This window comes from Ziziphus jujuba, chromosome 7, assembly GCF_031755915.1.
Source record: "Ziziphus jujuba cultivar Dongzao chromosome 7, ASM3175591v1".
NCBI lineage: Eukaryota > Viridiplantae > Streptophyta > Magnoliopsida > Rosales > Rhamnaceae > Ziziphus > Ziziphus jujuba.
In genome coordinates this window covers 12,794,404-12,866,492 of record NC_083385.1, presented here as the reverse complement: position 1 = coordinate 12,866,492, position 72,089 = coordinate 12,794,404, and the positions used below count along the sequence as shown (strand labels likewise).

Sequence of the window (72,089 nt, the reverse complement as noted above, 5' to 3'; positions counted from 1 at the left end):
TATTTTTGTATTCTATTTTTAAGAGATTAATAGAATTCTTTTATTTTCTTCTCATATTTCTTCTCTAAAGTGGTCAGAGAACCACAACAGAACGGAGTTATGTTCTTTAGAATTCAGCCAATCGATAACTTCGTGCCCATCCATTCCTTCAATGTTAAACCTCCCAACTTTGTCCGAAACATTCCGGTTCACCCATAAGGAAACCGGTCCGATACTCCATGTCTTGAGTCCCATGGTGGTCTTAAAGTACTCCTTGTAATCCTTCTCGAGCTCCTGAAAGCTATTCATGAGCACCCCATAACTTTTTTCTTCGGTCTCTCTCATAATGTCCATCATAGCGGTGAATTGCGTGGTGGTTCTAGACCAATCTGGTAATTGGGAGATCAGCATCTCGATCTTATGAGGAAAACCGGTAAGAGAAACGACGCCGGAGTCTGCAGATTTGTGAGGTTCATGAACCCTGACACAATACTCTGCACAGAGTGAAAAATAGCTAGTGCCACGGAAAGCTAGCCTAGGAATCCCCAGTTGATTTGCCACATCAAGAGTCCATGGAAAGAACATGTCGGCAACGATACAGTCAGGCAGCTGGTCGTAAAGTAGTTGCTCAATTGGTTTTTGCAACACTTGCAGACCTTGGAATAGAGCAGCAACCATTTCCATCGAAGTGATGGTGTTTAAGCTTTCAATACCATCAGGAAGACCAACTTCGGCTGATGGGAATCGAAGGGTGTGGATTCTGATATTGTGACCCGCGACGAAATCACGGTCAATGTTTTTCTGAAACAGGGCTGCGTTGGCTTGTGTGAGAATGATGATAACATCGACACCGTGCATGGCAAAGACTCTGGCTTCGTCTACCATGGGAATCAAATGCCCTGCTGTAACGAATGGTAGGAAAAACATGCTTAACTTGTCAGTTTGTGAGCCCATGGTGGCTTCTTCCTTTTTTCCTATGGAGTGGAAGAAGAAGAAGAAGAAGCAAAATAGAAAGGGAATAAGGAGGATTTTGATGAACTAGTAGGTGCTGTTTGAAAACATCAGATAATACAACAGATTATGCTTCGTGAGGTTTGTATGTTAGGTCATGTTGCCTGCTATTTTCCACAAATATTTAACACCCAATCTTGAAGCAGTTTTTTTCACCCACAAAAAAAAAAAATTAAAGCAGTTTGTTGGAAACCATTTATTCGTCTTTGGTTTGACATATATTTTAATGACCACATGATTTATATATATATAAATTGGTATATGTCTCAATCATAATATTTGTATCTTGGTTCATCGACCTTTCTCTAAACATAGATGATTTATGCATATAATATTTCATTTCACAAGACTGGGCTCACGCATGGTGCCATAATTGAAAAGGAATCATTTTTTGTTAACAAAAAAGTTGTTGTCGACAAATCAATAAATTATGAAAGTCAAGATGCCTGTTTTTTTTTTTTTTTTTGTTGGTCCGTAAAATTTGAATCATCTTATGACTTCTACTTTACATAGATATGCATAAAGAGAGAGTGAGGGATATTCGTGTTTGTTTTTGCTTATTGTCTTAAAGTACAATCTAAAAATTGAGGGTTTTTATTTATTTTTTTATTTTCTATTTTTGCTAGAAAATGTCTTTGCAATTCATTAATGAATGCATAATCACCATCAAACACTCAAACAACGAGATATAGATTTAGAAGGTTCCTTGGAATCTTTTGAGGACTGTCCTACCTTTTCGCTTAAGCCGGCAAATAACTAAAAACCATTGGCTCACCTTGGCCCCCCGAAAACACTTACCTATAGTCGTAGTATAAGTGCTCCTCTTTTTTCAGATATGGCATTACGTATTTTTCTATCTGTCTATGGCCTGACATGAACCTATCCATATTAGCCAACCAAGAGGGGCACCCAACTAAGAAAAGATCATTCTATGTATCTTCCTTTGTTACGTAAATTGCAATTGCATATAGGGTAGTTCTAGTCAAAGGGTAGGGTAAGCCAAGTTGGTCGGCTCAGTCATTGGTGGCCCTTCCTTATCCCTGTTCCGCACGGTTCTAAAGGGAACGCTTGGCCTGTGGCTTTTTCGGAGGTCATCTATTCTAGTGATTCCAAGACTCGATTTCTAAAAATAGCTCTTTAAAGCCCCTCTGGTAAGGTCATCCCCAATCCAACTGGATTTAATGCCTTGTTGGAGGCGGCCGAGTACGAGGCTTCACTAAGAAGTTTGATCTGGTCTGGGCTGGTCTAGAAAGTAGTTGGATAGGCCGAGACACCTATCTACCCTAATCCCTTTTCTTTTAGTTTGTTTATCTGTTCTCTTTCTCGCAATCAATCATAAAGTCATGAAATTTTAACGTATTCCCTTGTTTTCGTTTTTTATGACCATCAAACCCACCACGTACTAGACTAAGCTGCTCTCCCCATTCTCCTTTCTGTAGAAATGGACTAGGAGCTTGAACCTTTCTCCTTTCTTCTACGCACCTGGGAAAGGGAGAGCTCTCTGTTTTAGCTTCTCCTTACCTACTCTATTTCTAAATTCTTATTTGTTTTGATTAGATAGACAGACGTTAGAGAATCAGGAAGACATAGCGGACGACCTTCCTCAGTCATTGGCAAACTACCCTTTCTCGCTATCCCTCCAGCAAGAGAGGACTCGGTCTGGCTTTAACCCTTTTTTAGCAATTTCATCCATAAAAGAAGATTGACCAGCTCTTCTTCCTCCTTCTCTTTCTTCTCGGCGTAACAAAAGAACTAGATGAGGGGAGGCTCCAGTTTCAAATCCCTACCCTATGCCTTACGAAGGCGCCCTAGCCAGATTCAATCTCAAAGGTGAATCAAGCCTTTGAAACTAGTTCAAATAGCCATAACAGTCTTCGTTCCTGCTTTCAACGAGACTTTCTTTCTTAGCTACATCAACTTGTCAAACTCTCTCTCCTTCACCAGGAAAGGGAGAGCGGACAAAGTACCAGATGATTTGGGAATGTTTTGGGGTAAGAAGAGTGTACGCTAAGGGTAAGCGGACAATGTCGATAGAAGACGATTCGTGGGATCTTCCTCAAAGTCAAAGAAAGAGAAGAATGGGTATGCCTAACCCATGGAATTAGATGTCGAATGAGTATGGTTTCAATCATAAAAAGAGAAGAAAAAGGAACTCTTTGGCAAGAATCTAGGTTTAGCAAGATAGCTGCCAGAAAGACTGAGCTTAGGTGCATAATGCTAAAATAAGTGGTTGAAGAGTTTCTTTCCATCCCCGAAACGACTACTTACTCTCCTTTTTGGGGATTTCACTTAACAGACTTTACTTCAAGTAGCAATGACAGCAACCAAAGGCAAGGAATTGATGCACCAATAATCGAAGAATGGGGCAAGACAAATTGCCAGACAACGGCAAGTGCTTGAGAAGGAGCTGTGTAAGAAGGGGGTGCTAGAGAATAGATCACTTTTGAAGAAGAAGGAATTTCCCTAAGGCTTAGAACTCCCTTAGTTTTTCTACGAAGAGGAGGGTCAATGTGAATTGAGATGGCATTTAAAAATATCCTATCATAGGAGCTTTCACTCAGCCTGTTAGCTTAACCAGCAGCCGCTGCTGTGCTTTAGTGCATTAGTTTAGTGCCGTCGATTACTGAATTGACTGCTTGACTTTATTGCATTACCAGACCCGTCTTACCTTTCCTTTCTTGCCAATGCCTGAAAGAATTGGACAAATAGACCTTACCTTGATAGGGGCAGATATTGAATTATCGAAACTCCCATTTTATTTTATTCTGCCTCGTTTGAACATTAGTAAGGGAAGGAGTTTGGCACCTATGAGTTTTGTAGCCTTGCCTTTAAAGTGCTGGGAGTCCTTAAGACTATCAATTTCATAAGAGAAGGAAGAAAGGATTGATTGTAGGTATGGTAGAGTCTATTCGACGGTATGCCAGTTGATTGATTGCTTTTGTACTTATCTTATCTTTATTCATTGATATTGGTAGTGTACCGACGGTACGATCTGAACTAGGCAAAGAGCTTTCTTATGATATTCTATCTCGAGTTATTGTCACATCAACAGGAAAGAGCTAAGCAAGGGTTACCAGAGCTTTCTAAAAGCGTTTGATTGAGCAAAAGCCATTCTTGAACAAGGGCTATAGCACCCCCTTCCCCCTGATATGATAATATTTCATTTTATTGGGATTTTTACTTGCAAGCAATCCGATTTCCCTCCTAAATAAGACTTCAATGGTGACATTGGAGCCTTTTCCCCATAAAATGGGTTGCAAGCTTATTTTCCTTCCTAGACGTCAATTGAAATTAGACAACTTTATAAAACAACATCTTTTTCCTTATCAAGAGGAAAGTCGGTAATCGGCTTACTCAAGAGTTCTTACTTCTAGACCTAAAAAGAGCTTATTCTAATTCTATAGCAGTTTTCTATCTTATGCCGGTGACACTCACAGTGGTTAGTGATTCAATTCCTAGTCTGACAACCATAGCAACTGATATAAGATCAAGAGTGGAGTCCCTACTGTCACATCGGTTATTGCATCAAGCACTGGTAATTCACCTAAAGCAAAAGCATGAGCCCTGTGCCATATTCATGCTCGAGTCGATAAAGTGGTTACCATTGTACACCCTCACTGAAGAGGGAAAACATTTCAATAAATGCATATAGTTATAGTTTGGTGCATTCCCCTTAAAGGTATCCTAGTTCCAATTAGAGTGAGAGGAATTAAGTCCTCGTTAAGGAGGTCCAATCAACTAGGAAGGAGGATGGGCCAAAAAGAGGATGGAATAGAGCTTACTATCATCGCCTCTTCCCTGGTTACCCTTTGAGAATGCCTTACCAAATGACTATAATGATGAAGCAACAAGTTCCACTCGTTGCAGAAAGGTTTTGTGCTACGAGTAGCGACGTCCCGTCGTAGAAGTGCAAGCTTCGAAGGCTCCCATATGTTACAATCAGATCTCCACTCTAACCATCAGTCTCCAATTGCAAGCAATTACTGCTTTAGTAAATGAAGCACCTCCATTAGTGACCAATTTACCAACCAAGGAAGCAAGGACGGGAAATGGAGAAGTTAAGACTGTTGAGACTCAGTCAGGATCAGAAAGAATGTAATGTAATGGCTGAACCATGGGGGGGGAGTAGGAATAAGAGGGAAAATGATACGAAAGTCTGCCCCCTATAAGAACGGAAAAGAAAATAAAATAGATGCCTGCCACTTCTACCAAAGATATGAAAAGCCTTAGCTAATAGCAGAAGCCATCTGAATAGCTAGAAAGATAATCTAAACACGGCGGTGCCAAACACAAACACAAAGAAGGCACTTGCGCAACGACCGAAAAGACACACACAGTAAGAAAACCAAGGAACGGCTCCACTTAACCCAAAGAAAGGATGCCTTACATTCCAATAAGGATTACGAGGGGTGACTCTTAAGAAGGTCCATCTGATCGAAATCACTTCAATCTTGTGTGAGGTAATTGACCTCAAATTCTGCCCCAATTGGTTCCTGAGTGCTTGAAACAGAGACATTATAGATTCTTCATTGGTATGATCAGAGGCTGGAGCATTAGTCATTTTTTGAAGAGGAGGCTGACTACTGGAAGCCCCCGGAGTGAAGAAGGAGGCACCAAACATAGCTACCATTTCTCGAAGAGACTGGGGGAGGCCTGTCTATTAGTGTAGGGTGGGGAGCTGCTCTCTTTTAGCGATTCGGAACCCTGTTCATGACATGGTTAGCCGTGGTTCGATTGACCGAGGGTTCGCTTTCTATTGGTGCCCATGGTGTGACCATGTTTTCAGTGGTGAGAGCGTGCATAAACTGATAAACTTGATTGACGGCATATGTCAGGTCTGGTGAGAGAGTGAGGTACTGAAGGGCAACAACAATACTATGATATTCTGTTGCATTAGAGAAAGGAGCACCATCAGAGAGCTTTGAGCCGGGTGTGGGACACGGCTTGGAGTCTTGCATATGAGTGCGAGTAAGCAGATCCAAGGTGTATTTAGTCTGAGTCAAGACTAGAGCAGTCGATGTATGTTTGGCTTCGATTCCCAAGAAGAAATGAAGATCACCAAGATCTTTCATGGCAAAGTGCGTACCCAGTCCCTGAATGAAAGAAAGGAGATGAGAGGAGATTGAGGCAGAATGGTAGTCCTAAGAAAGATCCTGTTGCGAATTGCTCTGTGGCTGGACAGGAGAGAGGTCAACAGCAGCTAGGATAGGAGACTGACCCATATACGTGCGAGGTTTGGAACCCAACAAGCGAGAAACTTAACTTAGTTTAGGAACTCATCCATCCACGGGGCACCTTTCATAGTGAGGGAACTCCTCTATTTTTAGCTTTACGAGCTACTTTAGTTTTCGAAAAATGCATAAACCTCATGATTTTCATAAAAGAAAGAGGGAAGAATGGCAGGAGTCGACAAACAAATAGTAGTGCCGGTTCAGTGAAGTGAAGTCTTTACGTCTATAGGGGCTCTTTGATGATCTTGAACCTTCCAAAAGTGAGGGGTATGTGTTGTTTCTTACCGCTCTCTTTTTTTTTTTTATGCCAACCTAAAAAGAGATAGGGATACGGGGCTTGACTTGTAAACAAATAACTTGAACTGCCCGTGGGTCCTTAACTTAAGTCCAGGATACGAAAAAAATGCCTTCCCACTAAAACGATTGAGAGTGGATTTCAGGTTCGATAGTGTCGAGAAGGTATTCGACACCGTTGACTGTACTCTCGTAAAAGCCCCATTGGGTGGCGGTCCCTCTCTTTTTGTTTTTTTCCTTGAACCTTGAAAAAGAAAAATCGATCTCATCATCAGCTTGACTAAGAGTGTTGAATCGAAAAAGTAAACTGAACTTGACTTAAGACAAAGGAACCGAGTGTAAAAAAAAAAAAAAAAACCGATTTCTTAAGGCTTCAAACTACTAGTCATTAAGACTACTATGAAAGAAAAGTAAGGAAGTCCTTTTCTTAACTTGGCTTGCGTGCATTATACCTACACCCTTTTTTAAGAACTGGGTTTCAATCTCAACAAAGAAATAAAAGCATAACTCTTTGCTTGTTGTCCTTTTACTCTTTTAGCCTACCTTGTGGAGGTCTCTTGGGTGTCTACGACGGATCTGATCAGTCTCGTGATGAAGAGAAAGATTTTCTAATCTTCCACTAAGAAAGGTATCATCACGACAACCAAATTTGCCTGGTAAACTACACTACTTCGGGGCTCCCCATGGTTTAGTAAAAAAGGGGGGGGGGGATTTTCTCTTCATCCGGGAGGTCATTTCATTCATTATGAACTCAAAAGTGTAAGGTTGATTAGTGAGGTCTTAAAAACTTCCTACAATGAATGAATGATCGGCCATTCTATTTTTTCTTTCCGCAAGTAGGTGACGTGAATATATGGTTTCTATGTTTAAATCGAATACCAATTACTAGGATGCGTTTGAAAGCCTTGAGATGACTTGCAGAAAAAAATGCTTTCTAGGTTTTTCTTGTGTCTTCGTAACAAATGGTCCATTTATTGATGGGCGAACGACGGGGATTGAACCCGTGCATGGTGGATTCACAATCCACTGCCTTGATCCACTTGGCTACATCCGCCCTTACCGCCAAACAGGTTTAAGTTAAGTCTCTATCTATGATCAGATCCTTTTTGAACCCCCCTATGACCGCTATCAAAGAGAATTTCCTATACTATAGTTGCAAGTCTATTGTTGTGTTTTGGAATTAGGGGAAGCAAAGCTTTACTTTACTTAAGATTAAAGATCGGGCCTGGGTGGGCAGTGAAGGCTCGTTTAGTAGAAAGCACGCTACGGCTTTGATGAGCAGCAGGCACCTACTCCTAACAAAATGAAAAGCAGCAAGCTCCGCTTGAAGAAAAGAGCCCTTATTAGAGAAAACCATTATGCACTAGCCCCCTGTATAGGGTTACAAAGTAGCGCACCCCTAAACTACAAGTTCACCCCTATTTATGGGACATTAAAAGAAGCCCTTTTCTACAAACCTTTCTGTAATATAAGGGAAGCTCGAAGAGCTTTCTTCGCATGCTTGAGCATATCTTTCCCCTTTCTATTAGTTAGTAAGGTTTTCAAAAGGTGATGCTATCCTAAGGGACCCTTCCTTTATTGACTAAACTAATATAATAGGGGTAAGAGGGCATTAACGAGCAAGAAAAGGCCCCTTACTATAGATAGGCTAAGGCACCTTGCCTTATATTATAATATAATATTAGTAAAGGCGCTTCTTTCTCAAAAGTTTCTCACTTGTTGCTTTAGAAAGATTGCAGGTGCGCGTTAGCGCCCTTCCTTCGGCTGGCTCCACCTTATCTATTCATCTCTTTTTTTCAAATGGACATTTAGGGATCTCTTGTTCATAGATCTTGAAACCAGATCAATATCTATTTCTCAATATGTCTATCTATCTATCGATAGAAAGATATGGATCTCTATCTGGCCATATCTAAGGAAGAACCCACACTTAAAGGGCATAACTAATGGAAGGTTCTCACCCTATCCTCGACATTGTTCTCCGACATTGGGCGAAAGGGGCCACCATTCTCTTTCTTTCTTCAATCGTTCCGATCAAGACAAGTGGGTTGGTTCGTTTCGTCCTTCTATCTCTGCAATTATCTGTCTTCATTCGTGATCATGTTGGGCGAAAGGTAGTTGTAGAGGAGCGGCTGTGAAACGGTGATTCCCCCCTTTCCATTGAAGTAGGGAGGGCCTCCTTCCCTACCATTCTGGCCGATTATTGATAGGGATTTTTTCGATGCTGAAGGTAGCTTACTTACCAAGCAAGCCACCCACTGGAGAAGCTAGTCACCAGAAAGAAGCGACAAGGAAGCAAAGCTGTCTACGAAGCTTTGCTCCCCCCCCCCCCTCCTGTACTCGTAGTACTCGACTCGTTGCTACTTTAATTCAAAAGGTAACCGACAGTTCCTTACTTTATTTTATCCAATTTCCAAAACCGTAACCATTTGTCACTCCGATTACTTCATCCATATGCCATCTTTTATTATTTCAATAGAGGTAAGCTGTAAAAAAAAGTTAAGGATAAGCTTGCATTCTGAAAGTGGTAGCTTCCCGCCTCCTTCATTCCTACTACCTCCTTTGGTGAGAAGTTCCCTTCCCTTTTCTAAAATGCCTGTGCCTCAGCAACTGTACAAATTGGAGCTGCCCGCTGTTTGGCAGATCCTTTTCTTCCCATTTGGGTTGGGTTGACCAGAAGTTAAGTAAGAAGGAATGGAACCCCCTGGAGAGTTGTCTGTAGTTCACACTTGGGCAAAGACACCTGACTTTAGAAGCGGAACATGAACCTATTTCTACTATTCCAGTTCTTATTGAGTGTAGCGAAATCAAGGTTTATGATAAAGTCAGCGAAGTTTCTATGGTGTTCTACCTTTGCTTTGCATAGTCTCGGTCCACAGTGGAAGGCTTCGCACCTGAGCCTCGTTAGACTCAGCAGAAGTGTAAGGTGTAAGTGGAGAGAATAGAAGAAAGAGATGAAGTCCATCCCTTAGCCTAGTTTATATCTACAGCTGACGCAATGCCATACCGATGCTTTACTACTACTTAATTTAATTAATTAACGGCTAAGCGATTTCATAACCTGAGCTTTCCTTAACCAGCTGACCTTACTTCACAACCTTAATGAACTTTCTTTCTTACTTTAGCATAGGCCTTCATCATTTGGACGCTTCACCCCTATTTTCTTTTTTGAATTAGAAAGAACAGGGCCTTACTTATTCTGTTCAGGGGGGATGAAAGAAAAACGAAGGGATTAGGGGGCTTTATGATCAGAGAAAGGGGAGGGGGGATGACCTCCCGAATTCACATAAGAAATCGATAACATGAACATAAACGAAATCTTGAATTGCGTATAGAAACAAAATAAACCACTTCTATTCTTGGAGCTGAGGTATATGAAGAATGGCTTTTTGGTCCCTTTCGTTCAGTGGTTAGGACATCATATTTTCATGTCGAAGACACGGGTTCGATTCCTGTAAGGGATAGGTACTCATTCCCGATCGCTTTCAGTTAGTGTTCATTGCTGAGTGATCACTCGCTATTTGGCTGGAAAAGGCGGTCTAGGAAGCAAGACGAGATCACCACTCTTCTCAGTAATGGACTTCCATGAATTCTTCCTTAACCTTAGAAGTCCTTTCATAGATTCTCGAACCTCCGATAGACAGAATCTCCATGCATGCATTCTTTCTCTCCTCCCCTCAGCCATAGATCTCTTTTTTTCCCTTTTTTTTTATATGCCCACATTGAATACTTACAAGTTCTAGTTCATGGCTTCGTATGTACTGAAGTGACTGTAAGTCCATTCAGATGCTGCTTCAAGAGAGCTTTATTCGGCCTTTGTACGACCATCTTCCTCTTCCCTTTCTTGCCTTCCACTCTTTTTGTGAAGTACTTGGCTGAAAGACTCGCTTTTTGCGGGGTGGGTGGTCCTTTTCTTTGACATCAATCATTTGGCTTACTTGATTGAGAGGCGATATTTTTTTTTGAGGTGAATGGGTTGTCCTCTTACTTGACTCACCAACATGAGTCTATGTTCGGTGGTGGATAAGCTGCAAGTTGGTATTTAGTTTAGGGCTTGTTATTTCCTTTCAGTTTTCCCAATGAGGTGGAGGGCCATTGCAGAAAGCACCTCCTTCATGTTAATTTCAGCGAAATAAGATTGCTTGTATGGCTCAGGATGTTGCAAGGCATTTATCAAAATGTCTCTTAGCCTTTTTTTTTTTTTTTACATACATAGGACATCAAATATGTTGAGCAGGGCTGGAAGTTTCTTGAAATTTGAAAAGATATTAGAATTTGGCATTGGAGGATCTTTCCTTTGCTGAGGGATGGCATCCTCTTCAATCTCAATATGCTTTTCTTTTCTTTTGTCCTTGGCTACTGAGGGTTGATGTTCTAGTAGTGTCTTCCTTTTTATGAGTTGCATCTGGTCTACCATTTTAGGCTCTTCTTCTTCTTTTGGGAAGTTAAGCTCTTTATTTGAGTCGCTTCCGAAGCCAACCATGTTACAGGTGCTGGGTTCCGCTCATAAAAGATCCTTATAGAAATTAGGAGCAAGGACAATGTTTTCCTGATAGATTTGGTTATGAATCCACGACTTCAAAGTGTAGCAGATCTCGAGAATATGACCCAGACGTCTGTGGTACGGGCAGTAATTTAGATTGTCCATCATGTCTGCCTCTTCAGGGACGGTGATTGGGGGAAGTTCTAGTCCAACCCTTAAGGCATGGGCACTGTCATTTTCCCATACTAATAATAGCAATGAGGATGACATCTCCTCCGATGCCTCTAGCAGAACATTCTTTTGGTTATTAACCAAATCGAAGGGGGAGGTTCCCAACCCCAATACCATGAAGGAATATGTCAAGATAAAAAAAAAAAAAAAACATTTCGGAAAGAATGGAGCAATTGGACCCCTCCCCCTTTTGGACCAAGAAACAGAAGGAACTCCTTTGTCAAGAAATGTTAAATAATCGAGCAAAGCAAAGGAATTTCCTATCGAAAAGCTCCACGGTTACGAGGAAGAAAGAACTCCTAACCAAGGGGTGGGAGTCACTATTGTTTCGTGACCTGCAAAACAAAAGGTCAATAAGACTTTTAAATTAACCGAGTATTTTAGAATAGGCTAGGCTAATGAAATAATGATGCATATGGCATGAAAAGGAAATGCAATTTTGGTAAGACTTAATCTGAATTGTAGTTCAGATTCAACAGTGGTTTTTATTAAAAATTTGTGCGTTTGTTCCCCAGTCTTCCTTTCTCATGCCCAGGTATCTTTCTTTTATCCTTTCTACTTCTGTTACAATAGCTATAGTTGTAATGGCAATTACAAGGTTATGTGGGTCCCCTTCTTATTGAGTAGCCTATACTCTGGTAAAGAAATCGGCCTTAGCATAGAACTTTTACCGCTTGCCTTACTAATAATCGAGAATCTGAACAGGCAACTATGAGACTAACTTCCCATTATCCCGAGCAAGTTACTGTGTACCTGAAGTGCGTGTGCCCATCTTGGTCTCTTTTTTTTTTTTTTTTTTTTTCTTTGCAGCTGCCATAAAAGTCAAGCCTTAGATTATTACAGGAATCTCACTGCCCCCTTATAAGATACTTGCTACTAACTAAGGTTCTGAAAGAAGGCAGCTAAATCCGCAATAGAAGAGAACCCCATATCTATGAATAGCCAACAAAGAGCCTAGCTTGATTACTGGAACTAAACAAAAAGCTGCTCCTACCTTGCTTATCGAGAAGGAGTTCTGGGATTGAAAAGACTTCTTTTAGTTCTCTTTCCCCTAGTACCCTTTCCTGAGTGTTTTGTTCCTCTTTCCAACCGATGTGGGACTTCACAATCCACCCCCCTTGGGGCCCAGCATCCTTGCTGACACACCAATCCGGGTCTAGCTCTGATACTATCTGTGATAGCCCAGACCAGCCGCATGAGATATTGTCCTCTTTGGGCCTGGGGAATCCTCTTACAACCCAGCCCTCAAGGTTTTAAAAGTCCTCGCAAGGGAAAGGTATCCACACCCACTTATATGGAGTGTTTCGTTCCCCTTTCCAACCGATGTGGGACTTCACACAAAGCATTCTGCCAGACGTCTCAGCTTGGGGGACCCATTCGCCTTTGGTACTTTAGTAGATCTTAAAAAAAAAAGCGCGACTTCAATGCAACCTTAACTACAACTACATTACGCAAGCTCCACCAATACCTATACCTACCTATAGAGTCAAAAAGTACCAATGACAGTGACGTTCTAGGTTTATGGATTCAGTTAGCTAAACTCCATCAAACTCCTTAATAAATATCAATAAACAAACAACATGTCATGATCGGTTAGGCTTGGTTTAGTAATGAATGTAAACTAAAAAAAAACAGGCTGTGTTTATTCAAACAAGGGGAACTGAAGGTTTCCTTGGTACTTTAGTAGTACAATAGTTGTTGTACTATTAATATTAAGTAGCTATACAACAGAATACCGTTCACCTTTACTTTAGTATTGAGCAGCACTTAAGTAGCTAAGTTCTCAAAGGTGAACAGCCTTTTGTCCTTTATAGTCGTAAAGGGCTCCTCAGGAAAGTAAGGAAGGAGGCATTGGAAAGGCCGACCACTATATCATAGGCCTTCTGGTAGGAAGGCCGATGACTACACGGACTCTATACCAAGTATGAGCGATAGCGGAGTCAAGCTGCCACCTATAGGACAAAGGATGAAAGCCCGATGAAGGCCTACGATATAGTAAGAAAGAAAGTACTTTAAGGTTACGAAGTCACTTAGTTGTCTACAAAGGGAAAGGTGTCGGTACGGAGTCACGTCAGCTGTGGATATAGACTAGGTAGGCTATAAGGGAGTTAGTCTTAAACTTTGGATGAGACTACACTAAGGAATAAGGAAGCTTGACTGAGCAAAGAAGTGAAGGAACGAAGCAGCTTCTCTAATAGCCCCATTGAATAGGAGGGCGAAGGCTTTTTGAAAAAGTCTTCATTATTACTATTATTATTTATTTCTATTTAGGGAGAGGGGGCTTCAAGTTCATAGGAGGAGCCGTACGAGGTAGCTCATGTATGATTCGGGAGTTAAGCCCCAGCACAAGCGCTTATGTCAACACTTATATAATAGCCAGTTATCAATTGGAAGTGGGGAAGATGGTGATGAATTGCAATTGGTCTAAACCTTCGATCAACGACTTATTATGACCCAATTAGAATGCCCCTACATACTAAGACCTTATTCACCATAGCGAAGAAAGCCCGAGTGGAAGGGGGCAGTTAGCTGGCTGCTTCTTAGCCACGCCCCCTTGCTTATAGATATGAGATACTTGGTCAAAATTATCAAATAGAAAATTGCACACCATTAGCCAATATACGTATAGGAACATGGGTACATGATATTGAATGCCATCCAGGTCAAGGTGAAAAGCTGGCTCGAGCTGCAGGAACTTTTCCTAAAATAATGAAGGAAACAGCACCCCCTACACTCTCTCTTAAGCTTGTGTGGCTACCTTCGGGTGTTGAAAAAGTCATTGATTCCCGATGTTGAGCTACTACTGGTATAGTTTCCAATCCCAACCATAGTGCACATAAGCTTAGAAAAGCTGGAACAAAGCCGGTGGTTAGGCAGACGCCCCATTGTTCGTGGTGTTTCAATGAATTCGGGGGATCATACTCATGGAGGAGGTGAGGGGCGCACGAAAGGAGGTAGACTTTCGGTGTCACCTTGAAGGAAGCCCACCAAAGTTGGATTTCGGGCAGGGGTGGGGAAATGTGAAAATGAGTTCATGCCATGACGATCTATATGGAAGGGCTGTTTTGTTGATGCATTCCTGTTGACAATGAAAAATAAGAGAGCTCTTCTTTTGAACAGGAAAATTGGGTCACGTAGATCTTCTGTTTTGTCAGAATTCGTTGATTGCTCCGTATAAATTTACAATGGAAAAACCACTGTTCGTTGTAAGATCACTAAGGAAAATTTTGGTCAACATTTTGGAGAGTTTGCTTCTACATGGAAATGCAGACTTTTAAGAACAAATAGTGGACCGGGAAGAAAAAGGTGATACGAACCTAGGACGACTTGCTCCTAAACCCGTATTATATTAGCCCGGATCTCAATTAAGTTCAAGTTCTAATGGAATGGACCTCAACCCCTAACCAACCTGTGGTTAGAAACCTTGGTATAATGTAGACGCCACAATAGGGGATGGAAAACCTATTGATAAGTCAAGCTAAAACAACCAATTCTCTAATGGTGTTTTAGGTGTTCTCAAAGAACAAAGAGATAATTAATCTCACAAGTATTTTCTTAATCAAATCAAAATTTTTTTTAATCAAATCAAAGTTGTATTCATATTAAAAAATAAGCCTTTAAATAGGCTACAAATCCATGAAATAAAACCCTAAAAACAAAGGGAAAACCGGCCATACAAAGTAGTTTCCTATGGTGGCCGAAATTCTCACTCCTTTCCTAATCTAATTTGGATTAATTAATTCCTTTATTTTGAATTAGGAATTAATTAATTTACAATGAAAATAATAAAATAATAACTTTCCTAAACTTATTTTTCCAGAAAATAAATAAATAAAAACTAAAAAGTAATGGTAATTTCCTAAAACAAAAAGTAGAATCAAATTAGGAAACTATAATACTAGCTTTTTGACTAAGTTGACTTTGACCAATCTTTGACCAAATTGAGCTCCAAATCAGCTTCTAGATGCTTTTTAGGATGCCAAATAAACTGAATATGAAGGCCCACACGTTTCCCATGCTTAGAAAAATAAGAAAAGGCTAATACAGTAAAATACAGTAAATCCAGCAAGCAATACAACAAATTCGGCCAAATTGTTGATGCTGTCCGTACAAGCCCTTTTTGATTGCATTTGAGGCTGCTTTAACATGATTCCATGACCTCTTAGGCATATTTATTGAACCCATAAATCATTGGAACCATTTCATACTTCCCGGACTCCAAAAATGTACCAAAACCGTCACCCGGGTCCGTATCGGCTTCCACCACTTGGATGCTTAGAATAGGCTTTGTATCTTCAAGTATGGACAAGATCTGTTGAGATTGATTACCCTCTGTATAAATACTCCCAGGTTGTCCTTAAATCTCTTAATTTGAGCTCTTGTGATTGGCCTAGTCTTCATCCGTGTCGAGTCAGCACCCCAGCGGGTTATCGGTGGAGCGGGCTCGGGCGGAATCACATCATTCCCCTCCTCTTGAAAAGGATTTGTCCTCAAATCAAGATCATCACCTGCAGAAAAAGGAGTTAAATCAGCAGCATTAAATGCAGCACTCATGTTATACTCACCCGGTAAATCAAGCTTGTAGGCATTCTTGTTATTCGGCTCCAAAACTTGAAAAGGTCCATCCGTAGGCGGCATGAGCTTTGACTTTCTTTGTTTAGGAAACCTTTCCTTTCGTAAGTGAAACCAAACCAATTCTCCTGGGTCAAACACTATTACAACAAAATCTAAAAATACATGCTCATTATGGTAAAAATTACACTTTTTAAAGTTAGCAAACAATATTTCCCAAATTTTCAAATTGCCACTAAGTAAAGCTCTCAACAATGCAGATAAAATTCTATGCAATAAAGACATCTTTAGATAATTATCTTTAAAATTCATGGTCAGCAATGATTTATTATTCATAATTACTTTATTAACATCACCAAAGCTAAGATAAAAATTTATATTTTTCCTTTCTTGTCTTCCTTTTCCTTTCTCACTCACGGCCATCTCACCTTCCTCACTCTCGGCTTTTGCACCAAATTTCTCACTCTTGGTTTTATTAAAATTTTTCCACACAACCTGAGTATTAGAAGACTTACCTTGGACAGCAAGCTCACATTTTCCCTCTTGATTGGATGGTAGTCCACTTGGAATTTCATTTGGGAAGACATCTCCAAATTCCTTCAAAAGAGAAATCATTGAACTTGGCAATTCAAGTTCTTCAATGTTAGTTTGATCATTAAAATAATTTTCTTTATAAATCATGACCAGAAAAGGTTTCTTACACTCAATAACCTTATTAATATCCCCTAAACTCAAATAAAAGTTGCTACTTGACCTTTCTTTTCTTTCTTTTTCTTTTTCCCCCTTGGATTGGCGCAAACCTTCGGATTTCCCTTCCTTCTCCAAGTTCTCGGGTTTGCCACTCTCTTTCCCCTCTCTTTTGATTTTTCCTTGATCTTTCCACTCAATATGAGTCTTAGAAACCTTACCTTGATCAACAACCTCATTCTTACCTTCTTGAAAGGATGGTGAAGCGTTGGTGCCATACTTGCTTTTTCCTTAAGCTTTTCGGCTTCTCTCCTTTGTTGCATTTGTAATTGGTCTTTGTAAACCTCTTTAGGAGATAATGGTTCCAGCTTGACCTTCTTCCCTTTAAACCTGAAAAGAATACTATTTTCTCGACCAAAATGAGTAGCATCTTTACCAAATTGCCATGGTCTACCTAATAGTATATGTCCAGCAATCATGGGTACAATATCACATAAAACTACATCCTCATATCTACCTATATTAAATTTTACTTTGGCTTGTTTATTCACTTTTATTTCACCACCATCATTAAGCCATTGTAATCTATAAGGTTCTGGATGTTTAATAGTTATTAAGCCTAATTTATCAACTACAATGTTACTAATTACATTTGTACAACTTCCACTATCAATAATCATACTACAAATCTTACCTTGAATTTCACATCGGGTGTGGAAGATGTTCTCTCTTTGAATTTCATCCTCATCTTTGTATGCAGCAAGTACTCTCCTAGAAAGTAAGTTTAATTCAGCATTGGATGCTTGCAAGGTTTCGGGTTTATCCTCCAAGTCCTCCTCCTCTTGCTTGGCTTCATCCTCACTTTCTTCACTTTTCGATTCTAGCTTGTCATTGCCCTTTAACACCATGATTCTTCTATTCGGGCATTGGCTAGCGATGTGTCCTCCTCCCTAGCACTTAAAACACACAACATCATGAGTTCTAGAAGGTTTAGGATATAATTTTACCTCATTCTTTGGTGCTTGGACAGATTCGGTTCTAGTCTCCTTCCTTGGCCAATTTGAACTTTCTTCTTTGACTTTCGGCTTTGGCTTGCTTTCATAGATGGGATTGTTCCTCCAGCCACTAGAATTGGACCTTCCACTGTTGGAAACACCTCCAAACCATGATCTTACACCCCTCCTCTTGAATTGATGCTCTAATTTAATAGCCACATGCAACATCTCCTCCAATTCCACATATTGTTGCAATTCTAGTTGATTGGCTATTTCACGATTCAAACCACCAAGAAACCTTGCCATGGTTGCTTCCCTATCTTCATTCAAGTTCAATCTCATCATGAGCATCTCCATCTCCTTGTAATAATCCTCCACGGATCCATGTCCTTGAGATAAAGATTGAAGTCTTTGATGCAGCAACCTATGATAGTGTGATGGTACGAATCGCTTCCGCATGGCTCTTTTCATTTGTCGCCATGTAGTAATCAAGTCATCACCAACTCTCCTTCGGGTGTTTTGCTCATTGGTCCACCATTGGAGTGCATAATGTCCAAACTCCATTGCTGCCAACTTCACCTTCTTACCTTCCGAATAGTTGTGGCAGTAAAAAATCATCTCCATTTTTTCTTCCCACTCCAAATAAGCTTCGGGATCACTTTTACCCATAAAAGGTGGAATCTTAACCTTGATATTTCCCAAATCATCATCTGTATCCTCCCTCCTATATCTTCCATGGCTAGCTCTATCTTGGACAGCAAAGGTTTCGTCCATACCTTCCTCAAAGTCTCCGTCGAATGGCTCCTCATCAAATTCCTCTCTCGGCCTCTCGCGACCTCCTCGTCCTCGGCCTCGTCCTCCATGGAATTCTTGCCTATTTCTTGTATTCGCCCTTCTGTGTGAGGCTTCTAGTCTTCCCACTCTTTGATTCACATGCTCAACTTGAGCACTAACCCGCTGTATTGACTCCAAAACAACTCTCATGTCCACTTGGTCTCCACTCCCGGTAGCTTGGGCATCGCCATGGAATGCTACGGATTCCTCCTCATTGATCCTCAAGGGTGGATCTCCTCTCCTCATTCTTGATTCTTTCATGTTAGTATAATCATGCAATAGAAATAAAATAGGACCTTACCAATTTCACTCCCTTACGTGTTTCACTCAAATGAGAACTCGACACTCATGTTTGCACACTTGTTTCAGCTTTTTTTTTACCCTCTTTTAAGCTCAACACTCTTGCCTTTTTTTTCACTCAAAGAATTATCTCAAAGTTCTAATTAAAGCACCCACAAAACAGCAATTAGATCACTAGTATGTTTTAATTAAACTTATCAACAAACAGTAAGCAAAAAGTAGGCAATGCCGAAAGAATCCAACAAATCCTAATTTTTTCGGCTTTCTAGACAAGAAAACACAAAATAATGGGAAAACGTTGGAATTTTTGAAAACTGCACCAGATGGTAGTAGATTATGAGTTCAAGAATAAAATTCTAGAAAAAGAAATTCAAATACGAACAAGAATCAAAGAGAACAAAAATATAGAAAAGTGTTGGTTGTTGTTCTTGTAATTCAAGTTTTGTATCAATTCCTTTAACTCATTTTATTCCAAAAAATTTAAACACCCAAAATCCAAATATCCAGCAGAAAAAATAATTTCCCAGCAACTCAAATATTGAATAAATAATCAAAAAACCAGCAGCTCCAACAAATTTCCAGCAAGCAAGTCAAACTCCAACAAACTGAAATATATAGATATATATATATATATATATATATTTTTTATTCGGCTTTACCTCTTCTTTTTTTTTTTTTTCACTCACAGAACATAAACAACTGCAGTAGCAAGAATGATTACCAAAATTGCAATTCCAACTCCAAAACAAACACCAAACCCGTGACCTCCTAATCAAAAATTAAAAGTGCAGTTTTTTTTTTTTTTTTTTTTTATATGTTGCCGCAAACTTCTCTTTTTTTTTTTTTTTGAATATATGAATGCAAATATTTAAGACTAAAACAGAAAAGGAAAATCAACAAAAAATAAAAATTAACAAGAACAATGATGAAAGACAACCAACAAACTAGGAAACAAAAAATACGGTAAAACTAGGAAATCCTAATTCAACTAGGAATGAATTTTTTTTTTTTTTTTTTAAGATGCTGAACGTGTATAGGATGGATGCAACCTTAACCTAATGCTAAAATTGCAGAATAACACAAAAACAAATAAAGCAATAAAGATAGATCAAACCTGATCAAAATTTAGCTCTGATACCAAATGATACGAACCTAGGACGACCTGCTCCTAAACCCGTATTATATTAGCCCGGATCTCAATTAAGTTCAAGTTCTAATGGAATGGACCTCAACCCCTAACTAACCTGTGGTTAGAAACCTTGGTATAATGTAGACGCCACAATAGGGGATGGAAAACCTATTGATAAGTCAAGCTAAAACAACCAATTCTCTAATGGTGTTTTAGGTGTTCTCAAAGAACAAAGAGATAATTAATCTCACAAGTATTTTCTTAATCAAATCAAAGTTTTTTTTAATCAAATCAAAGTTATATTCATATTAAAAAATAAGTCTTTAAATAGGCTACAAATCCACGAAATAAAACCCTAAAAACAAAGGGAAAACCGGCCATACAAAGTAGTTTCCTATGGTGGCCGAAATTCTCACTCCTTTCCTAATCTAATTTGGATTAATTAATTCCTTTATTTTGAATTAGGAATTAATTAATTTACAATGAAAATAATAAAATAATAACTTTCCTAAACTTATTTTTCCAGAAAATAAATAAATAAAAACTAAAAAGTAATGGTAATTTCCTAAAACAAAAAGTAGAATCAAATTAGGAAACTATAATACTAGCTTTTTGCCTAAGTTGACTTTGACCAATCTTTGATCAAATTGAGCTCCAAATCAGCTTCTAGATGCTTTTTAGGATTCCAAATAAACTGAATATGAAGGCCCACACGTTGCCCATGCTTGGAAAAATAAGAAAAGGCTAATACAGTAAAATACAGTAAAGCCAGCAAGCAATACAGCAAATTCGGCCAAATTGTTGATGCTATCCGTACAAGCCCTTTTTGATTGTATTTGAGGCTGCTTTAACATGATTCCATGACCTCTTAGCCATATTTATTGAACCCATAAATCATTGGAACCATTTCATACTTCCCGGACTCCAAAAATGTACCAAAACCGTCACCCGGGTCCGTATCGGCTTCCACCACTTGGATGCTTAGAATAGGCTTTGTATCTTCAAGTATGGACAAGATCTGTTGAGATTGATTACCCCCTGTATAAATACTCCCAGGTTGTCCTTAAATCTCTTAATTTGAGCTCTTGTGATTGGCCTAGTCTTCATCCGTGTCGAGTCAGCACCCCAGCGGGTTATCGGTGGAGCGGGCTCGGGCGGAATCACATCAAAAGGGAAGTCAAGCCTAATTGCATATGGCATGAAAAAGAAATCCGATTTCGGGAGTCTTCTTTTATTTTTCCAGATTCTTCTTTTATTTGTTGATCACTCTTGCTCTCTTTGCAACCCTATCTACATCCATTCATTTATTAAATGAGCCCCCCTATCTTATGGAAGGGGTACCATTGGATGGGGTAGGTGGTAGTAAAGGCAAAGGCGTGTTCGGGCCCTTGGATGGGGTAGGTGATAGTAAAGGTAAAAGCGTGGGTGGGCCCTTGGATGAGGTAGGCGGTAGTAAAGGTAAAGGCATGGTCAGGCCCTTGGATGGGGTAGACGATAATAAAGATGAAAGCGGACCGTCACACCCAAGAGTTCCCAATCTCAACAAACCTGCCCTTTTTTGGGAAATAATTCATCATATAAGAGAATAGTTTTTTTCCCAGCCTTCGCGGCCAAAAATTCCGAACCTCAATGAGGATTCGGACAATGACCAAAACAAGGTGCTATGACTTCATATTCATTCTTTATTCGATAAATATGAGGCAGAAATAAAAAAGACTTCTGTCGAAGTTGAAAAAGTCTCAGAACACCTCAAAGTTAGAAAAAAACTTCACAATGCTGATCGAGTTTATACAAATCTTCCCAATACTAGGAAGATCGGAAGCGTCATAGGTAATTTGAGGTTGGAAGAGCCTGGTGTTTCCTGACTTTTTGGAGTTATAACATTTGAATTTATCTTACATTCCACGTTCTTGAAATGAATCCTATCAAATATTTCACATTTTCTATGATCATCTCTATTTTAGGTATTCGGGGAATCCTCCTTAATAGAAGAAATATTCCTATTATGTCAATGCCAATTGAATCAATGTTATTAGCTATGAATTTGAACTTTTTGGTATTTTCCGTTTCTTCGGATGATATGATGGGTTAATCATTTGCTTCATTGGTTCCAACGGTGGTAGCTATGGAATCTGCTATTGGGTTAGCCATTATTGTTATTACTTTCCGAGTCCGAGGGATTATTGCTGTAGAATCTATTAATAGCATTCAAGGTTAAACATGACTCCTAAAGAATTACCAAAATACGAGGTTAACTTCTCCTTTCGTTCTTTTCTTTCTTTTTTCTTTTGACTTGGTTGGCAGGGTCAGGGCCTTTCTCACTGGGTGAGCGCATTTGATTCTAAAATCCTTTCCTAAACCACTTCCTGTTCAGTTGCTGAAAGATAGAGAAAAGCTTTCTAAATGAGATTGACTTCCACGGCTAGAAAGATGTTATTTGCTGCTATTCCATCTATTTGTGCATTAAGTTTGAAGAAGATCTCAATCTATAATGAAGAAATGATAGTAGCTCATTGTTTTATAGGCTTTATCATATTCAGTCGGAAGAGTTTGGGTAATACTTTCAAAATGACTTTCAACGGGAGAATCCAGGCTATTCAGGAAGAATCGCAGTAATTCCCCAATCCTAACGAAGTAGTTCCTCCAAAATCCAATGAACAACAGCAATTACTTATGATCAGTTTGTGAATTTGTGGCACCGTAGTAGAATCATTACCAATGGCACGTTGTTCGCCTAAGTGTGAAAAGACAGTGCAAGCTATTGAAATGTGGTGATCTTGCCACAATGTGCAAGGTAGTTCGATTACACTTGCACTCTTTGTTTTGCAACATCAAAGAACAAACATTATTTATGTTTATACATTTTATTTTATCTTGTAATGTTTAAGAACAATATCCTTTTTGTAATGCCCTAAGCTCATTATCTAGTTTAAGGCCTTTTTTGTCTAGTTGCTGGAATTGTATTCTAGCAACATAAGTCCACTTCCTTGGATGCCGTTTGAAGTAGGTTTGGGATTTGGACCTGAATTTTGGATATGATAAACTAGATATGCAGAGGAAGAAGCAGAAAAACGAATGGCCCAATTTGGAGCTGGGAAGACTGAGTGAAGCCCAAAACAATCTGACCCTTGTGCAGTTTTGTTACCCAGAAAACTGGGCAAAACTGCCTCGGGTTTGATTACTTTTGAATGGGTAAATGGACTTTTTTTTATCTGATTTTTGGGTAGAACATAGTTTAATATTCAAAAAGGCTTATCTCCAATTTTCAAGTCAAATGGAGCTGGTTTTCAAATTCAAATGCCTTAGACAAGCTGAACTGCCCATTAAAGAAGGTTTCTTGCATGCTAAGCACATTGATTAGAGTTAGTTAAGGTAGTTTGGCTTGGTTGGTTACTTTTAATGCTTTTGTATTTATTGCTCAATATGGCAGCATGCCTTATTGTCTTTTTGATGTATTTAAAAGTATGAAAATTGTAATGAAAAACGTTGAGAAAGAAAATATTCAAAAAAAACAGATTTTGAAAAACAACATTTTTTGCTCTCTTTCTCTCAACTACTACATTTTGGCTTCTTCTTCTTCCCAAAAGCTAACAACCTTCTCAAGAACCCTAAACCTCCATTAAAACCAGAAACAAAACCTTAACAAACCCAAAAAAAAAAACAAAATCAAGAACCAAGAACCAACAACAATCATTCTTGAATAACACCTTGAATGATTGTGCTTTAGGGTACAACAACATAAACCTACACCAAATTCCATCATGGTATCAGAGCATAGTGTAATTTCTTAGGACCTTGTGAGCTTTCAACCTAGACCATTTTATTTGTGAGAGGATCCCCCACCTAAAGCCTTCCAACCGAAACCAAAACCTCCCAAAAAGACTAGTTGAAACTCACCAAAACACCACCACCCGAGAGCTTGTTCTTGTGTCCATTTTTCAAAACTTTTCAAAAACCATTTTTTCAAATGGCCTCACAATCCTTTGCAAACCCAACACCACCTAAGTTTGAAGGCCAAAACTATTCCATTTGGAGTATAAAAATGAAAGCCTACTTTCAAGCCTTTGGTTTATGGGAAGTCATAGAAGAAGATTATGTAGTGGAAGAGTTGAGAGCTAATGCAACCCAAGCACAAAGAAATGCACATGAGGCCGAAGTTGCCAAGGGGTTCAAGGCGCTCACTGCCTTGCACTCCTCCGTGAGTGATTCCATTTTTACAAGGATAATGTCATGCATAAGTGCTAGAGAGGTTTGGATAAAGCTTCAAGAGGAGTTCCATGGAAATACTAGAACTCGGCAAATGCAAGTTTTAAACCTAAGAAGAGTGTTTGAGACCTTGAAGATGAAGGAGAATGAGCTTGTCAAGGATTTCACGGAAAGGGTGCTCAAAGTGGTAAATCAAATTCGGGTCCTTAGTGAGCAATTGACCGATCAAAGGGTAGTAGAAAAAGTATTGGTGAGCTTACCCGAAAGGTTTGAAGCTAAGATTTCCTCCCTTGAAGAATCTAGAAATCTTAGTGAAATAACCTTGAGTGAGCTCATCAATGCTCTTCAAGCAACCGAACAAAGGAGAGCCATTAGAAAGGAGGAGACCATAGAGAGTGCATTTTATGGTGGCCACGGCAATAAAAAGAAGAATAAAGGAAGGAAGAGCAACAACACCAACCAAACCGGTTTTACAACCAACAACAACACAAACAACAACAAAAGTGGATGGAATCAACAACAACAACAACAACAAAGCCATCAAAACCGAGGAGGGCATCCACCTTGCCCTCATTGCAAGAAGCTTGGACATCCACCATCCAAGTGTTTTTGGAGGCCGGATGCATCTTGTGAAAGATGTGGAGGAAAAGGCCACATTGCCAAAGTATGCAAGCAAAGACGACAACAAGCCAATGTGGTTAATGAAGAAGCCGAGAACCTATTTGTGGCCACATGCCTTAAAGCCACAAGTAGTGGTCTCGGTTGGCTTGTGGATAGTGGTTGCTCATACCACATGAGTTTCCAAAAGGATGGCTTTATGGAGCTTGACCGAAACTACAAAACCAAAGTAAAGATTGGTGATGGCCGGTTCATGAAAGTAGAAGGCAAAAGAGATGTGTGCTTGAACACCAAGGAAGGTACCAAAATTATAAAAGATGTGCTATATGTTCCTAGTTTGTGTGTGAAAACTTGCGTAGTGTAGCACAATTGGTAAAAAGAGGCTTTGCTTTAAATTTTGCAAAAGATGGATGTATCATATATGATGCTTGTGGTAATAAGCTGTTTAAGGTACCATTGAAGGACAAAAGCTATAGATTGGACCTAGTTAAGAATGAACAAGCCTTAAAAAACCAAAGTGGAGTCCATTTCTCAACTTTGGCATAAAAGGCTTGGGCATTCTAGCTATGGTGCCATGAAAAACACCAATGCCATTGTGAAGGACATGCCAAAGATTGAGGAGATGAAAAGCCTATGTGATGTATGCCAACTAGGGAAATCCACACGGCTTCCATTCCTTAAAGCCGGTTCATGGAGAGCTAAGGAGAAGCTTGAGCTAATCCATTCGGATGTGTGTGGACCGATGAGTTTGTCATCAATTGGAGGTTGTAAGTACTTCCTAACCTTCATTGATTACTACTCAAGGATGTGTTGGGTATATTTTCTAACAACCAAGTCACAAGTGCTTGAGAAGTTCATGGAATTCAAGAAGATGGTGGAAACCCAAAGCAATGCAAAGATGAAGTGCTTGAGAACCGACAATGGTGGAGAATATACAAGCTTGGCTATGGAGGATTTTTGCAAAGAAAATGGAATGGTACATCAATTCACAACACCATACACACCACAATAAAATGGTGTTTGTGAGAGGAAAAATAGGACCTTGATAGAGATGGCAAGGTGCATGATACATGAGAAGAACATGCAAAAGAAGTTTTGGGCCGAAGCCATATACACGGCTAGCTACATCCAAAACCGAACATACACCAAAGCCAATGAGTCCAAGACACCCTATGAGATATGGTATGGAGAAAAACCAGCTTTGGACAACATAAAAATCTTTTGGAAGTGTTTGTTTTCTTCATGTTCATCCACACATGAGAGACAAGCTTGACAAAAGGGCAAATGTGGGCATCTTGGTCGGCTTTAGTGAGGTTACCAAAGGTTTTAGGGTTTTCAACTTGGAAACCAAGAAACTTATGGTAACAAGGGATGTGAGGATTGATGAAGATGCTATTTGGGATTGGACAAAGGAGGAGCTTCTTGTCCATGAAGATAATGCTCGGTTGGATGATGAAGAAGAAGAAACCAATGACAATGACAATGAAGAAAATGAAGATGATGAGGAGGATGCACTTGACACCATTGGAGCTGAATTGGAGATTGGAGATGGTGTTAGAGGAGAAAGGCCGTTGTCCAAAATATATGAAAGGTGCAATGTTGCCTTGAGTGATCCTACCAATGCTCAAGAAGCTATGCAAAAGAAAGAGTGGATGGAGGCCATGCAAACCGAAATGGATATGATAGAAAAGAATGAAACTTGGTCTTTGGTTTCTAAACCTAAAAACAAGAAACCAGTTGGTGTAAAATGGATCTTTAGGAGCAAGTTCAACCCGGATGGAACAATATGCAAGCACAAGGCAAGGCTTGTGGCAAAAGGCTATGCACAACAAGCGGGTTTAGATTATGGAGAGACATTTGCACCGGTTGCAAGAATGGAGACCATAAGGCTCATCCTATCCATCTCGGCCTCAATGTCATGGAAGGTGTACCACCTTGATGTAAAGTTGGCTTTCTTGAATGGTGTGCTTCAAGAGGAGGTTTATGTCAAGCAACCCAAGGGCTTTATTGTTCAAGGACATGAGGACAAAGTCTACCATCTACACAAGGCACTTTACGAGTTAAAGCAAGCACCTAGGGCTTGGTATGGCAAGATTGATGGTTACTTGACCTACCAAGGCTTTAGGAGGAATCCAAATGAGCCAACACTATAAATAAGGAATGAAGAAGGCATGATTGTTATCTCACTCTATGTGGATGATTTGTTGGTCACGGGTGAAAATGAAAAGAATGTGGAAGTTTTGAAAAACGAACTTGAAAAGGAGTTTGACATGTCAAGCCTTGGTGAAATGAATTACTTCCTTGGAGTGGAAGTGATGCAATGCTCTAAGGGTATTTTCATATCTCAAGAGAAATACATCAAAGATCTTTTGAAAAAGTTCAACCTTAATGAATGCAAGCCAATGTCAACACCAATGAGCCAAGGAGACAAATACAAGAAGGAGGATGGCACACCAAAGGTAAACCCGACCCTATATAGAAGCATGATAGGAAGTTTGCTCTATGTATGTTCATCAAGACCGGATATTATGCATGCCACATGTGTTTTATCTAGATATATGCAAGCACCATCCCAAAACCATTTTTTAGGTGCCAAAAGAATTCTTAGATACTTAAAAGGAACACAAGACTTTGGAGTTTGCTATGATAGGCAAGATGTGATGAGATTAATGGCCTACTCGGATAGTGATTGGGCTGGATGCTTGGATGATATGAAGAGCACGTCGGGGTATCTTTTCTCACTTGGTAGTGGACCATTCTCATGGAATGCAAAAAAGCAAGCAACAACCGCTCAAAGCACCGCCGAAGCCGAGTACATTGCTTGCTCTTCATGTGCAAATCAATGCATTTGGCTTAGGAAATTATTGGAGGACCTTGGTTATCCTCAAGAGGGTTCAACCATTATCAAATGTGACAACACTTCAGCCATATCAATAGCCAAGAACCCCGTTCAACATGGAAGGACAAAACACATACCGGTGAAGTATCACTCTTTGAGGGAGTTTGAAGAAAATGGAGAAGTAAGCTTGGAATATATCAAGACCGAAGATAACCTTGCAGATTTCTTCACCAAGCCACTTCCAAAAGCAAGATTTGAGACCTTGAGGAAGCTTCTAAATATTTCAAGCAAGAACACCAAGGAGGAGTGTTGAAATGTGGTGATCTTGCCACAATGTGCAAGGTAGTTCGGTTACACTTGCACTCTTTATTTTGCAACATCAAAGAACAAACATTATTTATGTTTATGCATTTTATTTTATCTTGTAATGTTTAAGAACAATATCTTTTTTGTAATGCCCTAAGCTCATTATCTAGCTTAAGGCCTTTTTTGTCTAGTTGCTGGAATTGTATTTCCAGCAACATAAGTCCACTTCCTTGGATGCCGTTTGAAGTAGGTTTGGGATTTGGACCTGAATTTTGGATATGATAAACTAGATATGTAGAGGAAGCAGAATAAAAAGGAATGGCCCAATTTGGAGCTGGGAAGGCTGAGTTAAGCCCAAAACAATCTGACCCTTGTGCAGTTTTGTTGCCCAGAAAACTAGGCAAAACTGCCTCGGGTTTGATTACTTTTGAATGGGTAAATGGACTTTGTTTTATCTAGTTTTTGGCTAGAACATATTTTAATATTAAAAAAGGATTCCTTCCAATTTTCAAGTCAAATGGAGCTGGTTTTCAAATTCAAATGCCTTAGACAAGCTGAACTGCCCATTAAAGAAGGTTTCTTGCATGCCCACCATATTGATTAGAGTTAGTTGAGGTAGTTTGGCTTGGATGGTTACTTTTAATGCTTTTGTATTTATTGCTCAATATGGAAGCATGCCTTATTGTCTTTTTGATGTATTTAAAAGTATGAAAATTGTAATGAAAAACGTTGAGAAAGAAAATATTCAAAAAAACAGATTTTGAAAAACAACATTTTTTGGTCTCTTTCTCTCAACTACTACATTTTGGTTTCTTCTTCTTCTTCCCAAAAGCTAACAACCTTCTCAAGAACCCTAAACCTCCATTAAAACCAGAAACAAAACCTTAACAAACCCAAAAAAAAAAAAAACAAAATCAAGAACCAAGAACCAACAACAATCATTCTTGATTAACACCTTGAATGATTGTGCTTTAGGGTACAACAACATAAACCTACACCAAATTCCATCACAAGCTTTGTTATGCCGAAACCTGAATGGTAAGTCAGTAACACTTCCAAATGCCATTTCGTCTCATCGTATCCATCTTCAGGATGATATAGTCACAAGGTTTCACTTCTCAGTGAGTGAAAGATTTGTCCCTGGATGTACGTTGAAAGCTTCTATAGTAGAACTCGTTCAAGAGGGCTTGGTGGTCTTAAGAATGGTTTGGGTGGGGGGTTCCTTAAGAATAAAGAAGACAAATAGAATCTAATTCATGTTCATGCTAATAGAAGAGCGGATCCAATACCAAGATGACTTCTTTCTCAGGAAGTACTGCAAGTACTTGAGGAATTTTGGGATATCATGCCCCACGAGTGAGTTGCCAAGTGCCCCATAGGAGGGGCAGTCTACCACAAGATCGAGTTGGAGCCTGGAGCCAAACCCCTTTTTACTTAGACTGGGGCTGGGTTTTGCAGATGGCCCCCCAACTATCATCTATTAGTTAAGGGGTTTGGTTGAGCTCAGGAATCAATTTCAGGAACTCATTGAGGCTTATTTATATTCTAGCCTCCAAGGCTGTTTTTCCCTATCTTACTAGGGGGAGCCTTTGTTTGTTTTATTTATTCCAGAAGAAACAGTAACCTTGTGCATTGATTATCGGGCACTCAACAAGGTAACCTAACCATCAAGAATAAGTATCCACTTTGATTGTACACTTCTTCGCCCTAATCAATAAGCATGAGATACTTCTCGAAGTTGGATCTACGGTTGGGCTACTACCAAGTGCGTTTTGCTGGATGGAGACAAGCCAAAGATGACCTATGTGACAAGCAAGCAACCTTACTAATGAAAGGGTGTTTGACTTGGTTATGCCTTTTGGACTCACCAATGCCCCTGCCACATTCTGCACCCTCCACAATGAGTTATTCCACCCGTACTTAGATGACTAGTGGTATACTTTGATCGTGGACTATAACTATCCGTTAAATGACCATGTTAGCCACCTTTGGACTGTTTTAAAGGTATTAAGGAAGAATCACCTCTATGTAAAGAAAGAGAAATGCTCCTTTGGATAGACAGAGATCGGGGCATTGGATGGGCATTAGAGCCATCGAGGAGTGGTAAGCACCTACCAAGGTGAGCGAGCTAAAAGCTTTTTTAGGGCTCGTGAACTATTACTGAAGATTCATCCTAAGTTACTCAAAGAGGGCTGTTCAACTCAAAAATTTCCTAAAGAAGGATGTATGGATCGATCATGGCACTGTACTGATTGGAATAATGTCAAAGAGCTTTTGAGGACCTAAAGCAGGCAATGATTGATGACCCCATATTGCAGTTGCCAGATCACACTAAGCCATTTGAAGTACACACGGATGCATCAGACTATGCCATATGCAGTGTGCTAGTATAATAAGGTAACCCAGTAGCATATGAGAGCCGAAAGCTCAATGAGACCGAAAGGCATGGTCCAAGAGAAAGAGATGACAGCAATAGTGCACTACTTGAGTGGAGGCGGGTCACGATTTGTAGTCAAGACGGATAATATGGTGACGAGTGACTTGCTGACCCAGAAAAAACTCATGCCAAAACAGGGACGATGGCAAGCAAGACAAACTTGCCAAGTTTGATTGATATGGTGCTAGTGTATAAGCTTGGACAGACAACCCAGGTTGCGGATGCCTTAACTAGGAAGATAGAGGTGGTGGCATTTAAGTGTGAGGCAGTGGCAGCCACCAGCAAGGTCACGAGTACCCTACCACATCGTATTTGAGATGGGCTTGAAAAAGGACCCGCGAGAAGCCTTTTGCACCAAGCTAAGGAATGCAAAACTCGGCTTGGATCAAGGATGGGCTCTTGGTCACAAAAAGGAATCTACTTTTTTTTCTTCCAAAACCTTTCTTTTTTTGATATGCTGCTCCGCGAGCAAGGAGTGCCATGCATGAGGGGATCAAAAACAAAGCAAGGGTAATTCTTCATTGGGGGAAATCCTTTGATTGCGTATTGAATATAAATCCATGTCTTTTTTGTTCCACCAGCTAGGATCAAATTCTCACATGTCCATTTCGTTATTATAGCCTTCTTTTTTTATGTCAAAGACCAGAAGCTACATGCAAATTCTCATTGGATCTCAGTTATTCTTAACAGTGATGGCTATTCATTTAAGTCTTCGGGTAGCACCACTAGATCTTCAACAAGGTGGAAATTCTCGTATTCTGTATGTACATGTTCTTGCGGCTCGGATGAGTATTCTTGTTTATATCACTACAGCTATAAACAATTTCTTTTTCCTATTAAAAACATCCCCTTTTTCTTCTCTCTTCCAGAACTGGTACAGAAATGGGTGCTTTTTTTTACGTTGTTTACCTTAGTTACTGGGGGGTTTCGGGGAAGACCTATGTGGGGCACCTTTTAGGTGTGAGATGCTTGTTTAACCTCTGTATTAATCTTGTTCCTTATTTACCGGGGTGCACTGCATTTTCAAAAGCTTCCTGTCGAACTAGCTTCTATTTCAATTCGTGCTGGACTGATCGATATACCAATAATAAAGTATTCAGTCAATTGGTGGAATACATTGCATTAACCTGGGCGCATTAGCCGATCTGGTACATGAATACATGTTCCTATGCCCATTCCAATCTTGTCTAACTTTGCTAACTCCCCTTTCTCAACCTGTGTCTTGTTTGTTCTGGAAACACATCTTCCTATTCCATCTTTTCCCGAATCTCCTTTAACGGAAGAAATAGAAGCTTGAGAAGGAATACCAAAACCTAGTTCACTAGCGGAGTATCTTTACATCCATGGCTGAATGGTTAAGGTGCCCAACCTATACCAACCGGGCAAATTCGTAGGTACAATTCCTACTGGATGCACTTGGAGCATTTAGTTCAATCGCTGCTCATAGAATTTATACATATAGCTCGCCCTTATAGCTTATAGGGCACTTCACTCGCTTAACACTCGTTCAAAACATCCACTTGTTCTTCACTTACTAGGGAAAGAAAAGGGATAGATGACTGAAAATCCTACTTAGAGATCACAACTATAGTCAGAGTAAGAGTTCCCATCCATCATCTCCGTCGAGGCCTCCTTTTACTTTCAAATTACAGCATCAGATTGAAACCTCCATTAGATTCGGCAACTAAGGAAAGATAACCATAGGCTTTTATTTACTGAATGTTCTCTTTAATAAGGTCGCCATGACAGGCTCTTCATCGTATAACCTTTACCCAAAAAAATGGAGCATAACTATACTCTTTCATCGCTTTCACTTGAACTAGAGTCACAGGGGCACTTTTCATTTTGCCTTCCTTAGGTCTAGGGATGACCCCCTCCCCTATGTTTTTTCATGGAGCATAGAATTTTCCTTAATCGGTGAGAGTATATACAATCTATGCCACTAGCAAGAGCATGATTGATGGCTTTATACTGTAGTCTGTAACTCTTTAATTAGTTATTGGCTCTACCCCCAGCCCATTCATATTCCGTATCCTGCTACTTCTTTGCTTTCTTTTCTCGATCAAGCATTCCTACATTAGCAAAGAGGTAGTAGCATTTAGGGTGACAAGAACTTCATTTGAAGGATAAGCCGGCACAACTCTTGCTTGCTGTCTGTATGTGGTAAGGTCTGGTCAACTGCCCAGCCACCTCTTTAGCTCATCTCTTGTCAACGGTAGCACTTTTTAATAAATGAGGCTATTCTCGACTTGCGAAGTGAAGCTCAATCTTTATTCATTAGTTCAGCGCTAAGATGTAGAACCGGATCATACATGCGGTCAAAAGATCTTTCAATCTGGAAGTCTTTTATATATATTGCAATCCTTCTTATTGAGAAATTACTCTACAAACTATGTTAGGGAATGCACTATGGGGACTCAATAAAAGACATTATTTGAGACTTAGGAAATAAAACTTCCATTCAACTATAGTCGAGAGGAAATAAGTCTCAGCAGGTACTAAAGGGGAAGCTTAGAGATGGAATTCAAATATAAGAATAGAGGGGGTGAAGTAAAGATAACTCTAGCAATATAGACCGGGCCTACTTCCCATTCATTCTTTTATAAGGATGCTTTTCGGTTGGTCAAGAGGGCACGTCGCTTTCACTTTTGTAATAGAGGTGCTATAATGGGCACGCTTGGTTAATGAAAAAAAAACCTTCGTCCACTTTCATTGGTCTAGTTCGGTCATTGCTTATCTCTTTCTTCTCTATCGGTGAATTAGGGGAAAGAGTGCACCAATTAGGGGAGGTGAAAAAGCAAGAAATAGGGAAGTAGAGTAGTTGGCACATGCTGGTCAATCCAGTACGTATGTTGCTTTCGTTCTTTCCATTCAATATCCTATTCCGGGTCGCATCTATTCTATTCAGCCAATCCCTTGCTGCTTGCTTCATCCCGCCTTGGTGGTCATCGATCGTGTACCGTATCTTGAATCTGGAATCGAATTTGTGTCGGCATCTGTCCCACTGGCTGTTGAAGGTGCTGGCTGATGAAAGACATCCCCAGAATGCCCCCCTTTTGTGCCTATCTCACTTGTTTACAACTCTTATTGTTCTTTTAGCGCTGCTTTCACATGATACAATATCTAGGCCTCATAGACTTGCTCTCTCGCCCAAGCCTCATAACATTCATATTCCAAGCACTAAGTATTCCCTGCCTGCTCAGATGCATCAATTCGCCTATCTGTACCCTTTTCCTCGCATAGAGAGCTTTAGTATTTCTTTTTTTGGTAGGAGGGAACTAATACTGTAGATAAGGTTCATTGCTATTTGCTTTCCTACTATGCTAGCACTTAACAGACTATCTTAGCCCAGAGTGATCCCCCACTACCAAAAAAAAAGACGTGGAGACCCGTTTATCTGGTCAGCTCCTTACCTAAGGCTACCTTCACGTCACTTCCTTGAACTCGCTTAAGGAAATCCCAAGCTCCAATCAGCTCAGCTCCAACATTCAAAAAGAAAAACTACACAACAACAAGGCAATGGGGCCTATAGAGCCCTATTTACACTATTAGAGAATCATGGCAATTGTTAGCCATAAACAAACCAAACCCGAGACCAAGCCTAATGCCTTGGAGGAGAAGCAACTTCCTTGTTTGGTTTGTATTTCGGTTTTGTAGTTAAGTAAGTCCTTTTGTGATGTTTTCTAAGCTTGTTAAGTTGGTGAACAAAGACACCAAAATGTGTTAGTTAATATGTATTAGCTAAACTAGAGAATTAGGAAGCTTAGGGACATGAAGCACCTTGATGACATGGAAAGCAACTTGATGACTAAGATGGGGACATGGAAGCTACTTGGTGACATGGAACCAAACCATTCGGCCTCTCTCTCATCCAATGCATGGAAGGACATGTGTCATCATGCATGAGGACTACTTCAACATGAAGTAACTAAGGAGGCGGCAACACTTGTCAAAAAACCATGTTGCATGTGGCAAAGTTACTTTACACATGTGTTTTTGCTTCATCATGAAGGACTTGTTTTGTATTGGTGTTTAGAACCAGCAATGGTGTGCTTTCACACCTATTTTGTATACTATAAATATGTATTAGATCTAAATGAATATTAAGATGAATTTTGGAGAAAATACTTTAGTTTCCATTTTGAAACCAAGAGAAACACAAACCGACCAAAACTGGAAAATTTTCTAGCAGCTTAATCAAAGCAAAGCCGAGTACAACCAAATTCCAAATCAATTTTCCAATCATAAAACCTTGTTATCTTTAGCTTAACCTTGCCCTAATCCTTTCAAATTGGTATCAGAGCTTTGTTTTTATAAATCCTTCTTCAAAACCGATTGGCATTACACAAAACATAAACCGTTTTCAAATGGCATCCTCATACTTTTCACCACCTTCACCTCTTATCTTTGATGGCCAAAACTATCCTGTTTGGGCAATCAAAATGAGAGCCTATCTTCAAGTTTATGACCTTTGGGAGCTTGTTGAATTTGATTATGAAGTAGAACCATTGAGAACGGGTGCTACAATGAATCAAATCAAACTTCATAGTGAAGAAAATGCAAGACCATTCAAAACTCTCACAGTAATACAAGCTGCTGTGACGGGTGATATCTTCACTAGAATCATGACTTGTACAACTCCTAGACAATCTTGGGAAAAGCTTTAAGAGGAGTTCCAAGGAACTACAAGAACAAGACGAGGTCGGTGAGTGGGATAGATAAAGGCTATATGATTCTAATTTTGGTATTACATTTCAAAAAAGATGATGGACGAGAAATGGTAAATTCATCGACAGGCATCCATTTTGATAGCAGGTTGTCCACTTGGGAAGTCCCCTCTGTTTAAACATGACTTCTCTCATCCTCCTTCTAGTGATACTCCTGAATATCCATTGTTCCTGACTCTTTCGGTCAACTACTTAATGGCTAGGGATTTACATTATCAGGTATCTATGGATTCATTGAACAAAACCTATGGGGTTGAATTGTATTCACCTCATTTTGTGGTGAGAGAGTTCGATTTAGTTCTTGGTGTCCCATGCACAATCATGTATATGAGCAATAAGAAATTTCTTTTGAGGAGGATATTTAGACAAAAGGAGGATATTGAGGAAGTAAATAAAATTAATGAAGAACTTTTTGGCTCTTTTGAGTTTGTTACCATTCGAGGTTTCTTGCCTAGTGACTAAGGATTTTCACACTTGGTGGTCTGGATATGCGGCTAAGGTTTTTCATAAACCAGTAATTGAAGTGTTAGAGGGATTCTCTTTCGAGAAGAATCTCGAGAAGAAGGAGTCAAGTCAGCCTACGACCTCGAAGGGAAAGGCCTCGGAAAAGAGTAAGTCTGACTTTCTTTGATATATTTTGTCACATTGCCTTTGAATTTCCATTGGCTGAGAAATTCCTCTTTGTTGCAGCAATCTCTCAGACATAAGATGCCACTCCTGAGGTTGTGGAGATTACTAGTGAAGAAGGTGGGAGTGAAGTAGGGGAGAAGCCATCCACTTCAGCCATAGTTGAGGAACCAATGATAGAGGAGCCAGGAGTGGAGCAAGAGTCACAGTCACCAGATGATGGAATCCTAAAAGATGAAGGTGGTAAATAGGGAGTATCTATTACACCAGAAGGGAATGATGTCGAGATAGGAATATACATCCACCATACACCGTTCATTGGGGTATCCGCTCCTGGATTCGATACTAGCTTTTCACATTCAATAAAATGACTTGCCGAATCTTCATTTTCTTTTCCTCCTCTCTTCTTTTCTTTATTCCCTTTTGAAAGAAGTCAAAAAAAGAATATAACGCTCTAGTCTAATTGAATACTTTCAACGCTCATGCTATTTGAAAGAGCTTTCAACATGGAGTGGAGACTCCATAAAATACATAAAGAGTAATTGATCCATATGAATATTGTCCCAATTTAGGTCTTATTCTGCACTTCAATGGATAACTCAAACCCTTACCTTGACCATCTTCCGAAGTTCTAAATAATCTACTGATCAAATGCTGTAGGGGTGGACTGCTCTACACTCAGCCACCCCACAGTGACCCCCGAAGCGATCTTCTTCTAATTGTGGGGCAAAATCTGGCAGCCAATTGCTGGCTTATAATAACCAGCCCAGCAATAAGTTCAATTGTTCTATAACATAACGGGGTGGGGTTTCGGGTGAGCCAAGTGACGTAGGTGCACAAGATTACTTCACGCCACAACCATATCTTTTTTATAGGTTCTACGGACCGATGCCTGCTGCTTCATCTGGGAGAAAAGAATTATAGATATACCGGTCATTAGAAGGAAGAACCACCATAAAAAGATTCCTCGTGTATCATTTGTAGCAAAACTATGAACGGGAGCTAGCAATCCAGACCATATTGAAAAGGTTCTTGAGACACAACATGGAAGAGTCACAATATTAAGAAACAAGGTCTAAGAATGCAGAAAGGGTAGAATTACTGAATGAATACAAGCTGTGGCTAATACCCGAGGCATAAAAGAAGCATTTTCTACGGGATCCTGAAACCACAAGCCACCCCGACCTCATGATGAGCCCACCAACTTCTTGGCAAGATGCCTATAGTTAAAAACCACCGACATGTCAAGATCCAAATCCGAATTGGTTCTTGGTCTTGGTCGGAGACCATTGTGTACGCACCGGTGGTCCAACAAAGAGGCAAAGTAGTGGTATCTTTCTTTTCATTACGAATGACATGCTTTGCTTGCTCCCTCCTCGTGTCCACTAGCGCTCCTGTCCAGAGCGAAGAGAAGGTGAAAAAGTGCCATCGAAGCAGCATGAGCAGGCTTCTATTGCTATTAAAAAATAAAGCAGGATAGCATTTTGCACCCACATCTTTGAATTTAAGGGTAAAAAGCTCGCTTGTTATATGGGATCCAACGCATCCAGCAGAGCGAAGCAGCAGTCCATTCTATTAGGTGGCATCCTTCCGCATTGGTGGTGAGTGGAGTGTCACAATCCCATTCATCATTTTGGATCTACATAAGCCAAAGCCCATAGCACTAGCGACATCTCCGGCATAAATACAAGGAGGATGTATAGCTGATATAGGATCTTGTGGAACAGGATTTGATTTTGCAAGCGGTTCGGTATGAACAAAAATTTCAAACAAAAGGATCGGAACTCGCTGATAGGAAAGAAGAGAAAAACAAAGCAATGCTAAGAGCTCCATCAATCTGCCATTCATCGATAGACGAAGCTCTTTCTTTATCATCTCGTGCCAGATGCAACAAAGGATGAGTCCTTTTTCCTTCTCGCAAACCACGGGAGCGCCTAGTGCCCAGAGAAGTAAAGCTCATTTTCCTCTCAGGGTAAAGCGGTACATAAAAAAGGGCTGGCCCATCAAAAGTCCGGTTCTTTCACGAATGAAGTTCAGAATCAACAAGGGTTTGTAGAATGGAGGGAGTGTACAACTGGGGTACAGCCCCACTTTTTTGTTTGTAATGAGGGAGAGATAGAATGGAGTTCTTCACGAAGTTCGAGACAAAAGAATAATAAATATTTTCTCTATGGCCTCTTCGTTTTGATACATTATGGATTTAGGGTCGACCAAGGTAACAAAGAAGGAATCCATAAAAACTTGGGATCCGACACCATGATAAAATACTACCCTCATGATTAGACCATTTCTCTGAGATTTGATAAAAGAAAGGTGCATTAGCGGTTAATACTTTGTAATTGGATAAGTCATTAAGAATATGACAGAAGAAAAGACCAAGGAAAGAAAAAAGAATGCACCAAAATCCAGGTGCTGCACCAAACGCTGGTGGTTGTTTCTTGTTGTAAGTGAATGCAACGAAAAGACCTAGAAATAACGAATAATGAAACAATTCATATATTGACATTTCGTGCTCATTTTAAAATTTTTGCTTTGTTATTCCCATCATCTGGTAACCACAGGATGATCCATAAGAAAGGTGGTAGGATTCAAACTTATGGCCGGACCGCCCCAGAACTGCTGGGTTGGGATGCCGGTTAGCACCCCTCGTCGCTTCTGTACCCGAAGCAGATGCGCTGCGCTACCCACCGTGTAACCTTGTATCCTCTACCCCTCTTTTCGAGCGATAGTTCCATGATCTCCTCACAGCAACCGTCACTATGATAGAACCCGACAATGAGTTTACAAAGGCTTCGAGTAGTGCGAGATAGGCTAATCACCAGACTGCTCTGGAATAGGTTAATCACTGGAGACAAGAATGAGTGAATCTTGTTTCGAGAGCATGCCTTAAGGGGCACAGAGTTTCTAAGTGAAGGCAAGTGCAACTATCTATTTCATATCCTCCCTATCAGTAAGGCGGGTCCGCTATAAAGCCTATTGGCCAGAAGTCATCAAGAAGGGAAAGCTGACCAAAAGACTATTCCATAACCAACTCTTGTTGCCGAATCGAGGGGGCGTGGTTTGTACCAGGCTCTAAAAGAGTTTTGTTCAAGTGAGTAGTCTTTCTATCTTTTTAGGTTGCATGGCCAAAGCAATGTTTTTTGTAAATTAAGATGGATTGATCTTCACTATCGTGCCTCTTCCTTGTACCAGTGGATGTTGCGGCAGTGCCTAATATGAGTTTACTCCTATCCGCTTCGAGGTTCCCATTGATCGGTTACAGAGGTTTCAACCACTAAACTTACTTATGCTCCCCTTTGATCGAGTGCTATTTCTATAAAAAAGGTTGAGTAGGAAAAACTGGAATTGGCTTCAATCGAGATTTTCTCAGATTCTTAGGCACATAAGGAACTGGCCTAACATCTTTTCAATCAAAATCCCAATCAAAGACAAGTTCTACCAAGGCCAGGATTTGAAAGAGAAGATTCACTTTCTAGAATTCCAAGCGACATGATTCCTTCAGAAGCTAAAGTTGAATGATCGAAGTCTCCTTTAGGTTCAGTCAAAGCGAAGTCATCAATTCAACCATTTGCATGGTCCCCCCTAAGACTGACCTCTTTTCCAAATGAACTGAACCTCGACACCACACTCATTAATGAGATACGGTCATCTTTCTAGGTTGCACACCCCCTTTAGATCATTCTATTCGTGCTTGAAAACCCATCGGTCCACGCCTTTTAATGGACATTCTTAGCCATCCTCCGAGGGTTAACACCCATAGATTCAATCGTGAACTCTCTCAGGCCCTTAGTTTCACTTCGTTAGGGTAGACTTTCAGCCTGCCTTCCACCCAATATAAAAAACCTTACAGCTGCCTAACTTGTTGACATTCCAGCGAAGAGAGTCATTATTTGTGTCACATCCTTGAATTCGAGTGAAGGCTTTCCTATTATCTCTCAAATTATAGGCATTGAAGCGATCAAGCGAGAGATAGAAAGAAAACTATTGCACATGCCCCTCATTTGCCCTTTACTAATATAATAGAAGGGAAGGCAAAAGTAGCTTAAGCCCTTCCGATCACCCGAGAAGCCCTCAATGAACTGCCTATAGTATTATATATACTTATATATATATATATATATATAAATGAAGTTTGACTAAGCTGAGGAATAATCGTAGTTCCTGCACCTTGCATGGGGTCTCCTTGTCCACGACAGCTTACACGTACCTTCTCTTGATCCAACCAACTCATGTTGTTGCCAATCCAGTGCCTAAGGAACTAAACCTTATGCAAAGCACCTTTTTCACATAGAGCTGTGTTCCAGATCATAAGGGAAAATCAGCTCTATGTGAAAAAGGTGCTCAATGTGTTCTTCCAATGAGAGTATACACAAAAATGGTTTCTGGTATATTTAGTATCAAATAGCACAGACTACGAGAAACTTATCTAAGTAGGGGTGAAATAAGTCATCCATCTTTGTGGAAAAGGAGGGATTGGTTAGACCAAATGGCGTTACTATGAACTTTAATGCTCCAGTGTCATGCAGGCCATCTTGCCCTTGGCTATTTGCACTTGGTAGTACCCTCATCGCCAGTCCAACTTGGTGAAATACCTTCCCGCACCTAATTGATCAAAAAGTCTGTGATGAGTGGCATGGGCTCCTTTTTGATTTTGAGTGTTGTTATGGGCCTGATAGTCGATACATAGACGGAGGCTTGCGTCATGCTTATTCTAGAACAGAGCTCCTCCCAGAAATTCAAGATCATTGTAAAGGTGTAAAAAATGGTAGTTTTCCTATAAAAAAGTACCTGGATGTTCTTTTGTCCCGTAACAGACTAAAGAGATAGCATTGCCTTCCTCTATTGGAGAAAATGAAAAAGAGAATCTCAGGTTGGAAAAGTAAATAGTTATCCTCCAGAGGTCGACTAAAGCTTATTAAACATGTTCGAGTATTCTGATGCACATGTTAAAAGTTTTATCGTAAATTACCCAGCCTACACTTCGGCTACTAATAAATAACGGGACAAGACCTTACAAATAGATTGGAGATGATCCATTCTCTTAGTGAGTACAGTGAAGGACTCTTACCTCACCCGCCTGTTTGACTTATGGCATCATCGACTTGCTTTTCAACCTAAGCCGATTTCATAACCAGAAGGAAAGACCTATCTTTCGGGATTAGTCCCATCCCTAGATGTAGCAGTCAATCAGCAGGACATTCAAAGAAGCTATGCACCTTCACTGAATGTTAATGAAAGCAAGCCATTTCTAATCTCATCTACTGAAAAGGGGGCCGGGCATAGCGCATTCTTTTTTGGGACACAGGCTATTACAGACGCATCATTAAACACTTTGTAAAGAGCGGAATGGAATTGTTGCAGAAGCAAGGTATAACGGTTGGGGAGCAGAATAGAATTAAGCCTTTAAGCATGCCGATGAGTGTTTGCTGTCAGCCCTAGTTTCTGGATTGGAATAAAGAGTTAATGATCATACTGATGCATCACTCTGGATGTATGTTGGCGTAGGAAGGTCCATTAGATCACTTTATCTACTTTGCAAGTAGACGACTTTCCGCTTGGGAATTATACAACCATCAAACCGTCTTTATCATGATTCGACCCACACCTAAGACCCAAGATTGAGTACCAGAGCTGCTCATAACAACATACCAAAAAGAAGAATTTGATGAGTTCATATTCTCTAGATTCGACTATAAACCAAATAGTGAGGATGAAAAAAAAGAAGTATAAGCTAGCTCGTTTGTGATCCCGTCTTTCTGGCTGCCATCTTCGATGGATGTCCCCCTATCTCTTAAAGCTTCTATGTGACCCATGTAGCTATTTATTGGTGCCTTTGCTTCCCATGCTTCTTTTATTATAACTTTGCTGCGATCTACTTATGGGACTGAATCAATAGAAAAAATAACAAGATCAAGTGCTTATACCGGGGAACAGGGTATTCAATGGGCCATGAATCTAGATATTTACCCTTTTACGGAACTGAAACTGAGATTTAAGGATCTTTGCCACTCAAGTGGGTAGTCCTTATTAGTCAAGCTTTGGCTCTCGAATGGGAGTTGGATCCGTCCAAGGGGAAACTAATTCTCAATCTCAATCTGTATTTATTCAAAGTGGTTTTGTATTCATATATGGGCGAGGTAGTGCTTTTACCTTTTTTTCATTTGGTCATTAATGCATCAATGGAGTCAAATTAATCTTCAGTTTTTTTAGAAATTGGTCAGCCTTGACGTATATATACTATATTGCAGTTCCCACCTCCGTGTGTATTGTGTGTTTGCTTCAATCCGGGTCAACAAAGTCAACTACCTTTCCTGCCACTGAAGGAACTTATGCCTTGGCCACTGGTGCTACTTCAATGGATTATGAAGTTCTAACAGGATCTGCCTTTGCTTGTGTTCATGCCTATGCCAAAAGTAAATAAATAAGCTTTAGAAATGATGGGTTGGTTGTGGATAGAGAGGTAGGGATTCGTATCAGGTCGGGATGTTGATGTGATTCTGCCCGAGCCCGCTCAACTGATAACCTGCTGGGGTGCTGACCCGACACGGATGAAGACTAGGCCAATCACAAAAGCTCAAATTAAGAGATTTAAGGACAACCTCGGAGCATTTATAGAGGGGGTAATCAATTCTCAACAGAGCTTATCCATACTTGAAGATACAAAGCCTATTCTAAGCATCCAAGCGGTGGAAGCCGATACAGACCCTGGTAGCGATTTTGGTGCAAATATGGACATCGAGCAGCATGAAATGGTTCCAACTCTTTATGGATTTAATACATATGTCTAAAAGGATATGGAATCAAGTCAAGCCACTTCAAAGGCATTCAAAAAGGGGTTGTACGGACAGCTTCAAATTTGGCCTGTTTTTTACTGTATTTTGCTGAGTTGGCTTTTTCATCCTCTTCCAAGCATGGAAAACGTGTGGGACTTCATATTCAGTTTATTTGGCATCCTACAAAGCATATTGAAGCTGATTTGGAGCTAAATTTGGTCAAAGATTGGTCAAAGTCAACTTAGTCAAAAAGCTAGTATTATAGTTTCCTAATTTGATTCTACTTTTTATTTTAGAAAATTACCATTACTTTTTAGTTTTTATTTATTTATTTTCTGGAAAAATAAGTTTAGAAAAGTTATTATTTTATTATTTTCATTGTAAATTAATTAATTCCTAATTCAAAATAAAGGAATTAATTAATCCAAATTAGATTAGGAAAGGAGTGAGAATTTCGGCCACCATAGGAAACTACTTTGTATAGCCGATTTTCTCTTTTCTTTTAGGGTTTTATTTCATGGCTTTGTAGCCTATTTAAAGGCTTATTTTTCAATAAGAATGAAGCTTGAATTTTATACAGAAAATTATTTGTGAGATTGAATTCTCTTTGTTGTTTTGAACACCTAAAACATCATTAGTGAATGAGTGTTTTAGTTTGACTTATCAATAGGCCTTCCATCACCTATTATGGCGTCTTCATCATATACCAAGGTTTCTAATCACAAGTGGTTAGGGGTTGAGGTGACCATTAGAACTTGAACATAATCGTCCTAAGTTCGTATCATTTGGTATCAGAGCTAAATTCTGTTCAGGTTTGATCTATCTTTATTTGCTTTATTTGTTTTTGTGTTATTCTGCAATTTCAGCATTAGGTTAAGGTTGCATCCATCCCATACACGTTCTGTATCTTTAAAAAAAAAAAAAATTCATTCCTAGTTGAATTAGGATTTCCTAGTTTTACCGTATTTTTGTTTCCTAGTTTGTTGGTTGTTTTTCATCATTGTTCTTGTTGATTTTTCTTTGCTGTTTTAGTCTTAAATATTTGCATTCATATATTCAAAAAAAAAAAAAAAAAAAAACAGAGTTTGCGGCAACATTTAAAAAAAAAAAAAAAACTTCACATTTGTGTTTATTTGGAGGTCACGGGTTTGGTGTTTGTTTTGGAGTTGGAATTGCAATTTTGGTAATTATTCTTGCTACTGCAGTTGTTTATGTTCTGTGAGTAAAAAAAAAAAAAAAAAAAAGAAAAGAAGAGGTAAAGCTGAATAAAAAAAAAAAAATTTTTTTTTTCGGTTTGTTGGAGTTTGATTTGTTTGCTGGAAATTTGTTGGAGCTGCTGGTTTTTTGCTTATTTATTCAATATTTGAGTTGCTGGGGAATTATTTTTGCTGCTAGATATTTGGAATTTTGGGTGTTTAAATTATTTGGATTAAAATTAGATAAAGGAATTGACACAAAGCTTGAATTACAAAGAACAACAACCAACAACTATTCTATATTTCTATTCAATTTGATTCTTCTTCATATTTGAATTTCTTTTTCTAGAATTTTATTCTTGAACTCATAATCTATTACCATTTGGTCCAGTTCTTCAAAATTCCAAAGTTATCTCATTAATTTGCTTCTTTTTTTTTTTTGTCTAGAAAAATAGAAAATAGGTATTTTCATTCCGTTCGGTATTTATTTATTTTTGCTTACTGTTTTGTTGATAAGTTTAATTAAAATATACTTGTGATCTAATTGCTGTGTCTAGAGTGTTTTAATTAGAATTTAGAGATAATTCATTGAGTGAAAAAAGGAAAGAGTGTATGAGCTTAAAAGAGGGTAAAAGCCGAAACTAGTGTGCAAACACGAGTGTCGAGACCTTGTTTGAGTGAAACACATGAGGGAGTGAATATTGTGAGGATTTATTTTATTTTTACAGTATTTTACTAAATGGCAGTTTCTAGAATAAGAAGAGGAGACACACCACTGAGAATTAATGAAGAAGAGTCCGTAAGATTTCATGGTGATCCACAAGCTATCGAGAATGGTGAGCAAACGGACATGAGGGCTATATTGGAGCAACTACAGCGGATAAATGCCCAATTTGACCATTTAAATCAAAAGATGGACAGGTTAGAAACATCTTAAGGAGTGCCCAATATAAGGTTAGATGCTCATGGAGGTCGAGGTCAAGGAGGCCGAGGGCGACTAAAAGAGGAATTTGGGGGAAGTAATTATGGAGATGACTTGGATGACGGGTTTGATGAAATTTTTGAACCTCAAGAAAGGCTAATCCATGGGAGACCAGCAAGGGACAAAGATGATGATCTAGGGAATATCAAGGTAAACATTCCACCATTCATGGGAAAAAGTGATCCGGAAGCATATTTGGAATGGGAAGAGAGAATGGAGATGATCTTTGATTGTCATAATTATTCGGAGGCTAAGAAGGTGAAATTGGCAGCAATGGAGTTTGGCCATTATGCACTCCAATGGTGGACCAATGAGCAAAACACCCGAAGGAGAGTTGGTGATGACTTGATTACTACATGGCAACAAATGAAAAGAGCAATGCGGAAGTGATTCATACCATCACACTATCATAGGTTGATGCATCAAAAACTTCAATCTTTTTCTCAAGAACATGGATCCGTGGAGGATTATTACAAGGAGATGGAGATGCTTATGATGAGATTGAACTTAAAAGAGGATAGGGAGGCAACAATGGTGAGATTTCTTGGTGGTTTGAACCGTGACATTGCCAACCAGCTTGAATTGCAACAATACCTAGAGTCGGAGAAGATGTTGCATGTTGCCATTAAGCTTGAGCACCAATTCAAGAGGAGGGGAGTAGGATCATGGCTTGGAGGTGTTTCTAGTAGTGGGAGATTCAATTCAAGTGGCTGGAGAAACAATTCAATTAGTGAAATCAAACCAAAGCCGAAGGTAGGGGAAGAAAGCTCCAATCGGCCAAAGAAGGAGCATAAAATCGAATCTGTCCAAGTCCATAAAAATGAGGTAAAATCTGATCCTAAACCTTCAAAATCCAGAGAAATAATTTGTTTTAAGTGCCAAGGAAGAGGACACATAGCCAGCCAATGCCTAAATAGAAGAATCATGGTATTAAAGGGTGATGGTGAGCTGGAATCTGCAAGTGAAGAAAGTGAAGCTAAAACCGAGCAAGAGGAGGATTGCAATGATGATGAAGCCGAACCTGTAGATACATCTAATTCCAAGTTGAGCTTGGTTTCAAGGAGAGTTCTTACTGTCTACAAAGATGAAGAGCAGATACAAAGAGAAAACATCTTCCACACTCGTTGCGAAATACAAGATAAAATTTATAGCATGATTATAGATAGTGGGATTTGTACCAATGTGATAAGTAATCTTGTAGTAGATAAATTAGGCTTGAAAACAATTAAACATCCAGAAATCTATAGGTTACAATGGTTAAATGATAGTGGTGAGATAAGGGTAAATAAGCAAGCCAAAGTTAAATTTAATATAGGTAGGTATGAGGATGTTGTCTTGTGTGACATTGTACCAATGCATGCCGGACATATTTTACTAGGTAGACCATGGAAACTTGGTACCTAAACCCTAGTTAGTTTCTACCACCTATGCTGCTTCCTCTGCTGATAGGTGATCAACGTAGACTAATGCTTTTACTGTTGTCTCTGCCATAGCAGCGCCTCCGCTGGTTTGTTTGGATGCTCCAACGTGTGGTTCAATCGGCGTATACAAGATTCATTTCAATTGAAAAAGACTCAAAATGGAATTGAAATTAATGAATCCCCATGCCAACATTTCATTTAATGTTTAGCCATCCAGCAAATGCTCGTTCTGTTGTCATAGAGAATAGGAAGCCCTTCTCTAATCTAATGGGGCTGATCTGTTGGAAAGGAGACAGAATGGACTGGATCAAACAAAGAAAAAAAAAAAGAAATCGTCAAATTATGCACTAACTTGATGGAATGCATAAATGAGGAACATGAGATTTCTGGGTTGTCATGGAAGAAGTTGAAAATTATAATTCGCAAGGAATTCTATCCCATTGGGTTTGAGGAGGACTAGTAGGTTCGATGGCAGTGCGCTGGGGAAAAGGCCAAGCTGTACAAGAATACCCCCATTAAAGTACCAAGTTCCCCAAGCAAGCTATTATTTTAGGGATCTCCATTGAGGAGCATCAAACCGTAACGAAAGATCTCTCCCCATTAGTAACAAGTAATAAATTTCAAGCCACAAGAAGGGATCTCCTACTGAATGATAGGAAAGTGATTTCTTCCAGTTGGCATTCATTAGGGTAGGAGCACCTGGTTGATCGCCTAACAAAATAGTTGTTTAGCGAATGACTTAACCTATGCATCTGGTATTTACACACTTCGAGGTGTAAATCACTTAAACTATTTATTCCCCCACCCCTGTATTAATGAAAGAATAGATTTTTGGACTTTGACCTTGTAAGCACCCACAAAAAATAGGGAGGGCTCGTTTTTATGTGCCCGATCTGATCTTCAGAATCGAAAAAAGAAGGAATTTTCCGTTTTCTTAGCCGACATAAGACTTTCATCCAGCAGCAAAAAGCTTTTCCTTGGAGCAGCTTCAATTTTTTCCGAGTATGAAGAAGCGGGAGTGCACCACATGGAGGAAAACCCTACTCACCTTTGTATGCCAAGTCACTGGATTGGCAAAATAGATTCTCCTGAGGTTGAGCTTTGAAGGTGGGATCGTTCCAACGCCCCCACGCCTTACTGTTTATTTAGCGGCGGGCGAAAGCACCTATAGGACCATTCGACATAAATAGCCTTTCAATCCTATTCGGATCTTTCTAGACTAGAATAGGAAACGAAAGTAATTCTAAAATATGCTAGGAGCTTCTTCCCCACATATGCTAACCGGACATTTGACTATTTGGAAGGCCACGGGGAATAAGCAGAGGAAAGAAAGAGAAAACTTGCTTACTCTTATTGCTTCATTCAAAAGCGAAGGGAGAAAGCTACTCGACCAAAGTAAACAGCAAGTTGAAAAATGCTACTTGAACTTGAAATTTCGAAAAGAAAGAACAACTATGTAAGTAAACCTTAGCTAGTCTGTAGGTTCGTTAAAGAAGTGGAACAAAGCCAAAGCTTGACTTTAGTAAAGCAGCGCTGACATGCCCCATATTGAAAATGGCCTAGCTAATGCGCTTTAGTTTGATTACAGCTCGTGCAGGGGAGCTCACATTTTTTTGCTGAGTCGTATCTTGCTGGTAATGGATTGATTCTTGAATCTTGCTTGGTTTTGGTAGGTAAGTGTTAAGAGGCTCTTTAAGGCTTTAATTAGGTATACATAGCTACACATAAGAGTTTCTTGCAATACATAGTGGTTGGCTTCGAATCACATGAAGCCCATATAGATGTCCACCCCTATTCCCTCTAAAGCTCTCCCAATGGGAAACTTAATCAGTCCATACAAGGACCTACTGAGTCATCCACCCTTGCATCTATTTGATGCATCATCACATGGCCGTCGTGTAACTCCTCAAGAATCATGTCATTCGCCTATCACGTGTTGCCACCAAAGTAATAAATACTTGAAGTAAGCTCATGGCTCACCCCTATCTCTAACCACCGCTTGCCTCGATCACATATTGGCACGTTCATGATGCATCATGAGAAAATGGCCTTAAAAAGACCTATGCATCAGTGTATTGTCATGATCACATATTAGCTCAGTTTTCTCAACGGCTTGAAGGTGAGGCCGCCTATTTCTTAGGGCAAAAGGTGCTCCCCCCTCCTAACTCCTTACACTTCTCCCAAGGACAGGGACTACGACTTGACCTTCGAGGAAGAATTTCGTGGGACCCCTTTCCTTCTAGGGCGCCTAGATAGTGAAAGGTTATCCCTTTGCAACGCTGGAAGCTAAGCAAAGTAATGAAGTTGGCTGACTACGCTCGAGTAGAGCTCAGGCCCGGAGGTGGTGGCTGAACTCGCCGCAGACTTCAGGAGCGGGCAAGACTCTTTAAGTGAATGCAATAAGAATCGGCTGCTTGCCGCAGCAGAGTGCTTCGCGCATGCTGCTATCTGCCACCGAAGCACTCAAGGGATTCATTCTTGGATGTCGAGATCAGGGGACTTTATCCAATCCATGTGGCAAAATCCATTTGTGGTGGAACAAACTCAATCTATTTTTCTATCTATATCTATATATATATATATAATATGTATATATATAGATAGATACAAGAGATCGGTCTCGAAGCAAACAAGGTATGGTGGGTGTTAGCTACTTTCACTTGTTATGAGTAAGGGCTGAAAAGAGCTCTTTGTATAGGTTGGGTTTGCTGGGCTTTGAACGTTGCTTACATTATTATTAGAGAAAGGGGAAGGTTTGATAAAGGAGGTTTTAAGCCTTTTTGCTGGATTGTTGGTCCACAGCCCCGCCCTATAGAATGAATAAGGAGAGGCCTATTGATGATTGAGCCATTCTTATACTACTCCTTACTTCACCCCCCTTGTTTGTCACTTAAAGGGCAAAGTTGCTAAAGCGAGTCTAAAGGATAAAGAGTGCTCTTTAAATGCTACTATGCATATTTACTAATAGTATAGTATAAGTAAGGTAGGTTTGGGTATAGTAGGACTTGAACCTACGACCATTAGGTTAAAAGTCCAATGTTTTACCAACTGAGCTGTACACCCCAAAAAATAGTTAGTAGTAAATAAGGATCGGTATGGAAAAGCAAATAGGGCAACCCCTCTTCTTCTCATCATATTAAAGGGATGCGGCTCTGTATGAGGCCCGTACTGCAGACCAAGTGAAGAAAACATAAAGAAGCACATTAGCACTTTTGTAAGAAAACAGCCTAGCTAACGCACCCCTTATTGAAAACTCTAGGAAAGCCTTGATCGATATGAGAAAGATGCGCTCAAGCACCCACCTATACAAGGGGCATGGGCTCGAAAGCCAGCCTTACTCAACAAGCACCCTTATTAGTAAGGTTGCTTGTCTCCACTAATTGAAGATTCTATTTACAATAGAAAGTTGACAAGGGATACTAAAGTTACTCTCACTGACACCATCTACGAGAATGTGAGGTCGTCTTTCTTTCTAGTCGCCATACGGCTGGTTCACTTACCTTAAATTAAAGCCCTAAAGACGGAGAAGGGGAGGAGCAGTTATCTATGTAATTATGGTCTTTGTTGGCCGTTGTTCTGGTTGAGCACTCTCTTTTCTTTGTCCAATTACGTCTTACCAAACAAGATTGACTTCTGACCAACCCGTGAAGGGTTGTGAAGTTGGACCAGGTACGAAGAATGAATATATATCTGTGTACGAAAGTTACTGGCCGACGGCCGCTTAATGCCTGGTTGGTTTCGATTCAACAAGGGTAGAATGCCTGGTTGAAGGTCCAGTACAGTATGTTGCAGGCATGTTCGTTTTGGCTCCCGAGCGAGAACGATAAATAAGCGATGCACCATCCTTGTTGCTATGTACATTGACCTTGACTTGACAGATTTCTCCAATTGAACTGAACCCACACCCAAAGGAGGACCACAAGCTCAGGGCTCGACGAAACAGAAAGTATCAGCATTAAGAAACTTCTTGGGGTTAGCAGTGAAAGAAAGAGCCGGGCATTTAGTTCTTCATTCATATTCATAGCTTAACTAGTATACTAAAAGAGGGACTAGCCTCATTGTGGTAATTAGAGGACATCTTTGATCGTTTACCTCTAATGTAGCATGTTCCCTCCCAGTTATATGATTAATGGGATCAGTCGGCTAGAGAATGGGGCAACTCTTCTTTAGGGGAGGCAAAGTCATCCCCTCTACTGATCAAACCCTCAGTTCAAAGGTCTTCGTCAACATGTTATGAGGCTCTAGTCTTCGGTGGGTCACCATTACTTGACTTAGAAAGGAGAACACCTGCGTAAGGGAAAGCGTAGTGCGCCTGGTGCAAAAGGCTTATGATATACCAATCAGGATGGAGGGCCCTACCTACATGATTGATAGAATCACTACGTGTGTGTGGGGGGAGGGGGGGTAGGTCAACTTGATGCCGGAGAGGCATGAGTGCAGTGCGATCTTGTGGTGTATTCGTTTGTAGTGAGTAGGGCCTCTTCCTCGTTGATCAGTGCTCTCTGCTCTATTGAAAGGTCTCCATTCCTACGGTGGTTTTGTCAATGAATGCGTCCTGGGCCAGATTGACTAACCTAACCCTTAATTAAAGGGGCCTTGCCATAGTTGGGTTCCCTGCTTTAGTGTGATTGACGAAGGCTAGGCTAGGTTAGGTAATACCCAAAACAAATGAAAAGAGATTGGGGTCGATAGTTGGCAAGGAACTGGATCCCCCCCAAAAAAAGGGCTGTTGCGGTCGAACTCTAATTCTGGAAATAAGTCGGGGCCTTTTTACCAAGTCCACCAGATAGAAGATGATAGAGGGCCACTATCATTGCATTTGACAAGACGGTGCCGTCTCACTTCGAGTTCCTTCCGTCGTAGTCAAATCTGATGATATCCTTTGGCGATGTTACCTATAAAATAAAAGGCCTGCTAGGTGATTGAAATCGCTCAAGTCGAGGATTCACTCACTCACTACTCCTTATCTATCTAATGGTTTCCTTTTATCTTCTTATTGAATTCAAACGGCAACCCGCCGCACTGAGCTATAAGATAAGATACAGCTGTTCTACTACTTAACTGGTAAGAAAAAGCTTACATAAAAACTAGAAGACTCTTGTATGTATGGTAACCTTCTCTTCCACTACTGGTGGACTGTTGCACAAAAAGGCTGATAGAAGCAACGTTTCTTAATGCGCTTTTCAAGTGCTTAGCTTCAGCTAGAGGCGGATAGAAAAGCCTTAAAGTAAGTTCAGTTGGAAGTCAGCCTAAGCCAAGAAGGTACGAACGAAGTGACGGGCCCCTTTAGAGATAGGGGTAGGGGAGCGGTTTTCTTATGGTAGTAATTGTGAACATCTCTTCTTTTCTCTTAGTATGCATAGTTTGCTTGCTTGCCACTGAACATCTCTCTTTCTTAGTTTCATGCTAGCCTAATGAAAGTCAGTCTTTTAGTAAGCGTATATAAACACTGTTTAGTGTATAAGCAATTCTTTAGTGGCCGCACCGAATGGTACGTACGGTGGAGGTTGGTTGAAGATGATATTCCATGGCATTCAGAACCAGCCTTGAAGTGAATGTATTAGAAAGAACGAAGAAGTAAGGAAATGAGATGACTTTTTCTTGAACTATGTCATAAACAGATCTTCCCCTCCACACTAATCATGAGTTGTTCTTCATTCCTCTCATTCCCATTTAGGTCCGATTCGGATCCCTCCATTGTTTCCTTTTACTCCTGCACCTTTTCCTCGAAATGAGAAGGAAGATGGTACACTGGAATTGTATTATTTAAGTGCTTTTTGCTTGCCAAAGATCCTACTTCTACAATTGGTAGGTCACTGGGTTATTCAAATAAGTCGTGTTTTCTGTGCTTTTCCCATGTTACAACTTTTGTACCAATTCGGTCGATCTGGAATGGATCAGTTAAACATTCTATTAGGGAGCCTGGTCTTGACTTTTCTGTGTGGTATTCATTCTCGTTCAGCTATTGGGATCACATCCAACAGTGGTTGGAACAGCTCACAAAATCCAACCACTTGACCTACTTCATTGCCCTCAACCATTTCTTGTACCTTTATTGAAACAAAATTGTTTTATGTTCCTTCATCGATTGGTTATTCCTCTCTGTTTGTATCTCTTTTTCCAATTTCGGTCTCGATTAGTTTACAAGATTAAATGGCCAATTCCCCTATGGACCTTCAGTTCGATTGTTTTCCAAGAATGTTGAGCTGTGTATGTAAGCCATGTATCTAGGAGGAACTTAAAAGAATAGCTTTTGGTTTTGTGCGCCGTCTTGTAGCTATTTAAATAAAAATTTTTCATTTTCTTTTTAATAATAGTAACATCTTTTTTATTTAGAAGAAAGATTATAAATATGTCCAATCTCCAGTGGTGGTTAGTTCCACAGCATGCTCCTTGCTTCCCTATGGAGTAATAAAAGGGGAAATACTCTCTTTCTCAAAGACTCTGTTCATGCTAGCCCCCAAAGAGTCACTAGTTTTCCATTATCTCTCATCTGGCATCTCAATATAGTCCTACAGCTCATAGCTTATCTTACCACAACAAAAAATAGGTAGGCCCTCATATTTGAAGCGCTTCCAGAAGGCATTGCTTCCTTCACCAATCATAACACCCAGTAAGAAGGGCTTCTGCGGATCTAATTCATTACGTACCTTGGCAAAGAAACCACGGCAGATCTGTGATTATCTCATGGGCTAGGTGTTAGGCTTGATTGGTCTCCCTTTCTCTTTTGTTATAACGGAAACTATTGCAAAGATGAAATCTTGCTCCCACTATTCAAAAGGAAGATTGAGAAGACGAATGAATCCAAACCAGGGCCCTGGAAAAACAGTCTCTATAGAGAGATTTTTTTTCTCCAATGTACTTTACAAGGAAATACAAACAAATGCTGCTCTATTCTCAAGGGCGCCCATCCAAATCTGCTCTCTATCTCGGTAGGCTGGTATGTGTAACGTAAGTTATACCAGCCTTACAACTATATTTAAGGAGTTCTATTAAGATAAAGAAAGTCATCATTCATCTTCTATAGCTGATGTAGGCATTTAGCCAAAGCATCAACTGTTCCGTTGCTGAAAGTAAAGTATAGAGATAAGCTTTCCCTATAAGAGTACCTTCCCAAGCCTTCCTTTTATGGTTCAATACCATATCTGGGACAAGCACCCGATGAAACTGACTGAATCTCGTATCACTACCAACCACTCGGTGGTAAAGTCCAAACCCATTTCCCGAATGAGGCCTCTTTCATCATCTGAATAAAATATATCCAACCAAGAGAGTCGTGAAACCTCCTTATTATCGTGACATGGGGTTTGGTTCTCCTGGAACATCGTTTAACTACTCTAGCTTAGAGCTCCTTTCATCTCTTATATCTTCTTCTTAGAGCCTAAGTTTTGACACGGCCTAACCCAGTTGGATCATTGGACGTCTCTGCTACTTGCTGATAGGCACTCTTCATCTTCTCCACTTTTATCTGAGCTTGATTCTATTGATTACAAAATCAATCTTAAAACAGGTCATAAACATACCATTCAATAATCACTTTAAAAAGAAGTTCCACCAATCCCTTAGCTAAACAGAAGCAACTAAATAATGCTTACCTGGCCATTTGTCGATGTGTCAAGTTGATACAATTCCTCCCAACACTTTCTTTTTCATTCTATGATAGAGTCCTGCTTAGTTTTTGATTTGGATCAGTTTATTTCTTTCCAAATTCTAAAGAAAAAGAGCTTTTTCATGACATAATCCAAATTCGCTTTTTTAGTAAGGATGATAAAGGGTTTTTCATATATATGTAACAGACAGGCTTGTTTTCTTTCAAAAGTAAATTAACAACATTAGCTGACTTCAAAGGAAGGGAAGATCAGCCTGTTATCCCTAGAGTCACTTTTCCAGCTTGAGCGAAGGCCTTTCCACTCGGCATCGTCGGACCATTTTTGTCCCTGCTCGACGGGTGGGTCTTGTAGTCAAGCCTTTGCACTCGAGGGCCAATCTTTGTCTGGCTCGAGGAAACCTTTGCATGCCTCCGTTATCTTTTGTTATCCCTAGGTGTCGGTATTAATTTCATCACACCATAAAAGCCTCTTATCCCGATACGTTCGCTCTCCTCGAACCATGTTCCAACAAAGTTGTGGAATATCAAGCGCTGATTATGGGAATGGAGTTGGCAATCCAAGTACCAACTCACAAGAGGTAAAAAAGTTTAGCACATGCTTTCATGTACTTCAACATAGAACATGTGTCGAGAGGAAAGAACATCCGAGCCAATGCACTAGCATGGTTAGCAGCTTCCATGACACTGTCAGACGGTGAACCCAACAAATAAATATCACACAGTCTTCGAAAGGAGAATCCTACCACCCCACCGTGAGACACTTATGAAGCCTTTGCAGAATGCAATCCAGTTTGGTTCGAATAATTGTTGATGAAGTAGGAATTCAAGATTGGAGATATCCTTTCATCGACTTTATCCAATATAGGATACTACCAGATAACCTAAAATAAAAGGAAGGTAAGTCTCCAAAGATGTGTTCCGAGGTTCCATTACGACCTTCAAACGAAAATGTTGTATCAAAAATCCTACGATGGAGTGCTCCTGCAGTGTCTGTCTATTGGACCAAGAAGCAGAGAAGGTCATTCAAGAGACCCATAATAGCATTTGTGGTGTTCATCAGCCAAGGAAAATTCAACATAGAATCCGGAGATTGGGTTACTATTTACCCTCCATGATCAAGGATTGCATCGACTATGCCCGCCGGTGGGATGCCTGCCAGTTTCATGGTGACTACATCCACCAAGCCCCACAACCATTGCATCCAACTATGCCATCATGTTCATTTTTTTTCCTGGGGGATGGAATTGTTGGGTCCCATCAAAACTCCCTCTCTCCCTTACACTGTGCTACCTCTCGCTGCCTGCCTTCCTTCGTTGCTTCACTCTCCTCCACTCTACCTCGCACTGATCTTCCTCCCTTGCTCTTTCTTCTTTCACGTTCTGCCTTAGAAAGGAACAAGCAACATTGAGGCTGTCAGGACCCGTCCAGAATTCCTTCCCCGGAACCCTAGACAGCCCTGATCCCAGGGAAACCCTACCGAACCCTCCAACGGAAAATCCGACAGAGCCTCCCCTAAGGGATTTACTTACCACAAATTTACCTGCACTGAAAACACACTTCAAAAATATCCCCTTATTCCTCCCACAAACTACAAATTGGTTCCACAAATTTCAGCACTTCAAAACAAAAATACAGTAATCCAGTGCAAGATAAATACAACAAGAGTGAAAGAAATAGTACAACTGCAATAAAGAAGAACAGGGTACTTCACGCAGTAAAACAGCGATGAAGATCAAGTCCGCTCCGGATGAACACCGACAACCTGGTACCTAGAGGAACGGAATTTAAGAGTGTGAGATGCTAATCATCTCAGTGAGCGACCCTACTACTATACCATATCATATCACAGTAATAAGTATAAATAATAATTATTTGGAAATAATAATTTCTCTCAAAACCCTTACAATTCTCTCAGTTGGAAAAGTTCCCCTTTTAAAACATTTTCACAAAACCCTTTATTCATATTCCCCGAAAACCAAGACATCAATTAAATACCAGAAGCGGTAACAATTATATTTTTAATTCCAATTCAGTTTCCAAACATTTTATTTTTAAAACACAGTTCTGAAAATCATTTGATGCACCCACTATATACCAGTGGCGCCAACAGTACCCAGCGTCCCAAGGTACCGCCAGACAGGAGGTTATAGAAAGAAACCGGCATACGGTCGCGTGGCGTCCCACAGCGCCGCTGCTAACCTGGTGTCCCGGCCAAAGGGGGTGGCCGCCCTCTCCGATGGCATGCACAGGACACCCTCATAATATCAACCGCGCGCTACTCACACCCACCTGCGCGCTAATCACAACCGTGTGCACACTAACCATATCACATATACCATATCACATAATCAGAACACCAGTACGTGCACGGTGCATCTAAAAATTATAAAATCCGTAAATTTAAATCATAAAACAAATTTCACATTTTTCATAAGCATAGCGGGCATAATCCATCCGCTTGAACCGGGAATTTTCCCACAATTTCTTTGTAATCAATGCCATAAATTCCATGATTTTCAAATCCACCAACTCCCAAATCCATCAATTCAAATATCCACATTTTTTCCAAGCATAAATAATTTCTCGAAATATCATAATCAAATCCCATAATATTTTATGGGCATATTTCATAAAAATTGAAATCACCAACATAACCAAATATTTTCCTTGAAATATTTGAAAATCGAATCGTGCCCAATTTACCATTAAAACCACACCAATTTCAAAATCCTCAAAACCATAAAATAATTCCACATGGCATAAATTGGTGAAATACACATTTTCTTAAATCCGATAAATTCACAAATAATTCCACAATAATTCAAATAAATATTTGGCACATAGAAATTAAATTCCAAATATTTAAATCACACATTATATATTCACCAATTAAATTCCCAAAATTAATTTGAAGGTGGGTCACTCACCTGGAGCACGCAATTAACCCATGATCCACTACGGTATCAATTCTACGACTCACCGGTGCTCCTAGAACAAAATTCACAGACAGTCAAATAAATTAATATTTTATTCGGGTAAATAATACCCGGTACCCGGGGGGTCAAAACACAAACGATATCTAGAATTTACGAGTTATATACCGAATCGAAGCTCGAGTGATGCTAATCACAGATCCGGTCTTAATTTTCGATGATCGTACCCGACGGGGTCGGAATTTTATCGGGAAGCTTTTCGGGTTTCGGCTCTGCAATTCTCCCAAACCGTCGCGAATAGGTGGAAACGGAAGTCGGATTTGGGTTCAGGAGGTCGAACACTGCGGACTGGAGCTGGCCGGAATTTTCGGGTACTCGCCGGAACAGTAATTTCCGGCGGGCCGCCACGTCATCGGCAACCGTCGCCGGAACAGTATTTTCCGGCGGTGGCCGTTTGCTGTGAAATTTTGCAGATTTGTAGATCGTGAGGAGAGCAATCCAACGGGACCGACGGTGAGCAAAACGGAGGTCGGACGGCGGAGAAATCACCGTTTGAAGATTTTCGACCCCTCGCCGGAAAACGCTCCGATCCCGGCGCGTTGGTGGTCCGATGGCCGTGATTTTTGGTGGGTAGGCCGGACTTGAGGAGAGGATCAAGGCTGTCAGGCGCGTGTGGCCGGAAAATGGCCGGAACAGTGCCGATTCGCGGTGGCCGGCGGTGGAGGGGAAAAATCGCCGCCAAACTTCGGACGTCCGATCCGGGCGCGTCCGGCGGCCGTTCGCCGTGAAATTTGGAGGTTTTGCCGGAAATGAGGTGGGCAAGCTTTCTGTCCGGCGCGTGTACAGTAACTAGGCCGGAAAAACGTGAAAATGACCGGCGGCCGGCGGGTCCTCTCTCTCTCTTTCTCTCTCCTCTCTCTCTTTCTCTCTCTTCTCTCTCTTTCTCTCTCTTCCCCGAGAGTTTTTCAAAATTAAAACCCTGCATGACACTGTTCATGCCACATGGACCACTCAGAAGCTGACACGTGGCATTTCACTGTTCACGACCCAAAAACATTAAAATAATACGGTATCCGGTAAACTTCAAACGTCCATAACTTTTTAACCGGATGTCCGTTTTGAGCGTGCCTCTAGTCTGTGAACTCGTATCGACGAGCACTTCACAACCATGCATGAGTCAAAGCTCAATTCCCCATAAACAAAAAGTCAACTCCGGCACCCCTTGGACAGTTTGGACCGCAACTTGTTTCGTCCATAACTTTCAAACCGTAGCTCCATTTTCGACGTGCTACTAGTCTACGAACTCAGAGCGTCATGCACTTCGCCACGGTACCCTGGTCAACTCGAAATTCCCACCGAGTCAAAAAGTCAACTTTTGACCCCTTTGGTCAACGGTCAACGGTCAACCTCGGTCAACGTGCACGGATTCCGGTGCGATTTGGGACGGGGTGTTACAGCCTTCCCCCCTTACAAAAATTTCGTCCTCGAAATTTCCGCACGTCACTGGAACAAACAAGGGTTCTGAGCATGCACCTGCGCTTCGGGCTCCCATGTCGCTTCCTCGACTAAGTAGTTCCTTACCAACCAATCCATGCCCAACACTACTTCAAGTCCGGATAGATCCAACAGGATCAGGTCTGCTTCCATCACTTGATCTGTGAAATCGTCGGGCGTAGTCCTGGCTCCCTGCTGCGTCATAGCAAACACCCGGCCTTGACTTGTCTGTTGGGGTCTCCTTCCTCTACCTCGACTCGATCCTGCAGACGGCTGGACTGATCCCGAAGAAACTCCTACTGGCTGACTCCCCTGGGAACTCTGTCCTGGAAATATCCCCGTACGTTGTGTCCGTCGACCTGCTTCTAGCACACTGCTGCTACCATAAGGGCAATCCCTCCTTATGTGACCTGGCTGCCCACACCGAAAGCAGAACCCATCCATCTGACATTGCCCAGAATGATTCCCCCTACAAAGTGGACAAATCCGCGGAGAACTAATGCGTGACTGCTGATACAAGCTTGCATCCACACTGATCGAATGGCGAGCTGGCTGGGGCATGCGATAACTATCTCTCCTCTGGAATCTGCCTCGTGGGCTTAACCCATCACTGTCTGAGCCTGAGCTATGGCCCTTCTTAGCTGCCCCCTGTCGAGGTACTCCGCTATACGAACCTTCGAATGATCTGCGCCTCGAGGGTCTGTGTATCTTCTCCTGTCTCTCTAGCTCGAGCGCTGCATCCCTGGCGGACTGATAGGTGGGATGTACTGATCCAGAAAGGGTGTAGCCGATGCTCTCTTTCAATCCGTCTATGAACCTCACCTTCTTCGTGTGATCGTCGGGAATCAGGTGCATGCAGAATTCTGTTAGTTCTCGGAATCTCCTCTCGTACTCGATCACTGTCATGTTCCCCTGTCGTAGTTCCTCGAACTCTCTCCTTCTTGCTTCACGGTAGGTAGGAGGACAAAACTCAGTAGAGAAGGCCATCTTGAACTGATCCCACGTATGCCTTGCACGAACAACTGGGCTAACTTCTCGGGTGAAAAACGTTCTCGTACCGGTAGGAAGTGTGCCGACTTGGTGAGACGATCAATGATTACCCAAATGCCGTCGTACCTTCTAGGTGTGGAAGGAAGCTTGAATACGAAGTCCATGTTGAGTTCTTCCCACTTCCACACGGGAATCGGTAAAGGTTGGAGTAGTCCCGAAGGCTTCTGTCTTTCTACTTTCACTTGTTGACAAATCAAACACTTTGATACGAAGTCTGCCACTTCTCTCTTCATACCAATCCACCAATAATACTTAACAAGCGTCCGGTACATCTTGGTACTCCCAGGATGCATCGCATACATCGAGCTGTGCGCCTCCTCTAAAATCTCCTTCTTGAGTCCTGGGATATCCGGAACGCAAAGTCGTCCTTTATACACGAGGGCTCCATCCCTCCTTATGGAAAATTCCGGATCAAGACCTTCTTGTACCTTGCCCTTAATTGTCCTCAACTTAGGATCTTCCATTTGGGTCTCTACTATACGATCCACCAACACCGGTCGTACCTGGAAGCTAGCCATGAGAACTCCTGAAGGATGCATATGCATTAACACCCCCATCTTCTTCAACTCCACCATGAGAGGTAGTTGGATGACTTGGATGTGAGCAAGGGATCCAGTAGCCTTCTTACTCAAGGCATCTGCCACTACATTCGCCTAATAGTGACTTTAACTTCCCTCTTGTGCAACTTTCCTTCTCATGCCCACTAATTAAGGATATTCAAATTGGTCCACGAGAACACGATCTGCAAGTCTTGGTCATAGTCGAACGCTAACCATAAGGTGCTTCTAAAGCATGCATCCTTAAACCAACAACCAACTCTCGTGACTCGATCAGCACTTTAAAAGGTTAGATTAGAACTTAAGTCTAATTTCCTCAAATACTGGTATCACCAAGTTAAGGTTGAGATTAATTCACTTGTCTTCGATTACCCTCCTAGTACTTGCAATTATAAAACCCTTGCTCCTCATTGATTAACCAATAGTCTTAACCTCGACAAACATCAATCTTTCTTTTAACTAAATTCATCAAGGTCATGAATAAAATTCTCAACATCCAAATACCATTCTTGAAAACCCTAAGTTTCCCCCATTTCAAATAAATTCCATGAATCCACACCTCAAGCAATAAGGAATTTAAATCTTAATTCTAGCATCACCACCAATACTATGAACAAATCACTAGATCCTTAACCCAATAAAGTATTCCACACTTCTTAAATTCTAACTCCGTCCCAAAAATCATACTCCTTATCATTGTAAATTATCACCAACAATATCAACCACCTTGAATCGATAAAGCACCACCAATACGAACCTTAAATCTCCAAGGAAATAAGATATCAAGATCTTAGCTTCTAGAATGAAAAATAACCATGCTTAAACATCCAACCATGCCTAAGGAATCATCCTCATCTCATTAACCTCATCAACCACCAAGTAGAACTTTAGTCGCTATCCGGAGCTTGCTTGATCCTCTAAACGCTGTCGTACCTTCTCTTTGTGAACGATAGTTTAAGCACGAAATCCATGTTTACATCTCCCTACTCTTACTTATCGGTGACCTAAGTACCTTTATTCGGATCTTGCAACTTCCTTTATCGTGCCAAACCACAATGTTACCTAGTGAGCATTCCATACGTCTTGGTACCCTTGGGGTGTATCGCATACCTTGAATTGCATGCTTCCTTTAGGATCTCCTTTTTGAACTCAACGATATCCTACTTTGGATTCTCAATTGGCGATACTTAACCTTAAGTCGCTTTTGGAAAAACCATAACATAAAACAAATAATAAAATATATTTTTCAAATATACCTAACTTGCATAGGCAATTGTTAAAACTCCACATTGAAATTCATATCTTAAAATCCATAGCATAAAATAAAATATGCACGCTTGTAATGGAGGTACGTACGACACCTTCTACATGTTACGTAATCCATGATTCCAACTGTCGCCGACACTCTGCTACCAATACAAACCAGGGTGGTTGCCTATATTGGCCGTCCAATTCCCCGGGCTCGTAGGCAACATGATCATGGGGCTAGCTCTACATGGACCACATTGGTTCGCCGCCTCCATATGGTGCAGTATAATATCAAACAATATAACATACAGATACATGTATGAACACAAACCAAAAATACTTGAATAAAACACCTTAAATTTCAACTACCACTTTGAAAAGCATTTAAATTTTGATAATCGATCGGGAAAATATTTTGACGCCTTGAAATCGATCGACACACATCCTTAGGCAATCATCCTTCTTCTCCATGAACGAAACGGATACCATTCACGATGATAAGCTTGACCTTCAAAAAGAAAAGGCATCCTCGACCATCGACTAGGCCATAGGAATTTCCCGTTAGGCTAGATGATCCTAATTGACACCATCGAAGATTAGAGTTATTCAAACTCGGGCAACGAATTTACTTCGAGACAAACAGAAAGAACGCTTTCACACGGGTAAAACGAGAGATCAAACACGGATAGGATGCACAACAATGCACAATACTAGAACCTAGAGCTCTGATACCAACTGTCAGGACCCGTCCAGAATTCCTTCCCCGGAACCCTAGACAGCCCTGATCCCAGGGAAACCCTACCGAACCCTTCAACGGAAAATCCGACAGAGCCTCCCCTAAGGGATTTACTTACCACAAATTTACCTGCACTGAAAACACACTTCAAAAATATCCCCTTATTCCTCCCACAAACTACAAATTGGTTCCACAAATTTCAGCACTTCAAAACAAAAATACAGTAATCCAGTGCAAGATAAATACAACAAGAGTGAAAGAAATAGTACAACTGCAATAAAGAAGAACAGGGTACTTCACGCAGTAAAACAGCGATGAAGATCAAGTCCGCTCCGGATGAACACCGACAACCTGGTACCTAGAGGAACGGAATTTAAGAGTGTGAGATGCTAATCATCTCAGTGAGCGACCCTACTACTATACCATATCATATCACAGTAATAAGTATAAATAATAATTATTTGGAAATAATAATTTCTCTCAAAACCCTTACAATTCTCTCAGTTGGAAAAGTTCCCCTTTTAAAACATTTTCACAAAACCCTTTATTCATATTCCCCGAAAACCAAGACATCAATTAAATACCAGAAGCGGTAACAATTATATTTTTAATTCCAATTCAGTTTCCAAACATTTTATTTTTAAAACACAGTTCTGAAAATCATTTGATGCACCCACTATATACCAGTGGCGCCAACAGTACCCAGCGTCCCAAGGTACCGCCAGACAGGAGGTTATAGAAAGAAACCGGCATACGGTCGCGTGGCGTCCCACAGCGCCGCTGCTAACCTGGTGTCCCGGCCAAAGGGGGTGGCCGCCCTCTCCGATGGCATGCACAGGACACCCTCATAATATCAACCGCGCGCTACTCACACCCACCTGCGCGCTAATCACAACCGTGTGCACACTAACCATATCACATATACCATATCACATAATCAGAACACCAGTACGTGCACGGTGCATCTAAAAATTATAAAATCCGTAAATTTAAATCATAAAACAAATTTCACATTTTTCATAAGCATAGCGGGCATAATCCATCCGCTTGAACCGGGAATTTTCCCACAATTTCTTTGTAATCAATGCCATAAATTCCATGATTTTCAAATCCACCAACTCCCAAATCCATCAATTCAAATATCCACATTTTTTCCAAGCATAAATAATTTCTCGAAATATCATAATCAAATCCCATAATATTTTATGGGCATATTTCATAAAAATTGAAATCACCAACATAACCAAATATTTTCCTTGAAATATTTGAAAATCGAATCGTGCCCAATTTACCATTAAAACCACACCAATTTCAAAATCCTCAAAACCATAAAATAATTCCACATGGCATAAATTGGTGAAATACACATTTTCTTAAATCCGATAAATTCACAAATAATTCCACAATAATTCAAATAAATATTTGGCACATAGAAATTAAATTCCAAATATTTAAATCACACATTATATATTCACCAATTAAATTCCCAAAATTAATTTGAAGGTGGGTCACTCACCTGGAGCACGCAATTAACCCATGATCCACTACGGTATCAATTCTACGACTCACCGGTGCTCCTAGAACAAAATTCACAGACAGTCAAATAAATTAATATTTTATTCGGGTAAATAATACCCGGTACCCGGGGGGTCAAAACACAAACGATATCTAGAATTTACGAGTTATATACCGAATCGAAGCTCGAGTGATGCTAATCACAGATCCGGTCTTAATTTTCGATGATCGTACCCGACGGGGTCGGAATTTTATCGGGAAGCTTTTCGGGTTTCGGCTCTGCAATTCTCCCAAACCGTCGCGAATAGGTGGAAACGGAAGTCGGATTTGGGTTCAGGAGGTCGAACACTGCGGACTGGAGCTGGCCGGAATTTTCGGGTACTCGCCGGAACAGTAATTTCCGGCGGGCCGCCACGTCATCGGCAACCGTCGCCGGAACAGTATTTTCCGGCGGTGGCCGTTTGCTGTGAAATTTTGCAGATTTGTAGATCGTGAGGAGAGCAATCCAACGGGACCGACGGTGAGCAAAACGGAGGTCGGACGGCGGAGAAATCACCGTTTGAAGATTTTCGACCCCTCGCCGGAAAACGCTCCGATCCCGGCGCGTTGGTGGTCCGATGGCCGTGATTTTTGGTGGGTAGGCCGGACTTGAGGAGAGGATCAAGGCTGTCAGGCGCGTGTGGCCGGAAAATGGCCGGAACAGTGCCGATTCGCGGTGGCCGGCGGTGGAGGGGAAAAATCGCTGCCAAACTTCGGACGTCCGATCCGGGCGCGTCCGGCGGCCGTTCGCCGTGAAATTTGGAGGTTTTGCCGGAAATGAGGTGGGCAAGCTTTCTGTCCGGCGCGTGTACAGTAACTAGGCCGGAAAAACGTGAAAATGACCGGCGGCCGGCGGGTCCTCTCTCTCTCTTTCTCTCTCCTCTCTCTCTTTCTCTCTCTTCTCTCTCTTTCTCTCTCTTCCCCGAGAGTTTTTCAAAATTAAAACCCTGCATGACACTGTTCATGCCACATGGACCACTCAGAAGCTGACACGTGGCATTTCACTGTTCACGACCCAAAAACATTAAAATAATACGGTATCCGGTAAACTTCAAACGTCCATAACTTTTTAACCGGATGTCCGTTTTGAGCGTGCCTCTAGTCTGTGAACTCGTATCGACGAGCACTTCACAACCATGCATGAGTCAAAGCTCAATTCCCCATAAACAAAAAGTCAACTCCGGCACCCCTTGGACAGTTTGGACCGCAACTTGTTTCGTCCATAACTTTCAAACCGTAGCTCCATTTTCGACGTGCTACTAGTCTACGAACTCAGAGCGTCATGCACTTCGCCACGGTACCCTGGTCAACTCGAAATTCCCACCGAGTCAAAAAGTCAACTTTTGACCCCTTTGGTCAACGGTCAACGGTCAACCTCGGTCAACGTGCACGGATTCCGGTGCGATTTGGGACGGGGTGTTACAGCCTTCCCCCCTTACAAAAATTTCGTCCTCGAAATTTCCGCACGTCACTGGAACAAACAAGGGTTCTGATCATGCACCTGCGCTTCGGGCTCCCATGTCGCTTCCTCGACTAAGTAGTTCCTTACCAACCAATCCATGCCCAACACTACTTCAAGTCCGGATAGATCCAACAGGATCAGGTCTGCTTCCATCACTTGATCTGTGAAATCGTCGGGCGTAGTCCTGGCTCCCTGCTGCGTCATAGCAAACACCCGGCCTTGACTTGTCTGTTGGGGTCTCCTTCTTCTACCTCGACTCGATCCTGCAGACGGCTGGACTGATCCCGAAGAAACTCCTACTGGCTGACTCCCCTGGGAACTCTGTCCTGGAAATATCCCCGTACGTTGTGTCCGTCGACCTGCTTCTAGCACACTGCTGCTACCATAAGGGCAATCCCTCCTTATGTGACCTGGCTGCCCACACCGAAAGCAGAACCCATCCATCTGACATTGCCCAGAATGATTCCCCCTACAAAGTGGACAAATCCGCGGAGAACTAATGCGTGACTGCTGATACAAGCTTGCATCCACACTGATCGAATGGCGAGCTGGCTGGGGCATGCGATAACTATCTCTCCTCTGGAATCTGCCTCGTGGGCTTAACCCATCACTGTCTGAGCCTGAGCTATGGCCCTTCTTAGCTGCCCCCTGTCGAGGTACTCCGCTATACGAACCTTCGAATGATCTGCGCCTCGAGGGTCTGTGTATCTTCTCCTGTCTCTCTAGCTCGAGCGCTGCATCCCTGGCGGACTGATAGGTGGGATGTACTGATCCAGAAAGGGTGTAGCCGATGCTCTCTTTCAATCCGTCTATGAACCTCACCTTCTTCGTGTGATCGTCGGGAATCAGGTGCATGCAGAATTCTGTTAGTTCTCGGAATCTCCTCTCGTACTCGATCACTGTCATGTTCCCCTGTCGTAGTTCCTCGAACTCTCTCCTTCTTGCTTCACGGTAGGTAGGAGGACAAAACTCAGTAGAGAAGGCCATCTTGAACTGATCCCACGTATGCCTTGCACGAACAACTGGGCTAACTTCTCGGGTGAAAAACGTTCTCGTACCGGTAGGAAGTGTGCCGACTTGGTGAGACGATCAATGATTACCCAAATGCCGTCGTACCTTCTAGGTGTGGAAGGAAGCTTGAATACGAAGTCCATGTTGAGTTCTTCCCACTTCCACACGGGAATCGGTAAAGGTTGGAGTAGTCCCGAAGGCTTCTGTCTTTCTACTTTCACTTGTTGACAAATCAAACACTTTGATACGAAGTCTGCCACTTCTCTCTTCATACCAATCCACCAATAATACTTAACAAGCGTCCGGTACATCTTGGTACTCCCAGGATGCATCGCATACATCGAGCTGTGCGCCTCCTCTAAAATCTCCTTCTTGAGTCCTGGGATATCCGGAACGCAAAGTCGTCCTTTATACACGAGGGCTCCATCCCTCCTTATGGAAAATTCCGGATCAAGACCTTCTTGTACCTTGCCCTTAATTGTCCTCAACTTAGGATCTTCCATTTGGGTCTCTACTATACGATCCACCAACACCGGTCGTACCTGGAAGCTAGCCATGAGAACTCCTGAAGGATGCATATGCATTAACACCCCCATCTTCTTCAACTCCACCATGAGAGGTAGTTGGATGACTTGGATGTGAGCAAGGGATCCAGTAGCCTTCTTACTCAAGGCATCTGCCACTACATTCGCCTAATAGTGACTTTAACTTCCCTCTTGTGCAACTTTCCTTCTCATGCCCACTAATTAAGGATATTCAAATTGGTCCACGAGAACACGATCTGCAAGTCTTGGTCATAGTCGAACGCTAACCATAAGGTGCTTCTAAAGCATGCATCCTTAAACCAACAACCAACTCTCGTGACTCGATCAGTACTTTAAAAGGTTAGATTAGAACTTAAGTCTAATTTCCTCAAATACTGGTATCACCAAGTTAAGGTTGAGATTAATTCACTTGTCTTCGATTACCCTCCTAGTACTTACAATTATAAAACCCTTGCTCCTCATTGATTAACCAATAGTCTTAACCTCGACAAACATCAATCTTTCTTTTAACTAAATTCATCAAGGTCATGAATAAAATTCTCAACATCCAAATACCATTCTTGAAAACCCTAAGTTTCCCCCATTTCAAATAAATTCCATGAATCCACACCTCAAGCAATAAGGAATTTAAATCTTAATTCTAGCATCACCACCAATACTATGAACAAATCACTAGATCCTTAACCCAATAAAGTATTCCACACTTCTTAAATTCTAACTCCGTCCCAAAAATCATACTCCTTATCATTGTAAATTATCACCAACAATATCAACCACCTTGAATCGATAAAGCACCACCAATACGAACCTTAAATCTCCAAGGAAATAAGATATCAAGATCTTAGCTTCTAGAATGAAAAATAACCATGCTTAAACATCCAACCATGCCTAAGGAATCATCCTCATCTCATTAACCTCATCAACCACCAAGTAGAACTTTAGTCGCTATCCGGAGCTTGGTTGATCCTCTAAACGCTGTCGTACCTTCTCTTTGTGAACGATAGTTTAAGCACGAAATCCATGTTTACATCTCCCTACTCTTACTTATCGGTGACCTAAGTACCTTTATTCGGATCTTGCAACTTCCTTTATCGTGCCAAACCACAATGTTACCTAGTGAGCATTCCATACGTCTTGGTACCCTTGGGGTGTATCGCATACCTTGAATTGCGTGCTTCCTTTAGGATCTCCTTTTTGAACTCAACGATATCCTACTTTGGATTCTCAATTGGCGATACTTAACCTTAAGTCGCTTTTGGAAAAACCATAACATAAAACAAATAATAAAATATATTTTTCAAATATACCTAACTTGCATAGGCAATTGTTAAAACTCCACATTGAAATTCATATCTTAAAATCCATAGCATAAAATAAAATATGCACGCTTGTAATGGAGGTACGTACGACACCTTCTACATGTTACGTAATCCATGATTCCAACTGTCGCCGACACTCTGCTACCAATACAAACCAGGGTGGTTGCCTATATTGGCCGTCCAATTCCCCGGGCTCGTAGGCAACATGATCATGGGGCTAGCTCTACATGGACCACATTGGTTCGCCGCCTCCATATGGTGCAGTATAATATCAAACAATATAACATACAGATACATGTATGAACACAAACCAAAAATACTTGAATAAAACACCTTAAATTTCAACTACCACTTTGAAAAGCATTTAAATTTTGATAATCGATCGGGAAAATATTTTGACGCCTTGAAATCGATCGACACACATCCTTAGGCAATCATCCTTCTTCTCCATGAACGAAACGGATACCATTCACGATGATAAGCTTGACCTTCAAAAAGAAAAGGCATCCTCGACCATCGACTAGGCCATAGGAATTTCCCGTTAGGCTAGATGATCCTAATTGACACCATCGAAGATTAGAGTTATTCAAACTCGGGCAACGAATTTACTTCGAGACAAACAGAAAGAACGCTTTCACACGGGTAAAACGAGAGATCAAACACGGATAGGATGCACAACAATGCACAATACTAGAACCTAGAGCTCTGATACCAACTGTCAGGACCCGTCCAGAATTCCTTCCCCGGAACCCTAGACAGCCCTGATCCCAGGGAAACCCTACCGAACCCTTCAACGGAAAATCCGACAGAGCCTCCCCTAAGGGATTTACTTACCACAAATTTACCTGCACTGAAAACACACTTCAAAAATATCCCCTTATTCCTCCCACAAACTACAAATTGGTTCCACAAATTTCAGCACTTCAAAACAAAAATACAGTAATCCAGTGCAAGATAAATACAACAAGAGTGAAAGAAATAGTACAACTGCAATAAAGAAGAACAGGGTACTTCACGCAGTAAAACAGCGATGAAGATCAAGTCCGCTCCGGATGAACACCGACAACCTGGTACCTAGAGGAACGGAATTTAAGAGTGTGAGATGCTAATCATCTCAGTGAGCGACCCTACTACTATACCATATCATATCACAGTAATAAGTATAAATAATAATTATTTGGAAATAATAATTTCTCTCAAAACCCTTACAATTCTCTCAGTTGGAAAAGTTCCCCTTTTAAAACATTTTCACAAAACCCTTTATTCATATTCCCCGAAAACCAAGACATCAATTAAATACCAGAAGCGGTAACAATTATATTTTTAATTCCAATTCAGTTTCCAAACATTTTATTTTTAAAACACAGTTCTGAAAATCATTTGATGCACCCACTATATACCAGTGGCGCCAACAGTACCCAGCGTCCCAAGGTACCGCCAGACAGGAGGTTATAGAAAGAAACCGGCATACGGTCGCGTGGCGTCCCACAGCGCCGCTGCTAACCTGGTGTCCCGGCCAAAGGGGGTGGCCGCCCTCTCCGATGGCATGCACAGGACACCCTCATAATATCAACCGCGCGCTACTCACACCCACCTGCGCGCTAATCACAACCGTGTGCACACTAACCATATCACATATACCATATCACATAATCAGAACACCAGTACGTGCACGGTGCATCTAAAAATTATAAAATCCGTAAATTTAAATCATAAAACAAATTTCACATTTTTCATAAGCATAGCGGGCATAATCCATCCGCTTGAACCGGGAATTTTCCCACAATTTCTTTGTAATCAATGCCATAAATTCCATGATTTTCAAATCCACCAACTCCCAAATCCATCAATTCAAATATCCACATTTTTTCCAAGCATAAATAATTTCTCGAAATATCATAATCAAATCCCATAATATTTTATGGGCATATTTCATAAAAATTGAAATCACCAACATAACCAAATATTTTCCTTGAAATATTTGAAAATCGAATCGTGCCCAATTTACCATTAAAACCACACCAATTTCAAAATCCTCAAAACCATAAAATAATTCCACATGGCATAAATTGGTGAAATACACATTTTCTTAAATCCGATAAATTCACAAATAATTCCACAATAATTCAAATAAATATTTGGCACATAGAAATTAAATTCCAAATATTTAAATCACACATTATATATTCACCAATTAAATTCCCAAAATTAATTTGAAGGTGGGTCACTCACCTGGAGCACGCAATTAACCCATGATCCACTACGGTATCAATTCTACGACTCACCGGTGCTCCTAGAACAAAATTCACAGACAGTCAAATAAATTAATATTTTATTCGGGTAAATAATACCCGGTACCCGGGGGGTCAAAACACAAACGATATCTAGAATTTACGAGTTATATACCGAATCGAAGCTCGAGTGATGCTAATCACAGATCCGGTCTTAATTTTCGATGATCGTACCCGACGGGGTCGGAATTTTATCGGGAAGCTTTTCGGGTTTCGGCTCTGCAATTCTCCCAAACCGTCGCGAATAGGTGGAAACGGAAGTCGGATTTGGGTTCAGGAGGTCGAACACTGCGGACTGGAGCTGGCCGGAATTTTCGGGTACTCGCCGGAACAGTAATTTCCGGCGGGCCGCCACGTCATCGGCAACCGTCGCCGGAACAGTATTTTCCGGCGGTGGCCGTTTGCTGTGAAATTTTGCAGATTTGTAGATCGTGAGGAGAGCAATCCAACGGGACCGACGGTGAGCAAAACGGAGGTCGGACGGCGGAGAAATCACCGTTTGAAGATTTTCGACCCCTCGCCGGAAAACGCTCCGATCCCGGCGCGTTGGTGGTCCGATGGCCGTGATTTTTGGTGGGTAGGCCGGACTTGAGGAGAGGATCAAGGCTGTCAGGCGCGTGTGGCCGGAAAATGGCCGGAACAGTGCCGATTCGCGGTGGCCGGCGGTGGAGGGGAAAAATCGCCGCCAAACTTCGGACGTCCGATCCGGGCGCGTCCGGCGGCCGTTCGCCGTGAAATTTGGAGGTTTTGCCGGAAATGAGGTGGGCAAGCTTTCTGTCCGGCGCGTGTACAGTAACTAGGCCGGAAAAACGTGAAAATGACCGGCGGCCGGCGGGTCCTCTCTCTCTCTTTCTCTCTCTTCTCTCTCTTTCTCTCTCTTCCCCGAGAGTTTTTCAAAATTAAAACCCTGCATGACACTGTTCATGCCACGTGGACCACTCAGAAGCTGACACGTGGCATTTCACTGTTCACGACCCAAAAACATTAAAATAATACGGTATCCGGTAAACTTCAAACGTCCATAACTTTTTAACCGGATGTCCGTTTTGAGCGTGCCGCTAGTCTGTGAACTCGTATCGACGAGCACTTCACAACCATGCATGAGTCAAAACTCAATTCCCCATAAATAAAAAGTCTACTCCGGCACCCCTTGGACAGTTTGGACCGCAACTTGTTTCGTCCATAACTTTCAAACCGTAGCTCCATTTTCGACGTGCTACTAGTCTACGAACTCAGAGCGTCATGCACTTCGCCACGGTACCCTGGTCAACTCGAAATTCCCACCGAGTCAAAAAGTCAACTTTTGACCCCTTTGGTCAACGGTCAACCTCGGTCAACGTGCACGGATTCCGGTGCGATTTGGGACGGGGTGTTACAGAGGCACCTACCACCTTGCATTGTCGCTCTGCTCTTTGCCCGCTGTCTAAAAGCTCCACTCATCACCCATATCACTCGACAACCTAACCTTTTCATTCAAACCATAATGTGATTTCATGTCTCTGATGATTCGGCAGGAGGAAAGAGGCAAGGCTTTGACAGATCCGCTGAAGCATTGGAAAAATGTTGACCATGATTTCTAGTACTTTTAGTCTAGTATTTCCTTTGGCTCATCTAGTTTATTCAATATGGTTTCTGAATGGAGTGTAGGAAGTACCCACTTTAAAGGCTACTCGGTGCTGCTCGCTTGTTTTATTTCCATCCTGTGTAGTTTCCTAGTATGCCCTTGGTTGTTTATGTGAGGCGGTTGCTTTCTTTTCCGTAAGTTGGCTTCTATCTTCCCTTGACTGAAGGACAGACATAGGCTAGCCAGACAAGCCGTGAGCTACTACCTTAGTAAGAGTTTACTTCTTCTCATTCCTTAGCGTACTTTATCTGCAGATCTATCCGTTTCGAGTGGCAGGAAGAGCTGCTCAATCATCTGTGGGACATGCTAGCTTGAAGTGGGTCCCTTCTGTTGATTATTCTCCGAGAACTTTATCAGCCATAAGGCTTGAAGCCAACTCGTCGATAGATGACCAAAGAAAGAAAAGAAGATAGAGTCTTTCTGACAGATTAGAAGAAAGAAAATTCTGAGACCCTTGTCCTAATTGAATTGCAAGGGGTGACCTATACAGATAGATAGATGAGAACTCAAGGGGAACAAAGTACCTTTTTTTTTTAACAACTTTAATATATTATTGGAACAAAGAAGGAAGCAAAGGAGAATTAGACGTAAACCAAGGTCGGAGAGGCCTTAGGTAGTAATTGAGGTGCCTTCAATTCAGTTAAGAGATGACGCACGCTTCACAAGGATGTTTGGAAATGGCATACTTATTGCACTTGGCACTAAGAACTCGAGTTCCAACTAATGCTATAGTGTTAAAAGAACGTTATCGCTCTTGTAGGTTTACGAATTTACCAAA

At 41.0% G+C, this 72,089-nt stretch overlaps 1 protein-coding gene and 4 pseudogenes across 1 annotated transcript; 3 read left to right on the top strand and 2 right to left on the bottom strand.

Moving 5' to 3' along the window:
* Window positions 1–72: 72 nt before the first annotated feature.
* On the bottom strand, window positions 73–1,174 carry LOC107424899 (soyasapogenol B glucuronide galactosyltransferase; the record flags this gene model as incomplete). Its single annotated transcript, XM_060818867.1, has 1 exon — window positions 73–1,174. A coding segment is annotated over exon 1 (861 nt), but the record flags the coding sequence as incomplete, so codon positions are not given.
* A 20,969-nt stretch (window positions 1,175–22,143) lies between these two features.
* Window positions 22,144–28,968, top strand: LOC125419735 (ATP synthase protein MI25-like; annotated as a pseudogene).
* Window positions 28,969–30,751: 1,783 nt separating this feature from the next.
* On the top strand, window positions 30,752–31,503 carry LOC132804415 (putative cytochrome c biosynthesis ccmC-like mitochondrial protein; annotated as a pseudogene).
* A 4,790-nt stretch (window positions 31,504–36,293) lies between these two features.
* Window positions 36,294–36,852, bottom strand: LOC132804564 (cytochrome c biogenesis CcmF N-terminal-like mitochondrial protein 2; annotated as a pseudogene).
* Window positions 36,853–37,193: 341 nt separating this feature from the next.
* LOC112492542 (uncharacterized) lies at window positions 37,194–37,407 on the top strand (annotated as a pseudogene).
* The last annotated feature ends 34,682 nt before the right edge of the window (window positions 37,408–72,089 follow it).